This window comes from Nycticebus coucang, chromosome 9 (genome assembly GCF_027406575.1).
Source record: "Nycticebus coucang isolate mNycCou1 chromosome 9, mNycCou1.pri, whole genome shotgun sequence".
Lineage (NCBI taxonomy): Eukaryota > Metazoa > Chordata > Mammalia > Primates > Lorisidae > Nycticebus > Nycticebus coucang.
This window is the reverse complement of record NC_069788.1, coordinates 22,597,517-22,659,893: the sequence shown is the minus strand read 5'-3', so window position 1 is coordinate 22,659,893 and position 62,377 is coordinate 22,597,517. Positions and strand designations below refer to the sequence as shown.

The window sequence follows — 62,377 nt, the reverse complement described above, 5'->3', positions numbered from 1 at the left end:
AGAGACCATGATAAAAATCTCTGATCTGTAAGAAACTGGACTTCAGGAATAGTTAACATCCAAGCAGTTAAGGCGGTGGCCACAATTCTGGAACCTGTGACGGCAGGGCCAATTTTTCTGACAATACTGATGGGAAGGTTTTCCAATTTCTGAATGCAAAGTACGAGTCAGCGTTCCTTTCCAAGAGGAACTTCAGCAGATGAATTGGCCTGTACTCCATAGAAAAGCATGAAAAGGGACAGTCAGAGGAAATTCAGAGAAAAGAACACTGTGTAGTCCAATTCCAGAGGGCAGACACTGGCGCATCTCTTACTGACATAATGGTGGAGAGAAATCAGAAACCTGGAGTTAAAAAGGCTCACGGAGAACAAGCAATCAGGACTGCAAAGGAAGCAAAAATGCTAAACAGCATCTAAAAGGAGGCAATGGCTGCTGCCAAGGCACCCACAAAGGCAGAGTCCAAGGAAAAGATTGTGAAGGCTGCGAAGGGTTCCACTCCCTGAGTTGGCAGAAAACGCTAAGTTGGCAGATCAGATTTTTAAAGACCTAACTCTTAAAAGCATTTTTTGTGTTTTGGTGACCTCTGCCCCAGAGGGGAAGAATGGATAAGAAGCAAAGAGGAACAAAAGCATTGGGAACCATATGCGTTGTGTTCTCAGATCCTTTGAGTGGCCGGCGGCATTGGGATGGATTGGAGGAAGGCGGGGAGTAGTTGTTAACCTTGAGTTTACTGAGGACCAGTGCCAGGCTGGCCAGCTCGCAGGTGGTCTTGCCCAACTGTGGTCCGGGAGGCGTGACTGCACAGTGCCCTCCCAACCCCTCTGAGTTCTCGTGCACCCTGAGGCAGCACGTGAGAGGCGAGGAGCTCCACCATGTTCAGGCAGAATTCATTCATTCAGCGGATGTTGCCTGACCACCAGGAAAAGCCAGGGAGATGCTGACTGTTATGCCCGTGGCATTCACTGTGCAGCCTTACGAGGTAGCCTCAGAAGACTCAAATTCAAATATGACATATTACAAAATGGCCATTTCTTTTCTAGAACGCTTTCTGTAAGACATTATTTAGGACTTTAGACTATGAAGGCCATTCTACGTATTGTAGATGGAAACAATTTTGTTACGTACAGATGGTATGCATGTACATATTTAAATTTTCTCATTTAGATTTTATCAGTTTATAAAGAAAAAGAAACCATTTTGTAAAGACCAGAAATATATCCCCATTTTTAGCTAAACTTTATTTCTCAAATTCATATTGGTGTCTGTAAGTCATGTATCATTATTTATCTTCCTATTTTATCTTTTGGTTTTTAAAAACACCTTTTAACTTAGCTCTTGAAAAAAAATTTTTTTTTGCATGTTTAGCACAGATGCAATGTCATTTTATTTATTTATTTATTTTTGGAGATAAGATCTCACTCTATCACCTAGGCTGAAGTGCATGATGTGATCATAGTTTATTTTTTTTATTTTTTATTTTTTATCTTTTTGCTTTCAAGTTCAAATTTATAACATTTTTGTTTACACAATCAATAAAAACAATGAAATGTCTTGACAAAATTAAAATTTAAAATTGATTCTGAATGTCAGTGGGCATTTTGCTTTTTCCACAAAATCTATCTTTATTTCTTTTTTATAAGCAAATTATATTAATTTCCTATTTTCTGTTCATTTCTAGAATTTTTCATTATGTAAAATAAGAGATTATTATTATTCACATCAATTAGAATTTGTAGCTGGTAACTAATTTTTTTTTCTTTTTTTTTTTTTTATTGTTGGGGATTCATTGAGGGTACAATAAGCCAAGTTACACTGATTGCCATTGTTAGGTAAAGTCCCTCTTGCAATCATGTCTTGCCCCCCATAAAGTGTGACACACAGCAAGGCCCCACCCCCCTCCCTCCGTCCCTCTTTCTACTTTTCCCCCCATAACCTTAATTGTCATTAATTGTCCTCATATCAAAATTGAGTACATAGGATTCATGCTTCTCCATTCTTGTGATGCTTTACTAAGAATAATGTCTTCCACGTCCATCCAGGTTAATACAAAGGATGTAAAGTCTCCATTTTTTTTTAATGGCTGAATAGTATTCCATGGTATACATATACCACAGCTTGTTAATCCATTCCTGGGTTGGTGGGCATTTAGGCTGTTTCCACATTTTGGCGATTGTAAATTGAGCTGCAATAAACAGTCTAGTACAAGTGTCCTTATGATAAAAGGATTTTTTTCCTTCTGGGTAGATGCCCAGTAATGGGATTGCAGGATCAAATGGGAGGTCTAGCTTGAGTGCTTTGAGGTTTCTCCATACTTCCTTCCAAAAAGGTTGTACTACTTTGCAGTCCCACCAGCAGTGTAAAAGTGTTCCCTTCTCTCCACATCCACGCCAGCATCTGTGGTTTTGAGAGTTTGAGATGTGGGCCATTCTCACTGGGGTTAGATGATATCTCAGAGTTGTTTTGATTTGCATTTCTCTAATATATAGAGATGATGAACATTTTTTCATGTGTTTGTTAGCCATTCGTCTGTCATCTTTAGAGAAAGTTCTATTCATGTCTCTTGCCCATTGATATATGGGATTGTTGGCTTTTTTCATGTGGATTAATTTGAGTTCTCTATAGATCCTAGTTATCAAGCTTTTGTCTGATTGAAAATATGCAAATATCCTTTCCCATTGTGTAGGTTGTCTCTTTGCTTTGGTTATTGTGTCCTTAGCTGTACAGAAGCTTTTCAGTTTAATGAAGTCCCATTTGTTTATTTTTGTTGTGGTTGAAATTGCCATGGTAGTCTTCTTCATGAAGTCTTTCCCCAGGCCAATATCTTCCAGTGTTTTTCCTATGCTTTCTTGGAGGATTTTTATTGTTTCATGCCTTAAATTTAAGTCCTTTATCCATCTTGAATCAATTTTTGTGAGTGGGGAAAGGTGTGGGTCCAGTTTCAGTCTTTTACATGTAGACTTCCAGTTCTCCCAACACCATTTATTGAATAGGGAGTCTTTCCCCCAAGGTATGTTCTTTTTTTTTTTTTTTTTTTTTTTGTGGTTTTTGGCCGGGGCTGGGTTTGAACCTAGCACCTCCAGCATATGGGACCGGCACCCTACTCCTTGAGCTACAGGCGCCGCCCCCAAGGTATGTTCTTGTTTGGTTTATTGAAGATTAGGTGGTTGTAAGATGTTAGTTTCATTTCTTGGTGTTCAATTCGATTCCAAATGTCTATGTCTCTGTTTTTGTGCCAGTACCATGCTGTCTTGAGCACTGTGGCTTTGTAGTACAGACTAAAATCTGGTATGCTGATGCCCCCAGCTTTATTTTTGTTACTAAGAACTGCCCTAGCTATACGGGGTTTTTTCCGGTTCCACACAAAACGCAGAATCATTTTTTCCAAATCTTGAAAGTACGATGTTGGTATTTTCATAGGAATGGCATTGAGTAGGTAGATTGCTTTGGGAAGTATAGACATTTTAACAATGTTGATTCTTCCAAGCCATGAGCATGGTATGTTCTTCCATTTGTTAATATCCTCTGCTATTTCCTTTCTGAGGATTTCATAGTTTTCTTTATAAAGGTCCTTCACCTCCTTCGTTAGGTATATTCCTAGGTATTTCATTTTCTTTGAAACTATGGTGAAGGGAGTTGTGTCCTTAATTAGCTTCTCATCTTGACTGTTATAAGTGTATACAAAGGCTACTGACTTGTGGACATCGATTTTATATCCTGAAACATTACTGTATTTTTTGATGACTTCTAGGAGTCTTGTGGTTGAGTCTTTGGGGTTTTCTAAGTATAGGATCATGTCATCAGCAAAGAGGGAGAGTTTGGCCTCCTCTGCTCCCATTTGGATTCCCTTTATTTCCTTGTCTTGCCTAATTGTAGTGGCTAGAACTTCCAGCACTACGTTGAATAGTAAAGGTGACAGAGGACAACCTTGTCTGGTTCCAGTTCTAAGAGGAAAAGCTTTGAGTTTTACTCCATTCAGTAAAATATTGGCTGTGGGTTTGTCATAGACAGCTTCAATCAGTTTTAGAAATGTACCACCTATGCCTATACTCTTCAGTGTTCTAATTAGAAAAGGATGCTGGATTTTATCAAATGCTTTTTCTGCATCTCTTGAGAGGATCATGTGATCTTTCTTTTTGCCTCTGTTAATATGGTGGATAACGTTTATGGACTTGCCTATGTTAAACCAGCCTTGCATCCCTGGGATGAAGCCTACTTGATCATGATGAATGACTTTTTTGATGATAAGCTGTAATCTGTTGGCTAGGATTTTGTTGAGGATTTTTGCATCTATATTCATGAGTGAGATTGGTCTGAAATTCTCCTTTTGTTTGGGTCTTTTCCTGGTTTTGGTATGAGGGTGATGTTTGCTTCATAGAATGTGTTGGGGAAGATTCCTTCTTCCTCAGTTTTTTGGAATAATTTCTGCAGTACAGGAATAAGCTCTTCCTTGAAGGTTTGATAGAATTCTGGAGTGAAGCCATCTGGACCAGGGCATTTTTTGTTTGGAAGCTTTTTTATTGTTTCTTTGATCTCGGTGCTTGAAATTGTTCTGTTCAGGAGCTCTATTTCTTCCTGGCTAAGTCTAGGGAGAGGGTGTGATTCCAAATATTGATCCATTTCCTTCACATTGTCAAATTTCTGCGCATAGTTTCTGGTAGTATTCAGAGATGATCTCTTGTATCTCTGTGGGATCAGTTGTTATTTCCCCTTTATCATTTCTGATTTAGGTTACTAGAGATTTTACTTTTCTATTCCTCGTTAGTCTGGCCAATGGTTTATCTATTTTATTTATTTTTTCAAAAAACTCCTTGTTTCATTAATTTTCTGAATGATTCTTTTGTTTGCAATTTCATTGATCTCTGATTTGATTTTGGATATTTCTTTTCTTCTACTGAGTTTAGGCTTAGATCGTTCTTCTTTTTCCAATTCCATAAGATCTCTTGTGAGATTGTTGATGTGCTCTCTTTCTGTTTTTTGAATGTAGGCATCTAAAGTGATGAATTTTCCTCTCAAAACTGCTTTTGCAGTATCCCGCAGGTTTTGGTAGCTTGTGTCTTCATTGTTGTTATGCTCAAGGAAGTTAATGATTTCCTGTTTTATTTCTTCCTGCACCCATCTGTTATTCAACAGAAGATTGTTTAATTTCCATGTCTTTGGGTGGGGTTGAGCATTTTTGTTAGAGTTGAGTTCCACCTTTAGTGCCTTATGGTCTGAAAAGATACAAGGTAAAATTTCAATTCTTTTGATTCTGTTGATATTTGTTTTGTGTCCCAGGATATGATCAATTTTGGAGAATGTTCCATGGGGTGATGAGAAGAATGTATACTCCTTATCTTTGGGGTGGACTGTTCTATATGCGTCTATCAAGCACAGTTGTTCTAGGGTCTCATTTAAATCTCTTGTATCTTTGTTTAATTTCTGTTTAGAAGATCTGTCCAGCTCTGTAAGAGGAGTGTTAAAGTCCCCTGTTATTATGGTATTATCAGATATATTGCTCAGACTGAGTAAGGTCTGCTTCAAGAATCTGGGAGCATTTAAATTGGGTGCATAGATATTTAGAATTGAAATGTCTTCTTTTTTTTTTTTTTTAAAAATACACTTTTTTTTTTTTTTATTGTTGGGGATTCATTGAGGGTACAATAAGTCAGTTACACTGATTGCAATTGTTAGGTAAAGTCCCTCTTGCAATCATGTCTTGCCCCCATAAAGTGTGACACACACTAAGGCCCCACCCTCCTCCCTCCATCCCTCTTTCTGCTTCCACCCCCATAAACTTAATTGTCATTAATTGTCCTCATATCAAGATTGAGTACATAGGATTCATGCTTCTCCATTCTTGTGATGCTTTACTAAGAATAATGTCTTCCACTTCCATCCAGGTTAATACGAAGGATGTAAAGTCTCCATTTTTTTTAATAGCTGAATAGTATTCCATGGTATACATATACCACAGCTTGTTAATCCATTCCTGGGTTGGTGGGCATTTAGGCTGTTTCCACATTTTGGCAATGGTAAATTGAGCTGCCATAAACAGTCTAGTACAAGTGTCCTTATGATAAAAGGATTTTTTTCCTTCTGGGTAGATGCCCAGTAATGGGATTGCAGGATCGAATGGGAGGTCTAGGTTGAGTGCTTTGAGGTTTCTCCATACTTCCTTCCAGAAAGGTTGTACTAGTTTGCAGTCCCACCAGCAGTGTAAAAGTGTTCCCTTCTCTCCACATCCACGCCAGCATCTACAGTTTTGAGATTTTGTGATGTGGGCCATTCTCACTGGGGTTAGATGATATCTGAGGGTTGTTTTGATTTGCATTTCTCTAATATATAGAGATGATGAACATTTTTTCATATGTTTGTTAGCCATTCGTCTGTCATCTTTAGAGAAAGTTCTATTCATGTCTCTTGCCCATTGATATAAGGGATTGTTGGCTTTTTTCATGTGGATTAATTTGAGTTCTCTATAGATCCTGGTTATCAAGCTTTTGTCTGATTGAAAATATGCAAATATCCTTTCCCATTGTGTAGGTTGTCTCTTTGCTTTGGTTATTGTGTCCTTAGCTGTACAGAAGCTTTTCAGTTTAATGAAGTCCCATTTGTTTATTTTTGATGTTGTTGCAATTGCCATGGCAGTCTTCTTCATGAAGTCTTCCCCCAGGCCAATATCTTCCAGTGTTTTTCCTATGCTTTCTTTGAGGATTTTTATTGTTTCATGCCTTAAATTTAAGTCCTTTATCCATCTTGAATCAATTTTTGTGAGTGGGGAAAGGTGTGGGTCCAGTTTCAGTCTTTTACATGAAGACATCCAGTTCTCCCAACACCATTTATTGAATAGGGAGTCTTTCCCCCAAGGTAAGTTCTTGTTTGGTTTATCAAAGATTAGGTGGTTGTAAGATGTTAGTTTCATTTCTTGGTGTTCAATTCGATTCCAAGTGTCTATGTCTCTGTTTTTGTGCCAGTACCATGCTGTCTTGAGCACTATGGCTTTGTAGTACAGACTAAAATCTGGTATGCTGACGCCCCCAGCTTTATTTTTGTTACTAAGAACTGCCTTAGCTATACGGGGTTTTTTCCGGTTCCATACAAAACGCAGAATCATTTTTTCCAAATCTTGAAAGTACGATGTAGGTACTTTGATAGGAATGGCATTGAATAGGTAGATAGCTTTGGGAAGTATAGACATTTTAACAATGTTGATTCTTCCCATCCATGAGCATGGTATGTTCTTCCATTTGTTAATATCCTCTGCTATTTCCTTTCTGAGGATTTCATAGTTTTCTTTATAGAGGTCCTTCACCTCCTTCGTTAGGTATATTCCTAGGTATTTCATTTTCTTTGAAACTATGGTGAAGGGAGTTGTGTCCTTAATTAGCTTCTCATCTTGACTGTTATTGGTGTATACAAAGGCTACTGACTTGTGGACATTGATTTTATATCCTGAAACATTACTGTATTTTTTGATGACTTCTAGGAGTCTTGTGGTTGAGTCTTTGGGGTTCTCTAAGTATAAGATCATGTCGTCAGCAAAGAGGGAGAGTTTGACCTCCTCTGCTCCCATTTGGATTCCCTTTATTTCCTTGTCTTGCCTAATTGTATTGGCTAGAACTTCCAGCACTACGTTGAATAGTAAAGGTGACAGAGGACAACCTTGTCTGGTTCCAGTTCTAAGAGGAAAAGCTTTCAGTTTTACTCCATTCAGTAAAATATTGGCTGTGGTTTTGTCATAGATAGCTTCTATCAGTTTTAGAAATGTGCCACCTATGCCTATACTCTTCAGAGTTCTAATTAGAAAAGGATGCTGGATTTTATCAAATGCTTTTTCTGCATCTATTGAGAGGATCATGTGATCTTTATTTTTGCCTCTGTTAATATGGTGGATAACGTTTATAGACTTGCGTATGTTAAACCAGCCTTGCATCCCTGGGATGAAGCCTACTTGATCTTGATGAATGACTTTTTTGATGATAAGCTGTAATCTATTGGCTAGGATTTTGTTGAGAATTTTTGCGTCTATGTTCATGAGTGAGATTGGTCTGAAATTCTCCTTTTTGTTTGGGTCTTTTCCTGGTTTTGGTATCAGGGTGATGTTTGCTTCATAGAATGTGTTGGGGAAGATTCCTTCTTCCTCAGTTTTTTGGAATAATTACTGCAGTACAGGAATAAGCTCTTCCTTGAAGGTTTGATAGAATTCTGGAGTGAAGCCATCTGGACCAGGGCATTTTTTAGTTGGAAGCTTTTTTATTGTTTCTTTGATCTCAGTGCTTGAAATTGGTCTGTTCAGGAGGTCTATTTCTTCCTGGCTAAGTCTAGGGAGAGGGTGTGATTCCAGATATTGATCCATTTCCTTCACATTGTCAAATTTCTGGGCATAGAGTTTCTGGTAGTATTCAGAGATGATGTCTTGTATCTCTGTGGGATCAGTTGTTATTTCCCCTTTATCGTTTCTGATTGAGGTTATTAGAGATTTTACTTTTCTATTTCTAGTTAGTCTGGCTAATGGTTTATCTATTTTATTTATTTTTTCAAAAAACCAACTCCTTGTTTCATTAATTTTCTGAGTGATTCTTTTGTTTTCAATTTCATTGATCTCTGATTTGATTTTGGATATTTCTTTTCTTCTACTGAGTTTAGGCTTAGATTGTTCTTCTTTTTCCAATTCCATAAGATCTCTTGTGAGATTGTTGATGTGCTCTCTTTCTGTTTTTCGAATGTAGGCATCTAAAGCGATGAATTTTCCTCTCAAAACTGCTTTTGCAGTATCCCACAGGTTTTGGTAGCTTGTGTCTTCATTGTTGTTATGCTCAAGGAAGTTAATGATTTCCTGTTTTATTTCTTCCTTCACCCATCTGTTATTCAACAGAAGATTGTTTAATTTCCATGCCTTTGGGTGGGCTTGAGCATTTTTGTTAGAGTTGAGTTCCACCTTTAGTGCCTTATGGTCTGAAAAGATACAAGGTAAAATTTCAATTCTTCTGATTCTGTTGATATTTGTTTTGTGTCCCAGGATATGATCAATTTTGGAGAATGTTCCATGGGGTGATGAGAAGAATGTATATTCTTTATCTTTGGGGTGGAGTGTTCTATATGCATCTATCAAGCATAGTTGTTCTGGGGTCTCATTTAAATCTCTTACATCTTTGTTTAATTTCTGTTTAGAGGATCTGTCCAGCTCTGTAAGAGGTGTGTTAAAGTCCCCTGTTATGATGGTATTATCAGATATCATATTGCTCAGACTGAGTAAGGTCTGCTTCAGGAATCTGGGAGCATTTAAATTGGGTGCATAAATATTTAGAATTGAAATGTCTTCTTGTTGTAGTTTTCCCTTGACCAATATAAAGTGACCATCTTTGTCTTTTTTGACTTTAGTTGCTTTAAATCCACATGTATCTGAAAATAAGATTGCAACTCCTCTTTTCTTCTGAATTCCATTTGCCGAAAAATTATCTTCCAACCCTTGACTCGGAGCTTTAATTTGTCTTTTGAAGCCAGGTGTGTTTCTTGCAGACAGCAAATAGATGGCTTGTGTTTTTTAATCCAGTCAGCCAATCTATGTCTCTTCAGTGGGGAATTCAAGCCATTAACATTTATTGAGATAATTGATAAGTGTGGTAGTATTCTATTCGTCTTATTTTGTGAGAGTCCATTGCTTAGTTTTATCTTTTGCATCAGTGTGGAGGTTAGGTTCTGTCCTTTAATTTCTGAGATCTTACTTTGCTGCTGATCCATTGTGGTGGTCAGTGTGCAGAACAGGTTGAAGTATTTCCTGTAGAGCTGGTCTTGTTGTGGCGAATTTCCTTAATGTTTGTATATCCGTAAATGAGTTGATTTCTCCGTCAATTTTGAAGCTTAGCTTAGCAGGGTACAGAATTCTGGGCTGGAAATTGTTCTGTTTAAGTAGATTAAAGGTAGATGACCATTGTCTTCTTGCTTGGAAAGTTTCATTAGAGAAGTCTGTGGTCACTCTGATGGATTTGCCCCTGTAGGTCAACTGGCACTTACTCCTGGCAGCTTGCAGAATTTTTTCTTTTGTCTTGACTTTGGACAGGTTCATCACAATGTGTCTTGGTGAAGCTCGGTTAGAGTTGAGGCGACCTGGGGTCCGATATCCCTCTGAAAGCAGTGTGTCAGAATCTTTGGTGATATTTGGGAAATTTTCTTTTATTATATTCTCTAGTATGGCTTCCATTCCTCTGGGGCATTCTTCTTCCCCTTCTGGAATTCCTATAACTCATATGTTGGAACGCTTCATAAAGTCCCATAATTCTGACAGTGAACGTTCTGCTTTCTCTCTCTTCTTTTCTGCCTCTTTTACTATCTGAGTTATCTCAAGAACTTTGTCTTCTACCTCTGAAATTCTTTCTTCTGCATGGTCTAACCTGTTGCTAATACTTTCCATTGCATCTTTAAGTTCCCTAATTGACTGTTTCAGTTCCTTCAGCTCTGCTATATCCTTTTTATATTCTTCATATCATTCATCTCTTATTTGATTCTGTTTTTGGATTTCCTTTTGGTTATTTTCCACTTTATTAGCAGTTTCCTTCATTGTTTCCATCATTTCTTTCATTGTTCTCAACATGTGTATTCTAAATTCCCTTTCTGTCATTCCTACCATTTCTTCATAGGTGGAATCAACTGCGGTAGCTACCTCATGGTCCCTTGGCGGGGTTGTTCTGGACTGGTTCTTCATGTTGCCTGGAGTTTTCTGCTGATTCTTCCTCATGAGTGGTTTCTTTTATCTGTTTCCTTGCCCTAATTTTCCTTTCACTTCCTCTTGCTCTTTAAGTGCTCGTGCCTGTGGACTAAGGGTTATAGGACCAGAGGGGTGAGAAGGTTGAAGAGCAAAAAAGGGATGAAAGAAAGGAGGACCGAGTGTTAAGAAAAAAAAAAGAAAAATAGAGAAAGGAGAGGGGGTGGGTAGAAGGAATATTGACAAAAAGAAGAGAGGCACAGAAAGAGGGAGACAGAGCAATATAGGTGTACAGTAGGGTACTTTGACACAACCTTAAAAAAAACCCACCTTCTGGGGGTGCCCAGTTGGGTGGTTCCCTTGAGGTCAGCAGCTCATTACTAACCTGATCAGACACAGTACCCCACCTCCACCCAGTAGAGAGGAAAGACAAAAATGCTATAAATCAAACCAAAACAAGCAAACAGAAAACTTTGCAGGATAAAATTGGGTGAAAAACCAAATAATAGCAGTAGAAACACTAGCAAAAATGAAGTTATAATTAGTGAAAAAGACAGCAATGGGAAATTATAATTAAACTAGAAAAATTGGGAAAGAAAAAGGATCTGTATGGAAAAGGTTGAACTTATAAAACAAAACAACATCAACAACATCAAAATAAACAAAAAAAAACCAACCAAACCAAAAAAAAAAACACAACCAAAAACAAAGCAGTATGTATGTGTTATTGAATATTGTCTGGGCAACACGTGGTCTTCTGGGGTATGAGATGTTAATCACAGTTCTGATACGACTGGAGGGTGCTATTTTCTCAAACCCCAGCAGGTAGACACCCTAAATCTCTCTTCAGCCCACTTAAAAGACACTTTGAACTTGTTCACTTGCTGAGCAGAAGCTTTCCCAGGAGAGTGCTTGTTGCTGGAATCACTGCTGAAGTGGCTATCCACTTACCCTATGTGCCAAAACTGGTCTCCCTCTGCCCCTGAGGGTTAGGGCTGCAAGGCGGCTCAGACCCCACCCTTAGGCTACTTGGTCGCTGGGTTACCAGCTCCCACCCAATTCTAGCTCTGTGATCCTGAGGGCGGAGCTTGCCGGGGCAGATCGCTCACAATGGCTCCCTGTGACCCACCGCCAAACACCATTAGCTCCGTCTGGCTCAGCGGCTCAGACTGGGGCCCTAGACAACGGCGAAAGTTCTCTGCACTCCCACTGAGGCTCTCCCCAAGGCAGTTCAACTGAGTGCCAAGTCCAAAGACACCAAAACAGTTCACAGGTAAGGCCTTTCTGGTTTGCAGTCTCGCTGCTACTGAACTTACAGTTGCGGGCGGGTTTAGACGGATTGAACACACGTGACCACTTGCCGGTTTTCCACTGTTTTAGTCCTCCTCTTGGGGTCCACAAGTCTCTCGCTGACTCCCTGTATCCGCGCAGGAGTGATGATAGGCAGATCCCACCAGCCAGAGATGCCTGGAGTTCTATCTCCCCAGACTCACGGTGCCCAGATGCAAGGAAGCTGTTACTCGGCTGCCATCTTGCTCCTCCTCCAGCTCTTGAAAAATTTTAAACCATGTTTCTTTTCGAACCATAGCCTACATGGTTCACTAAAATCATACTGTACCTATCCTAGTATATAAATTTTATGTATAGATTATCACTTCTTAAATATATTTTACCATTTTTTCTTAGATTTCCAATTACAAGTAGGTATTTGCTAATTTGAAGAAATTAGCCTTTCTCTCCTAAATGTATTTCTTTATTATCTGAACTCCCTAACCCTCATTTTTCAACATGGCATGTCTTTTATTTTAGAAATACATTGAAAGCACAGATTTCATAATTACAGAATTCAAATAACCTTTAAAAACATATGCATACTTTTTTCCCCCTCATAGAAAGTCAACCCCCTTTGTACGCATTAGACATTTCTGGCATTATAACTTTTTTCTATTAATTATCATTGAATTCATTATTGAATTCCATGCTAGATTTTCATTAGGCTTACAGAGTATCTAAGCCATTCTGTCTTATATCTTAAATTTAATTGTTTTCTACATTATATATAAATGTATATTTTCCATGAACACAATATTCTTAACTTCATTTTCAGTTGTTTAACTTTATCTCTGTGGTTTTCATTCTTTAAAAGTCCTCTCCCTCCTTCCCTTGCTGGTCTTGGGGATAGGTACATTTTATTTATGGCTTTGACTCTTTCGGTTTCCATTTGTAGGGCTGCTGTGTGATGTGTTACATTTATCTATTCAGCTAGTAATTGAACCGGATCCTCTCAGGGAAGGTCAGTGGGTGCCCAGTGGAGATGTGGGTTATGGGAAAGATGTGGGAGCATCCACATTTTCATTCCCCTTCTGAAGTGTAAGTTACCCTGGTTTGGGGTAAGTTGTTTCAGCTTTACTTGAAAATACAAAATTGCTTGATTATAGTTGAAGGCATAAAACTGAGTTGTGTTTCTAGTTTTGCCCCCGGAATTGACCTTGGGCAGCCAACAGAACATCTCTCGACTTTGTTTTGTCAGTGTGAGAAATGAGAATAATAATGCTGCCTACTTTACAAGGAGAACCTTAATGAATTTTACTTTGTAGAGCATCCTGCAGTCCTCAGGCAAGGGGTGCCGGGATGCTCAGGAAATCTAAACATGTCGTTACTCTTGGTATTTCAAAGCTCGGAGTTACAGCCGTCTCTCACCGCTGGGCTTTTGAACTGTGAACAAGAGGTAGAATCTAGTAGGGAGAAACTAGAAATCTTGCATTAAATTTTTATTTTTGCCCCAAACCAGAGCTTTCTGTATACCTGTGATTCTCTAAAGTTAATTAGCTTGGTTATGCCCTGTAAAAACAAAAACAGAACTGGAAATGATATCTGCCACAGCCCTAAAAAAACAATATATCAGCCCTGAGATGGCTACAGTTCAGACAAGCCCTTCTAGAAGTAGAGGGAAGGGGATGATGATGGCAAAATGGACATCCAGCCCATTCAGAGACTTCACCATGGATGTGGATATAACAGGGATGGTGGCGGACCATGGATTCCTGTAATAAAGTGTGCTGTTCTAAGACTGTCACTATTGGCCTTAATCCCATTTGGAATCCTCTCTGTACTTCTGTATCTATTACTGATCAGATCAGAAGGAGATAGTCAGGACTATGGATATGTAAATATAATTTGTTCCTTCGGGTCTGCAAAAGGTTATCTGCCCTTGGGAGCCTCTTCTCAGGATTCCCTCCCAGCGGACTTTCCTTAGCCTTTTCCATCCTCTATGCTGCCGCCAGCACGTTTTCCTCCTGGAAACAAATCTCTCTCTGTCTCTCTCCCTCCGCCCCACACCACGAGCACGGTAATCCTATGCCCTAAATTCCAGCTTCATTTCCAGCATGTCTTGAAACAGTAGTTGCCTTTGGTCTGCTTTACCCCAAACCGGGAGCTCTGTCTGCTGTGATCAATCACCGTACAAAGGCTTGTCCTTCTACACTCTGTCCCAAGGCTGTGCAGCGTTTCCCGGACCGTCTCTTCTCTGGTGTCTCCTGTTTGACACTCACAGACTTAGAGTTACCTCTGCTCCCCTGAAGGTAAGGACTCTGCCTTTCACCTTCTCACACCCCCGCTGTAACCCTACGGCTGGCATCTGTACTATAGCATTTGTGCTTTAGGTGACAGCTTTAGGGGAGACACTGGGCTGGCACAAGGTCCCCCTCCTCACTCCTACAGGGTCCCAGGGGACTCTTGCCTCGTCTCACTGAATACCACACCACGCAGGCTGCCGTGAGGGAAGGCTCTGCTTGGGGAAGCTCAGCACCTTTCATTGTTGGGGCCTGTAGGGTGCTGGAGCTGGAAGGGCCTCATGGAAGTCTCTGGTCTAATCTCAGGTTAGTAGATAAGGAAATGGAGGCTAGAAGACGTCGGGCCGTGCCAAAGGTAATGTAACAAGCTGCTATCAGAGCTGAAATTTGCACAGTGCCAGGCTACTGCTCTTTTCATCCAATCCCAGCTCTGATGTCAGCAGCCCCAGGGGTGTAGGCAAGGGGGTGACATCCCGAGACTCTCTTCCCTCATATGAGAGCAATTGGATGTAGAAGGAAAATTGATGGTGGCATTTTTTCTAAACTGTGCGTCTATCACGGCAGTCTGACTCCCCTTCCATTTCTCCAGGGAGCTTCTCAGATCGACCTTGGCCAGCAATGGCCTGCTGAGAACCTGAGTCTTTCCTTTGCTTCTCGCCTTCCTCCTCTCTTTGGATTCTTTCACCTGCTTTCCGTAGTTTGGCTTTTTCCTTTCCCCTGGCCACTACTCCTTGTCTCCTTAGCATTTGGGCAACTCGGGATCAAGGATTTGATGTGTTTTCCCCCCACATAGTCCATAGACTCAGGAAGGTCATTGCATTGGAGATTTATGGAGGCAAGATGCAAAGGAAATCAAATAATCTATAATGAGCCCGTCCTGTGTCGCTGTCATATTGGACAGTCACACACAAGTGTGTATGTATAGAAATTTTAAATAGGGACTTGTTTTTTGTTTTGTGCCAGCAAATGGGTCAATGAAGTATGAAATAAAATCAGGATAGGGGAAGCTGTCGAGCTAAAGATCTCTAAAGATATTTCCAGAGAAAAATTCTGTGATCCTTTTAAGGGATGGGATCCAGTGGGGGACAAAACCTGAAAGTTTCCATAGAGCTGTTTGTTGGCTTTTCCCCTTGTAAAATGGAAGTAAAACTCAGCCACCCACGATTAACTTTTCTTTTGAGTGTGTGGGCTCTGGATGCCCATCGGTGTGTGCGTGACAGTGCCAGTCAGGTTCTCTCTCATGCCTCTTATAAACATTCCCCACGGTTACTTGCTAGCATGTTATAAAGGGCCTTTGGTGCGATGCTTGCCTTTTGGTCTCCGCCATAGAGAGATACTCCTCCACACAGAGGGAACGCTGTAATGCCCACTGCCATCCACGGTCCTCATCAGGAGCTGGCATTAAGAGCAACTGAACACAATTCCACAGGGTACATCCCAGTGTTCAAAACTTCATGTCCAACCTGATGCACTCGGGTGGGAAGATCTCAGGTTGTTGTACATATAATAACTGGGTATAATTACACGTCATTAATGTAAGTGCAAACTGGCTATGAAGTGTTTAAAAGGCTCGAAAGGAAAATAGAAAAAAGTCAACTCTAAGGATATCAAATAGTCCCCCGATTTATACAGTTTACACATTTGATAAGTAGAAATTAGAAATGTCCTTTTGAATATTGAAATATTTTTTAAAGATTTAATTATGACACTATAAAAGAACATATATAGGAATGGTTAAAAATTACTTAAAATTTTAGAGATAGGCAAAAATAAAAACAAAGCATGTGAAAAGTTGTACAGACATTCATAGGAGGGACACGAAAATTTCAGCAATCTGATTATTTGGTTTGAGCATCGGGGATTGGGTTTTAGGAGGAAATGCTTGACTGAGCATTGCTGGAAAAACCCACTCCAGTGTACAGACTCAAAGGTACAAACATGCTGTCACTGACCTCTGTGTGACAATTCTTACTTGTCTTTGTCTGCCTTCTCTTTTACTTCCCATAAGGTAAAACCTCACATACTCTGTACACTCAACCATCCTGCACTTACCTTTACTGCTTCATCAAGAAATGCGACACATGTGAATTTAATGTTTGCTCCCAGACTACAAGATGACTTATTCCCCTATCCATCCAGTCTTTTTTTTTTGAGACAGAGCCTCAAGCTATCGCCTTGTGTAGAATGCGGTGCCATCACAGCTCATAGCAACCTCCAACTCCTGGGCTTAAGTGATTCTCTTGCCTCAGCCTCCCAAGTAGCTGGGACTACAGGCGCCCACCACAATGCCTGGCTATTTTTTGTTGTTGTTGTAGTTGTCACTGTTGTTTGGCAGGCCCAGGCTGGATTAGAACCCGCCAGCTCTGGTGTATGTGGCTGGTGCTTTAGCCGCTTGAGCTAAAAGTGTCAAGCCCATCCATTCTTTTCCCCCAAAGCTCAGAAAATAAGAAAACTCCTATTCAAGACTGAGGAGATAAATGGGTGGGTTGAGAAAGGTGGGAGGCATGGACGTGGCAGAAGTAACAGTATTTAAGATGCTCGGGACTTAGGTTTTTAAAAGAGCCTGGCACCAGCTCCTTCCTCTCTTTTTTGGGTCTTTCTTTCTCCATCTAAGACACATCTGCTCCCCCTTTCCCTTCCACCTTGATTGGAAGCTCCCTGAAGCCCTCACCAGAAGGAGATACTGTTGCTGTATTTGTTGTACAGTCAGTCAATAAAACCATAAGCCAAATAAACATATTTTATTTATAAATTACCCATCCTCAGACATTTCTTTATAGCAACACAAAATGGATAACACAATAATTTTTTTTTTTTTTTAGACAGAGTCTTACTTTGTTACCCTCAGTACAGTGTTGTGGCATCATAGTTCACAGCAACCTCAAACTCTTGGGCTAAAGCAATTCTCTTGCCTCAGCCTCCCAAGTAGCTGGGACTATAGGTGCCCACCACAACACCTGGCTATTTTTAGAGACAAGGTCTCGCTCTGGCTCAGGCTGGTCTTGAACCTGTGAGCTCAGGCAATCCACTCACCTTGGCCTCCCAGAGTGCTAGGATTACAGATGTGAGCCCCTGCAGCCAGCCAACACAATAATATTTTTAAGGGAATTTCTTTTTTTTTATTTCATGTTATTGTGAGGATACAAACAACCAGGTCACAATTTTTGAATTTGTTAAGTAGAGTCCTACCTAACAAATAGTTGTAGTTGTGTCCACACCCAAGAGGGTGCCACTACTCTTACATTCTGCCCGTTAAGTGGGAACACACCAATCCCTCCTCTCCCTCTCCTCCTACCTCTGCCTCTTTTCCTCTCCCCCCAGCTTGAATCAAATTGAGTTTTTGTCTTATGTGGGCATGAATTATATCATCTACTGGCTTCATATTAGTATTGAGTGCATTGGATACTTGCTTTTCCATTCCAGTGATACTTTACTAAGAAGAATATTGTTCTTTTTTTGAACGCTAAACACTGAACAGACTAAATTGACAGTTTAGTATCATAACTGAACAAAACAATCATCTTTCTATTGGAGGGATACAGATGTATGACCCATATTTGCTTATATTCTCCACTGACTTTCCAAATCAGCATGTGCATTTTTGAATGACTATCCCGTATAATGATTTCTCTTTTTGTATTGCGTAACTTTCAAAAAGCTTGTGTAACCCATCAAATACCAACTCAGTTCCATAAAAATAACTATGGCACTGGATAATTGCTTTTTCCATTCTTGTGATACTTTACTTAGGAGAATATTTTCCAGATACATCCAAGTAAATACAAAAGACTAATGCCTCTATCTTTTTTATGAATGAATAATATTCTATGGTGTATATATATATATCATAATTTATTTATCCATTTGTGGGTTGATGGGCACTTGGGTTGTTTCCATATCTTGGAGATTGTGAACTGAGCTGCAATAAACATTCTAGGGCAAATGTCCTTTGGTAAAATGACTTTTTTCTTCTGGGTACATACCTAGTAATGGGATTGTGAGATCAAATGAAAGGTCTACTTCTAGTTCTTTAAGGTTCTCCAAACTTCTTTCCAAAGAGGCTGCATTAGTTTTCAATCCTATGAGCAGTGTAAAAGTGTTCCCTTCCCTCTACACCATGCCAGCCTCTGCAGCTCATCTTGAACAGTCAGGCAAGAATCTTGTATCCTGCAAGACTAAATTTAATAGATGACAGAAAAATACTTTCCCAGACAAGCAAACACTGAGGATTTAACAAGAATATAACAATCCTAAATGTATAGTCACTTAACACAGGAGCACTTAGACTCATCAAACAAATTCTACTAGATCTAAGCAAAGAAATAAACAGTAGCATTGTAATTGCCAGGCTGGGGACTTCAGCATCTCACTAACAGAGCTGGACAAATCACCAAAGTAAAAAGTAAATTAGGGACCCTGGACTTGAATGGAACTCTAGAACAAATGGATCTAACAGACATTTACAGAACATTTTACCCCAAACTCCTGAACATACATTCTTCTGATAAGCATATAGGACATTTTCCAAGATTGATCATATCTTAGGCCACAAAACATGTCTCACTAAATTCAAAAAAATTGAAATCATACCCTGTTATCTTGTCAGACCAGAGTTGAATAAAATAAGAAATCACTTATGAGGGAAACACTCAAATCTACATGAAGTCATGGAAATTAAACAGCCAGCTGTTGAGCAATCCATGGATCAGTGATGAATTTTAATAAGGAAATCAAAGGATTCCTTTCACTGAATGACAAAGGACACACAAGCTATCAAAAACTATAGAATTCAGCAAAAGCAGTCCTAAGGGGAAATTTTTTTTTTCATTATTTAAGACCTTTATTAACAGCTGCTTGCAGTTTGTTAACTTTTTTGAAAAAATCAAGTTGTAAACTTTTATTTTTTTATTTATTTATTTTTTTTGTAGAGACAGAGTCTCACTGTACCGCCCTTGGGTAGAGTGCCGTGGCATCACACGGCTCACAGCAACCTCTAACTCTTGGGCTAAGTCATAAACTTTTATTACAAATTAAAAATGAAGTTCTTAAAAATCTCAACTTGACCAGATATGAAACAATTTAAAAACCTTTAAAGACGTTATTGAGAAAAACCAGGCTTTTTTAAAAAACACATTTGTTATTACCAAAAAAGACTTCTTTAGGTAAAAATAATAAAAACCCCATGCTGCATAGATAATGCAGATAGTTCTAGTTATCTGGTCAATGGGCAAAAAGCAAGCACTTAAGGTCTTCCGCTTCGATCTTTTGCTCATTTCTACTGCTGGAATTTCACATTCGGCTCTTGTTGGATGACTAAACCGGACGATGGTAGAGATGGTGAGCGGCATTCACTCAGCTCCACCCTGCTCAGCCTCAGAGCGGACGAATTCTCAGCTGGTGGATCTGCTGCTTTTGTCTCTTTGCCATCTTGTGGTTTAGGGTTTTCTGGGTGTCTGCGTCAGTAATTGAAGTTGCGATGGTACCAACGTTGAGGCGGCTGCTGACCTTGAGCCTCATCTCCTTGATTCTCTTTATCCTCTTCATTGCCGTCCTCTCTGGGCTGACTTTGGCAAGGAGGCCCCTGCGGAATCGTGGTCTGTAACCCTGATACATATTCTATCTTACTGGTCCACCTTGTTCTCCTGCACCCTGGTTGTCAGCACCCTCCATCACTTCTCCCTGCACAGGACGGTTGGAACACTGTGGTGGAAGCCCACAGGGCTCCGCACATAGTAAGGCGGGAACCTTTGCCTGCAGTAGGGCAGCGTTGTTGGGCCTGGCCTTCAGGAGCGCTGTCCTTCCCTGGGCCTGGCATTCAGGAGCGCTGTCCATCCCTGGGCCTGGCCTTCAGGAGCGCTGTCCATCCCTGGGCCTGGCCTTCAGGAGCGCTGTCCATCCCTGGGCCTGGCCTTCAGGAGCGCTGTCCATCCCTGGGCCTGGCCTTCAGGAGCGCTGTCCATCCCTGGGCCTGGCCTTCAGGAGCGCTGTCCATCCCTGGGCCTGGCCTTCAGGAGCGCTGTCCTTCCCTGGGCCTGGCCTTCAGGAGCGCTGTCCTTCCCTGGGCCTGGCCTTCAGGAGCGCTGTCCATCCCTGGGCCTGGCCTTCAGGAGCGCTGTCCTTCCCTGGGCCTGGCCTTCAGGAGCGCTGTCCTTCCCTGGGCCTGGCCTTCAGGAGCGCTGTCCATCCCTGGGCCTGGCCTTCAGGACCATTCTCCGATCCCTCTTCTTTTCCCCACTCTTGCTATTCTGGTAATTCTGCTGGTAATTGCGTGGAGGCCTGTGAGGTGGATGGCGCCTATAATGGTTACGGTCTGCTGCGTATTTACTGCCTTGAACTGGAATTCGACCAGGGCCTGTAACATTTGCTGCCTCCGCACCCTTTTCTGCTTCAACAACATCCAACTCCACAGTCTCTCCATCTCCCACACTGCGAAGGCGCTTCCTGGGGTTATTCTTTATGGCAGTCTGGTGTACAAATACATCTTCCTTGGTGTCATTCCAGTTGATGAAACCATATCCATTTCTCACATTGAACCATTTTACTGTTCCCAAAACCTTCCTTGCAATGACCTTTTGTCCCAGCCAGCAGGCACGGGGGGCCACCGCTCCCTGAGCCGCTGCCCATAGTGCGGGGCTTGGTGTCGGCAGCACTGAGGGCGGGGGTGGCGGACGGCTGCAGGGTCTCGGCCTCCCTGCTCAGGGTCGCGGTGATGGTGACTGACTGGGGCTGGCTGCGGGGTCTTGGCCTTGCTGCTCAGGGTTGTGGTGACGGTGACTGGGCCGGCTGCAGCAGCTGCGGCTCCTCCCGACGTGTGATGGTAACTAGGCCAGCAGTGGCGGTGGGCTCAGGGCTCTCTGGGGTCCGCTCTCCGCTCCCGCTACCGATCGAACTCGGAAAATGTATAACCTTAAATGCCTACAAGAAAAAGCCAGAAAGATCGCAAATTAGCAACCTAATGTCTTATTTCAAGGAACTAAAAAAAAGAAGAGCAAACCAAAGCCAGCAGAAGGAAAGGAATAACAAAGCTCAGAGCAGAACTAAATGAAATGGAAAACAAAAAACAGCACAAGTGATCAATGAAATGAAAAGTCTGTGCTTGGAAAAAGTAAACAAAATTGATCAAGCTCTTGACAGGTTAACAAGGAATAGAAGAGAAAAGACCAAAATAAGCACAATCAGAAATTAAAAAGGAGACTTTATAACTGATACCAAAGAAATACAAACTATCATCCTTAAATACTGTGAAAATCTCTATGTATATAAACTAGAAATGTTCAGTAAATAAACAAATTCCTGGAAACACACAACCTTCCAAGACTCAATCAGGAAGAAACAGAAATCGTGGAGAGACTGATAACAAGCAGTGAGATCGAAGCAGCAACAAAAATTCTCCCAACAACACCCCAGACCAGACCTACCAAGAGGAACTCATATTCATACCACCAAGACTAACCCCATGAAATTAGAAATTGTGAACTTTTAGGACTTTTCCCTTGGCTGTGAATGGAGAAAGATATTCATCTAAATTTTAATTGTCCAGATAATCTCAAAGTGCCTGAGAAAGTTGTGAGGTCAGACAGTCACACTCTTGAGCAGTGTTAGACATAGATTGGTAATTTCATTTTATAGTTTAAGATAATTGTTCACCCTTTTGAGAGAATTAAATAGGATATCTGCCTTAAAGAAAGAAGAGGAATTCATACTAATTTAATAGAGTGAGTTTTCTAAATTTCAAAGCACTACATCCTAGATTTGGGAACATTTTATTCTATTCCCATACACAAGGAAATGTTTGCTTTAAAGGTGAAGTTTAATCTGCTTTGTGCAATTTTATAGCAAAAAAATAAAAATACAAAACAAAAAAAAAGAAGGTATTGGGCCACCAGTAAATGTGGAACTTATAAGAAGGGAATTAATGATATTTAACTATTTACAATAGAATCAATTATATATTTCTATTATGTAACCTAAACCTAATATACACATAATAGAAATGACTAAAGGAGCTGAGAAGTGATTCATAAGGGTCAGTGAACAGGAGACTTACAATTCATTTCAGTAACATTTTAGTAACAAGTTAATGAAATTGTTTCTCCTACATGTCTGAATAAATGTACAAGGTTACCTAAAATGCTAACTTGCCATCAGCATCCGTTCCTTTTACTTGAACTTGTGCTATAGCACTGACGGATTGAGGAACTTTTTCACTTTGTCCGTGAATTCATGAAAACATAAACCTGCGTCCTAGATGAACTGAGTTGTCATCACACTCTTATCACTTAAAAAAATTCAGAGAGGAGGGCGGTGCCTGTGGCTCAAAAGAGTAGGGTGCCGGCTCCATATGCCGGAGGTGGCGGGTTCAAACCCAGCCCCAGCCAAAAACTGCAAAGAAAAAAAAAAAATTCAGAGAGGATATACCTTATAGCCAAATGGATTTGTCAATATGCCTACCACATATTCTATTCTAGGACAGATGAAGGGTAAGCCCTGGAGCCTTGCCTTGAGTTTGCTGCCTGGGTAAAACAAGGCACTGCAGTGGCCCATATTTTTCTGGTGCTCGGTCTCACTCCATGCTAAGGTGACATGTTCTTAGAAGTAGTCCAGAAATAGAAGAGGAGCAATTGTAAATGAAATTGCTGTTACTCTTTCTGTTCCATCGAACAAAATATCTAAATTCAGAACATCCCAACTTTTTTGGCCTGGGTTTCCACAAAGCAGAGCCTGAGACAAAGGCTTCCAACCAGGTGCAGTGAGATGGAAGAGGGAGAACCAACAGTGGAAGGCCTGTCTCACCTGCCACTACTGTGGAAGACGGGCTGCTGGACACCGCAGGGCCATCCGAGAAGCTCCCTGAGCCCACGGTCTCTCAGAGAGCAGAGGGCACGGCCTTTACCTACTTGCTGCCCTGGTTCCAGGATTGTGCTGCAGAGGTCACTTTCTGACGCAGCTGGATTGCGGTTGTGTGGGTTCCCACTGTCATCTCACTGCATCAGGGCAGATGAGGGCAGGACCTTCTAGTACCTGCATGAAGCCGCTTAAAGCCTGTACAGAACTGGATGTGGGATAGGAGGTGACATGGAATACAGGACTTTAGAGCCAGGCTGTGCCCTAACAGAAAGATATAAGGCAAGGAAAGGCAGAGGGCCCATCACGTGTTTCATGGACCTTGATTCGAGAGGGTCTTGTCAAGACTAAAATCTTGAATTGTTTCTTTGACTTTTTGGAGGTTTTTATATGCTAGGTAAATACATCTGACTACAATTAGGAATATGTGAGAAGAATCTGTTTCTTAGAGGAAGAGAAAAGGAGGCGATTGGTAATCCGGCAAAGGGAACATTTTTCTAATGCCTGACCCAAAGTACATTCTTAGGTAGGTCAGTTTTAGGAGGGTTCCTATGGAATCTGAGGATCTGAAAATTGATCCCCTAAGCTTTTCTTAACAAGAAATCAATGTTCTTCATAGGTTTTCATATTCACTTTTGAAGAAATATAAAGCCCAGGTAGAAAACTTGGCCGTCAGAAGGAGGTATTTCTCAGCTGCGTCCAGGACGCGGGAGGGCAGAGGGTTTGTGCTGACAGCCTCAAGTTCTCAGGCTTGATGGCTTGACGTTGCCTTTCATGAGCTCTGGATTCTTCTGCCACATCTCTGACCCATTTCTGCTTAGTCTTCTTTGAGGGATCTTCTTTGTGGCTTCCATTTAATACGGTGATTCCAGAGTTCCAACCTTGGCTCTTTTCTCTCCTTAATCTCCAGTCTCCATATTCTCCAAGGAAATCTTCTCTTCCATGGTTTTAATTGCCAGCTGTACATGGATGAACAGCAAATATTTATCTTTAGGTCTGAATTTCCCCCCAGAGCTGCAGACCAATTATTCTTCAGCCTTCTTCATGAATAGTCTCCCCAGAGGTGTCTTAATTCAACTTGTATTAGCACTTCGTCTTTCCTGCCGCTCCCAAACCTGCACTTCCCTCTAATTCCCCATCCCAATCACTATCCACCACTCCACCAAGCTGGGAACCGGAACAGCAGCCTGGACTTCCTTCTGCACTTTGCGCATCAGACTCTGTTGATTTTATTTTTTAAATACTTTTACATTCAGCTACTTTTCTTCATTCTCAATGCCACTAGTCTGGGACTTCATTATCTCTTCCCTGGATCATTGTAAAAGCCTTTGAACTGTTCTTACTACTCCCATTCACTTCAACCCTTTACTCCATCCCCCCAGTTGCTCCCCAAGAGTCGTCTCACTAAAATGCAAATCAAATCATGTTACTCCCTTGCTTAAGATTCAGTGACCTTCAGTTGCCCACAGGATACAATTCCAACTACTTAGCATGACTTGGAAGGTCCTTCATGATTTAGCTCTGTTAGTGTTACCTGAAATAAGCAATTATGCAAATACAGTTTTCTCCACCTGGAATGCCTTTGTAAATATAATTGAGCCTCATTAATATCACACTGTGTTAAGGGGACTGTTTATCTGGTTTCCCCCCAACTTTGGGGAACAGAATCTTTTCTTATTATGAAATATTATAAACTACTTCAGGAAAGCAGAAAGAAACACTAAAAAATACCACCAAACTTTGTCAGATCTTGAAACCTTGACACATTCCTTCAGATATATTTTCTTTTTAAAAGCTGAAGCCCCTTTAGTCTTCCTTCCCTCCCTCTCCGAGGTAGCCACTCCACTGACTTTGATGTTTATCATTTTATACTTTCACTATGTCTCTTATGTACCCATAAATTATAGATAGTATCATGTCGCACCTTTCAGCTTTTTGCAAGCGGTGTTCCATGATGGATTCTGCAACTTGTTCATTTGCTCAGCAATGCTTTTGAGGTTTACGAAAGTTGTTCTGATTCCGAAGTGTCAATTAGTATCCCACTGAACAAACGTACCAGGGTATTTATCCGTTCTCCCATTGTGTTTTCCATTTTCCCCGATTACAAATAATGTTGCGCTAAGCATTGCAGGTACCTGTCTCCTGTGCCCACGTGGGAGGGCTTCCCTAGGCTGTGGACTGAAGATGGAGTTCCTCATAGAACAGGCACATCTTAAACTTTCGTACCTATTTTTCTCCAAAAGTTCTCCAAGAAAAATGTTACTATAAATTTTTGTCTTCAAGAAGTAGAATCTTGACCCTTCTAGTCCAGTAAGGTCCAAGGACAAATCTAGTCCAAGTATAAATATATAACCATACATTAAGATGAGGTTTTTAAATGAGAAACTTTATATAAAGTTTTCGAAGACCTTATAATGATTGAGTCTGTATTCAGATATGAGAATGTTAGTGCTTCCTGTGTGTGTGCACATTTTATTTGGATAAGTAAGAAAGGGATTATCATATTTCTGGTTATCAGTCCAGCTCCTTCTTTCCTGAGAAGCTGGCACCAATGGCCTTCAGAAGAACTGGCTTTCTTCGGAGTGCTTAGGTGCTAAGAACCATTTCTGTTTATCCATGCAGTCATTAAATATTTTACAGGTGCCTACTACATAGCTGCCACTATTCTAGGTACTGGAGATACACTTGTGACAAAGTTTTCACAAAGTCCTGGCACTCAAAAACTATTTTCTGGTGGGGCTAGATAACCAATATGCACTTACACATGTCATATGTCAGCTGGTAATTTGTGGACTTTAGAAAAAGAAAGAAAAGAGCAATAAGGAATGCTGGGGTAAAGGGGAAGAGTTGCTGTTTTATAAAAAGTAGTCATGGAAGATTTTGGTGCAAAGGTGATATTTAAATAGTTTCTGAAGGAAGGGAGGCAGGGAACCACGTGATTCCAGGAGGGAAGAGCTTTTGAAGCAGAAGGAATAGGAAGGGCAAAGGTTCTGAAGTGGGGGAGTTCTTGGCATATTTGAGGACTAGGAAGGAGGCCAACAAGACTGAGGAAGGGTCATCAGGGACTGGGCAAAAGTGAGGTAAGGAGTTGGTAGTGCTGGAAGGGAACTGATGATTTTACTCTGACTTGGGTGGGACGTCATGGAGTGATTTTAGTGGAGGAATGCCATGATCTAACTTTTTTTCAAGACAGAGTCTCGCTTTGTTGCCCTGGGTAGACTGCTGGGATGTCATAGCTCACAGCAACCTCAAACTCTTAGGGCTCAAGTGATTCTCTTGCCTCAGCCTCTCAAGTAGCTTGGACGACAGATGCCCATCACAATGTCTGGCTATTTTTAGAGATGGGGTTTTGCTCTTGCTAAGGCTGGTCTCAAACTCCTGAGCCCAAGCAATCCACCGCCTCAGCCTCTCAGAGTGTTAGCATGATCTAAGTTTTTGAATAAACACTCTGATTATAAGAACAGAAGCAGGAGACCAATTGTGAAGGCTACTACAATATTCCTGGTGAGAGATGGTTGTGACTTGGCCCAGGGAGTATTTGGGCAGTAGAGATCTGAGAAGGGGTCAGATTCTGAATGTATTTTGAAAGAGAATGCAACAGACAGTGCTGTTGGATCGGATATGGGGTATAACTGAAAGAGAGGACTTGTAGGCGACACCAAGATTTCTGGCATAAATGATGGAAACTTGGAGATGCTACTACTGAGGTGGAGAAGATGAGAGTGGAAACAGGTTGGGGAGGAGTAACGAGAGTTTCTTTTAGGATATCTTCAAGCTGAAATGTCTACAACACTCACCTGTAAAAATCTTTAGTAGGCAAAGAGATATAGGAACTTGTAATTCATGGTTGCGATCTGGGCCAGTGGTCTGAATTTTGGATTCATCAAAATACAGATAAATGTTTTGTAAAAGTATGAGACAGGGTAAGGTTTCATAGAGAGTTCGTTTGAATAGAGCAAAGAAGAGGTCTGAGGGCTGTCTTGGGGCGTCCAACATTTTGAGTGCAAGGAAATGAGGGGAGACTTCAAAGGAGACCTGGGCAGCCGTCTTTCAGATAGGAGGAGAAACAAGAGATCATGCGGTCCCAGAAGCTGCAGGAAGAAAGCGTTTCCAGAAAGAGGATGTGGTACATTCTGTCAAATGTTGTGGATCAAATTTGTAAGGATTGAAAACTGATTTTGAATTTTGATTCAAATGATTACTGGTGACTGTGGCAAAACCTATGTTAGTGCAGTGGTGGAGTCAAATGCCTGTTTGGAGTAGGTTCAAGGGAAACGGAAAGAAAGGAATTAGAGGAAAAGGAAATAGCTCTTTCAAGAGAGGATTTTGTTGAGATGTCTCTGTTACTGCTTAGTGTCTAAGGGATGTTGAACGTGTGGCTCGCCATGGCGGGCAAATAATTTGAGGCCTGTTTTGCTTATCTGTGATATTGGATATTGTGAAAAGTATGTGCAGACCTTTTTTATTTTTTTGCTCATCAGCTTTCATTAGTGTATTTCATTTGTGTATTTAATGGACAGCCCAAGACAACGCTTATTCTTCCAATTTATAGCAAAGAAGAAAAAAGGATGGGCACCCCCTAAATTTAAAAGGGCACCCACAGTGGACACCGACTTGTCCCTTGCTATATTAGCCTTTCAGTAGTCCCCGGCAGTAGTGGTCCTGGAGGTTCACTCCATTACTTCATTCTTATGGTCAGCTGGACAGGGCCTTTCCTGGCTCATCTGCATAGTTAATTCACATTCAGCCTTCGAAATCATGCTTAAGCATCTCGTGTGTGTGAATTCTTTCTAACCTTTCAGATGGAACCAACTAGCCTATTCTTTAGTTTTCAGCATAACCTGATTATGGTATTATAACTTATCTTCCACGAGGTAGTAAGGTCGTGAAAACAAGTGTGATGACTTTCCAGGATCCTCCATGCTAATAGTGTCTGCTTAGCACCTAGTAATGTCCAGCTAATGTTTTTTGAACTAAATTGAAATATTGTAAAGAAATATAGGACCCAGGCCTTGTCTTCCATTTCCAAGGGGATAGCAGTGTGCCCTACTATTTCTTTAGGGGAAGGAGGAACATTATTCAGCCCCAGGTAAGCCTGAAATAGGGTTCTTGAAGAGAGTTTGGCGAAGTCCTTATTTTTATATTTACTTTTCTTATCCTGAGTATTTTTAGTTGAAGTTGTGGGGAGGGGAGGGGAAAAGTTGCTGACATGTGCAACCAAGGTGCCTGCCTGGTATCTCTGGTATGTTCTATTATCACTGATTTGTGGTGGCACTGAAGAGGGTGACCCTGTCACGTACCCTTCCCACACGTCATTGGGCCAACCTGAAGGCTCCGTTAGTTTTTCACTCAAGCAGCTGTATTTCCTAATGTGCCTTCACCAAGTGCGGACATCATTTCATTCTCAGAGTCATTTGAGTTACATTCAAAGCAGTCTTTTATTGCACTTTGGAAAACTTTTGAAATGACGAATTATTTATGTTGGATTGGTGGTTCTTTTCTTTCTCTGGCTCTTCAGGCATGAAAGTTCCTGTGTTTTATTTTGCGTGCTATCTGGCCAGAGGGCAGTTGTCTGAAATATATTTTAACACCATTCCTAAAGAATATAATTCTTTTGATTTATTCTGTGTACTCCTGAGTTTCTACTATTAATTAGTAAAATTTATTTCCTGATAGCCACAATGAAGTTAGAATAAATGTACCCAGCTAGGTATCCAGCAAAGCCCAATGTATTCAAAGTGGTAACAAGAGACCAATTCTATGCTGATAAACACCATTAAAAGGAAAAGGTAAATCAAATCTTATGGCCTTAGTCAGCAAATTTTATTCTACAAGAGAAATCTAAACTGAACCACAACTATAATTTGGAGTCTCGGCTCAAAGTGACTATTTCATATTTTTCTCTAGGGTCAGAAAATCAAATCTGTATTCTGCCAGTCAGGCACACTGTAGAGTGCCACCTTCACCTGGGTTATTCAGAAGGCCTATATGTCTCGGTAACTTGATGGATTCTGATGCACAGCCATGAGTCCCACAGGGCATTCATTCTGCTCCATTGCTTGTCCATTTGAACTAAAAAGTGTTGGTGAATACATTGTACTTGGGGACCTCCAAATCCCCCTTGAGTTCATTGTCATTCTTGAGGTCACTGAGCTCCTTTGCTCTCTTTCATACACAGAACACATTTGAAGTTTGTTGCTATGGTGTCCTTGTCCTTCCATCTTTGACAACTGCATCAGCTCTTATTCTTGAGGCAGTTAACATTGCCTTTTGTTCACAAAGCAAGATTATTTGGAAAGGTCAGTGTGTGTGGCATAGCACTCTGTTATAGTTCTACAAAGAAATAGATCTGTTATATTACAGTGATGCCTTGGGTTAAAGGCTAGCTTATATATAGTGAATACCCATGTAGAGATGATCACTGTAAATTCATTTGTTATTTGAAAGAAGTACTTTCATTTGGAAGATTTGATGAGTGGATCTATTAAAGGAAATATAACCAAACCATCGCTATAGAGTTGGTTCTGTGGGGATTGTGGAAGCTATGACTGTCTTCATCTGTTGTCCTCGGGACGTGTTTCTTGAGTGGGAAAGTCACTCTTGGTGGTATGCTGAGGGAGTTAGCCAATTTTTTTTTCATTTTTAATAAGTATTTCTATTTTAGAGATTTGGGCTAAACCATGATAAATCTATTGTATTTCCTCCTACTTTTTATAATAGTGGATATATTCTTGTATGCTGGTGATACTACAAATATTTAGGTTTGAATGCAAATTATGGAAGATGGTATTTTCTAACCAGGAAAAATTAAAAGAAAATATGTCAGTAACTCCTAAGGGTAGGCAGAGATACATAGAAATAAAGCTGGAAGGTGTAAAAAATTATGTTTTCAGCAAGAAGCATCTGAATTATATCTGATCAGAAATTCATATGTGTAAGAGGTACATGAATATTTTATTGAGAAAAATGATGGGTCAAGAAGGGTCCAGGCTTGGCATATGAGTAGCAGATACAGATCAAGTACATGGGCTACATTAATATCTACTCTTATTTTCAGTTTGCCAGAAATCCTTCCTGAGGCTCTAGTTATATGATATAATTTTAGGATAATTAAACTTAACAGTTCAAACTTACAGAATTAATGGAACATAGCTTCAACTCCAATTACTGATTTACTGGCCTTTTAATAGTTTGTGGTACAATGCTATAGGGATCCTGGTTAGGCCACAAGAATCTGCTAGTTCATGAAGGCCAGCTAATGTGGGCAAAATTCCTTCTGTGGTATTCTGATGAAAGCTAGTTTTCTTCTGGTCTACAAATAAGATACAGAAGTAATTTATCATCCAAAGTAGGAGAATTTTGAGAGTCAGCATTGCTACTAATAATTAAATTAAGGATAGGTCATCTCACATTGTCAGATTTTATTAGAAATACAATCTCTTTAAATTCTTCTCTTTGTTCCTCTTCGTCTTCCTCTTCACATCATCATAGCTCACAGCAACCTCAAACTTTTGGGCTCAAGTGATCTTCCTGTTTCAGCCTCCCAAGTAGCTTGGACTGTAGGTGCCTGTCACAATGCCTGGGTCTATTGTCTATTTTTAGTAGAAATGGGGCCTTTCTCTTGCTCAAGATGGTCTCAAACTCCTAAGCTCAGGCAATCCATCCACCTGAGTCTCTCAGAGTGCTAGGAGTATAGGTGTGAGCCACTGCACCTGGCCCAAAATATCTGTTCTTCTGAAAAGATCTTTGTTCTTGTATAGTTTTGGCTTAAAGGTTTTTGTCTGTTTTATAGAGATAGGGATCTCGCTATGTTGCTTAGGCTGGTCTTGAACTCTTGGCCTTAAATGATCCTCCTTCCTTGGCCTCCCAAAATGCTGGGATTACACATGCATACAAGTGTGAGCCAGGGTACCTTGTTCTTGTATAATTTGTAGGAGAAATTTGAATTCGCCTACAATAAGGTTGGGAAAAAATTAATACTTTAGTTGCAGAAGAATCTGAAAAAGCTTTTATCTAGGACCAATAAGTGTTGGGCTATGGAAAGAAACACCTGCTTTGACTGGCTTATTCATAGGCCTATTAAACCAGATTGGAAGAAAAAGAAACAGAAACCTGTTTTTCCCTACTTACATGACAGTTATTCAGAATGTACGTAGAGTAGAGAAAGAAAGAGAAGTCATTGTAAGACTGCCCATAGAGATCGCAAGAGTTTTTCAATTCAGCAAAGGATGAGCCTGTAGGAAAAAAAACAAAAGTTGAACATAAGAAGGAGCAGTCAACATGGCAGCACAGAGATGAAAGGAAGCACTATTCCTGTCCTTTGTTTTTTTTTTGAAGACATGGAACAAGTCAATCAAAAGATGACTTGCCTGTGAGTTCTATATCTGGAAATGCTGCCCTTTGGAGACCCCAAGGGGTTTCTTCAGTCCTGTGGGTGAAGTAAAAAACATCCAACAATTGGATCTTTTTTTTTTAATGATATTTGGTGGATTTTATTTTTATTTATTTATTTATTTTTTATTATTAAATCATAGCTGTGTACATTAATGCGAATATGGGGCACCATACACTGGGTTTAAGACCATTTGACATTTCATCACACTGGTTAACATAGCCTTCCTGGCATTTTCTTAGTTATTGCGTTAAGACATTTACATTCTACATTTACTAAGTTTCACATGTATCCTTGTAAGATGCACTGCAGGTGTAATCCCACCAATCACCCTCCCTCCGCCCATCCTTCCCCCTCCTTCCCCTTCCTCTCCCTCTTCCCCATATGCCTAGGTTATAACTGGGTTATAGCTGTCATATGAAAGCCATAAATGAATTTCATAGTAGGGCTGAGTACATTTGATACCTTTTCTTCTATTCTTGAGATACTTTATTAAGAAGAATATGTTCCAGCTCTATCCATGTAAACATGAAAGAGGTAAAGTCTCCATCTTTCTTTAAGGCTGCATAATATTCCATGGTGTACATATACCACAATTTATGAATCCATTCGTGGATCGATGGGCACTTGGGCTTTTTCCATGACTTAATTATGAATTGGGCTGCAATAAACATTCTGATACAAATATCTTTGTTTTAATGTGATTTTTGGTCTTCTGGGTATATACCTAGTAGAGGAATTATAGGATTGAATGGCAGGTTTATTTTTAGATCTCTAAGTGTTCTCCAAACATCTTTCCACAAGGAATGTATTAATTTGCATTCCCACCAGCAGTATAGAAGTGTTCCCTTTTCTCCACATCCATAACAACATCTTTGGTTTTGGGATTTTGTGATATGGGCTAATCTTACTGTAGTTACATGATATCTCAAAGTAATTTTGATTTGCATTTCTCTGATGATTAAGGTGATGAGCATTTTTCCATATGTCTGTAGGCCGTGTGCCTGTCTTCTTTTATAGAAGTTTCTCTTCAAGTCCCTTGCCCAGCCTGCGATGGGATCACTTGTTCTTTTCTTGCTTATACGTTTGCGTTCTCTGTGGATTCTGGTTATTAAACCTTTCTCGGAGACATACCTGCAAATATCTTCTCCCATTCTGAGGGCTATCTGCTTGCTTTACTTACTGTGTTCTTGGCTGTGCAGAAGCTTTTTAGTTTGATCAGGTCCCAGTAGTGTATTTTTGAAGCTGCTTCAATTGCCCGGGGGGTCCTCCTCATAAAATACTCGCCTAGACCGATTTCTTCAAAAGTTTTCCCTGCACTCTCTTCTAGTATTTTTATAGTTTCATGTCTTAAGTTTAAATCTATAATCCAGTGAGAGTCTATCTTAGTTAATGGTGAAAGGTGTGGGTCCAGTTTCAGACTTTTACAGATCGCCAGCCAGTTCACCCAGCACCATTTGTTAAATAGGGAATCTTTTCCCCACTGAATGTTTTTAATTGGCTTGTCAAAGATCAAATAACGGTAAGTAGCTGGATTCATCTCTTGGTTCTCTATTCTGTTTCACACATCTATCTCTCAGTTTTTGTGCCAGTACCATGCTGTTTTGATCACTATCGATTTATAGCATAGTCTGAGGTCGGGTAGCGTGATTCCTCCTGCTTTGTTTTTATTTCTGAGTAATGTCTTGGCTATTCGAGGTTTTTTCTGATTCCAGATAAAATGAAGTATTATTTTTTCAAGCTCTTTAAAGTATGACAGTGGAGCTTTAATAGGGATTGCATTAAAATTGTATATTGCTTTGGGTAATATGGACATTTTAACAATGTTGATTCTTCCCAGCCATGAGCATAGTATGTTCCATTTGTTGACATTTTCAGCTATTTCTTTTCTTAGAGTTACATAGTTCTCTTTATAGAGATCTTTCACATCCTTTGTTAGATAAACTCACAAATATTTCATCTTCTTTGGCACTACTGTGAATGGAATAGAGTCCTTAACTGTATTTTCAGCTTGATTGTTGTTGATATATACAAAGGCTACTGATTTATGAATGTTGATTTTGTAACCTGAGACGCTGCTGTATTCCTTGATCACTTCTAAGAGTTTTGTAGTAGAATCCCTGGTGTTTTCCAGATATACAATCATATCATCTGCAAAGAGGGAAAGTTTGATCTTTTCTGACCCTATATGGATACCCTTGATCGCCTTTTCTTCCCTAATTGCGATGGCTAAAACTTCCATTACAATGTTAAAGAGCAGTGGAGACAATGGGTAACCTTGTCTGATTCCTGATCTGAGTGGAAATGATTCCAATTTAACTCCATTTAATACGACATTGGCTGTGGGTTTGCTGTGGATGGCCTCTATCAGTTTAAGAAATGTCCTTTCTATACCCATTTTCTTAAGTGTTCTGATAATAAAGGAATGCTGAATATTATCAAAAGCTTTTTCTGCATCGATTGAGAGAATTGTATGGTCTTTGTTTTTTAATTTGTTTATGTGCTGAATTATACTTATAGATTTACGTATATTGAACCAGCCTTGAGACCCTGGGATAAAACCGACTTGGTCATGATGTATAATTTGTTTGATGTGTTGCTGGATTCTGTTTGTTAGGATCTTGTTGAATATTTTTGCATCTATATTTGTTAGTGATATTGATCTATAATTTTCTTTTCTTGTTGGTTCTTTTCCTGGTTTGGGGATCAGGGTGATGTTTGCTTCATAGAACGTGTTGGGTAGTCTTCCTTCTTTTTCTACCTTTTGGAACAGGTTGAGTAATATAGGTACTAGTTCTTTAAAGGTTTGGTAGAATTCTGATGTGAAGCCATCTGGTCCTGGCCTTTTCTTTTTAGGGAGATTTTGTATGGTTGATGCTATTTCAGAACTTGATATGGGCCTATTCAATATTTCCACTTGATTCTGGCTAAGTCTTGGAAGGTGACGTGCTTCCAAGTATTGGTCAATTTCCTTCAGATTTTCATATTTCTGAGAATAAAGTTTCTTGTAATATTCATTAAGGATTTTTTGAATTCCTGAGTAGTCTGTTGTTATTTCATCTTTGTTGTTTCTGAATGATGAGATTAGAGATTTTACTCCTTTTTTCCTGGTTAGGTTAGCCAAAGGTTTATCTGTTTTATTGACCTTTTCAAAAGACCAACTTTTTGATTTATTGATCTGTTGTATAACCCTTTTGTTTTCAATTTCATTTAATTCTGCTCTAATTTTGGTTATTTCTTTTCTTCTACTGGGTTTGGGATTGGAATGTTCTTCCTTTTCCAGTTGCTTGAGATGTCCCATTAAGTTGTTAACTTCCTCTCTTTCTGTTCTCTTGAGGAAGGCTTGCAGTGCTATAAATTTCCGTCTTAGGACTGTCTTTGCCGTATCCCAGAGGTTCTGATAATTTATGTCTTCATTGTCGTTTTGTTCCAAAAATTTGACAATTTCCTTCTTAATCTCATCTCTGACCCAGCTATCATTCAGTATAAGGTTATTTAACTTCCATGTTTTTGTATGAATATGCAGATTCCTGTTGTTACTGAGTTCAACTTTGATTCCATGGTGGTCCAAGAAGATGAAAGGTATAATTTCTAGTTTTTTAAATTTACTGAGGTTAGACTTGTGACCTAACATGTGATAGATTTTGGAGTATGTTCAATGGGCTGATGAGAAGTATGTGTATTCAGTTTTGTTGGGATGAAATGTTCTGCAGATGTCTGTTAAGTCCAGACGTTGAATGGTAAAGTTTAAATCTAAGATTTCTTTGCTTAGCTTCTTTTTGGAGGATCTATCCAAGCACTGCTAGAGGGTTGTTAAAATCTCCAACTACTATGGAACTGGAGGAAATCAAGTTGCTCATGTCTGTTAGCATTTCTCTTATAAAATGGGGCACATTCTGGTTGGGTGCATAAATATTAATAATTGAAATCTCATCATATTGAGTATTAATTACCCTTAACAAATATGAAGTGACCATTCTTATCCTTCCTTTCTTTTGTTGGTTTAAAGCCTATTGTATCTGCAAATAGAATTGCAACACCTGCTTTTTTCTGATTACCATTTGCCTGAAATATCCTTTCACCCTGAGTCTATATTTATCTTTTAAGGTAAGATGTGATTCTTGTATGCAGCAAATATCTGGCCTGAGTTTTTGTATCCAGTCAGCCAAGCTGTGCCTCTTTAGAGGACAGTTTAAGCTGTTCCAATTAATGGAGAATATTGATAAGTCTGGTAAAATTTTGGGTATCAAGTTTTTTGAAAGTCCAGTGGACATTTTTAATCCTTTTGCCACTGTGGAAGTTGGAGTTTGATCAAAAGTTTCTGAGTGAATTTACTTTTGTGGTAGAGGATTGGGCTAGTCATTGTGGAGGATAGGTCTGAGAATATCCTAAAGAGCTGGTTTGGTTATGGCAAATTTCTTCAACATGTGAATATCATTAAAGTTTTTAATTTCTTCATCATAAGTGAAACTCAGTTTAGCTGGATACAGGATCCAGGGTTGAAATTTGTTTTGTTTTAGGAGATTAAAAGTCGATGACCACCCTCTTCTGGCTTGAAAAGTTTCAGCAGAGAGATCTGCAGTCATTCTAATATTCTTCCCTTTGTAGGTAATGGTTTTCTTACATCTGGCTACTTTCAGAATTTCCTCCTTCATATTAACTTTAGTGAAGTTAATTATGATGTGTCTGGGTGGTGTCTTATTCGGATTGAGTCATGATGGGCTTATGAAACTTTCTGCTATCTGAATTTCGGAATTTATTGGCATGTCTGGAAAATTCTCTTTCATAATCATGGAGAAGGGCCTCTGTGCCTTGCAAAGCTACTTCATCGCTTTCAGGAATTCCAATGAGGCGGATATTAGCCTTCTTCAAATTATCCCAGACTCTCTGAGAGAATGATCCAAATTTGCTCTCCATTTCTTTTTCTCTTTGAGAGTTTGGGAACATTCAAAAGCTTTGTCTCCAATGTCAGAATTTTTTCTTCTGCTTGCTCTGCTCTGTTACTGAGGGATTCTACTGTACTTCTCAGATCTTTGAGGGCTGCAAATTCTTGCTTCAATCTGTCAAAATCTTTGGTGATTTTCTCTTTAAATTTGTTGAATTCTTGAAACAACTTTCGAATTTTTCCTCGAATTTCTAATTCCAACTTTTGAATTGCTCCTTGAATTTCTAATTGCAAATTTTCCTCCATTGTATTAATCTTGTTTGCGATCCAGAATTCAATTTCTGACCTCTCAGCTATCTGTTTATGAATGGGATCTTCAGTTACATCTGCCATATGTTTCCTTGGGGAGGTTGATCTACTCTGGTTATTCATGTTACCAGAGTTTTTCCGCTGATTCTGCTCCATGATTATTTTACACCATTTGACTTTTCCCCTGGAGCTTTGCCAAGGACTGGTACAGTGCTATGGCCTGAGAAACTGGCGATCTGTTTTGTGTGGTGGGGCTAAGTGGCTCTGTCTTGTTTTCAGCTGGTCTCTATCTGACCCTAGTGGATAAACAGTTACTCTGGGTTGAAGTCTCACCTGTGGAGAAATACCAGAAGTTAAGTCACCCCACCCCCCACAGTCAATAGGAAAGGAGAATCAATCCTTTCTACCACCGCACACCCAGGGCACCACTTGGATAGTCCTCGGGCAATTGGCTCAGTCAAAAGGTCCAAATCAATTGTCTCAGTCAGCATCTGTCTCAGGTGGAAGAGTTTAAAAGGTCTCTGGCAACTAGATTGCAGGGGTCTGCTGACAACTCAAATACAACTTGCTCTGGTGCTCTGTGAGATCAGGAGGACCCACCCAGCAAATAGATTGTCTGGGAAGGTTGATGCACCTCTGTCACACCCCATCTTGCACCTCTGTCACACCCTGTCACTGATAACCCCGCAAGGCTGTGACCCAGTTGCCTCCAATGAACAGATACTCCAGGGGTTTGCACCTGCCTGAATCACAAGGAAATCTATGTCTCCTCAGCCAGGCCACTGCTCTCTGCCTCTATCCGGCAGGGGGAGCTGAGGCCCAACATCTTGGGGGCTTGATGGAGACTGGGGGGTGTTCACTCAGTCTCTGCCCCTGATTGATATTACTGACCAAACAGAACAACTTTGCAGAATTTGTTTCTGTCCCGGCTTAATTCCCCTGCAGAAGAGAAGCTGTTTTGAGTTCACAGAACCTGTGCCTCAGGCCCTGTCTTTGCTGCTACAAAGGTTTGTATTTGCAGCTTGGTTAGCTGTCAGTTGTAGCCTCCTGCCCTCTTTTGTTTAGGCTGACGATCCCCTGAGGGCTGTGTGCGTCTTAGGCTCAGTAGAGCAGTCCTCTGGGTCAGCCCCACCCTGGGAGTCAGCTGGAACTGCACATGCGTTTTCTAGTCCCCATGCTCCACCTCAGGCAAACCCTTTACTCATGGGGCCTACGTTTCCGTCTCAGATATTCCACCAGTGGTTGCCACCTGAGAAGATGCCCGGCCTCCTCTGGTTGCCCAGGGAGACAGGGGGTGTGACTCCAGAATATCCAGGGTGAGCCCTATTGTTGCCAAAAATGGCTATTGCTCTGCACCTTGGGGCACCGCCACTCTGGTGTGGTTCCCTCTCAGCTGACCATCCTCTCCTCACTCCCATGCCACTAAATCAGCACTGACCAGCTGCAGTTCAGGCCCCATCCATGCCCCTCGAGAAATCATCGAAGAATCCGGACTCCTGGGGGACAGGACTCCAGACCTCAGAGTGAGAATGGAGGGGAGTGCTGGGAGCTCAGAATTGCAGGTAGAGAATATATACAGTTTTACACAGTTTTATGCCTGGTAGCAGAGCACCATGGCACCTTAGTAGGGAAAATAGGTCCAGTTTTTAGAGGGTCTCTCCCGTGGAGTATAATGGGAGGACTTTTGAACTCTGCTCATTTGTTTATGGGGTACTCCGAGCCATTCTCATGGGGGAGGGGACTCCCGTCCACTTGGTGATGGATTTCTTAACCTTTTCTTTGTATCCTTGTGGTTGCAGCTGGCCTCAGCAGGGTTTATGTGCGTTCTTCAACCATGTCTCTTGATGCAGCTCTAATCCGCCAGGTTACTTGCTAAATTTCTGTCCTTTAACTCTCCTTCTGGACTGGAGCCTCTGTGGAAAGCTGGCTTCAGTCAGCCATCTCCTCCCCCCACCAATTGGATCTTGATGGCAGAGTGTATTAAATTTTTCACTTGATATCCTTTACGTGGGTTTCCTTGTTCATATATATATATATATATATATACATGTATTTTTTTTTTTTAATTTACTAGGAGAAGACATGTCTGGCACGTATTTCAGATATTTTCAGAAGGGTAGATTGGATATTTAAACTAGATAGGGCTTTTAAAGCTGAGGCTAGGCAGCCAGTTTCAACCCTACCTGAATATTAAAATCACTTTAGGAGCCCAGACTCCACTCAGTATGAATCTTAATTGCTCAGGAGTGGAACCTGGATAAGTCTACCCTTAAAAAGTTTCTCAAATAGTTCTAATATGTAGGAAGGCTTGGGAACCTCTGAGTTAGACTACATGACAATACAGCAATGGTCCATGAAATTAATGGGGAAATTGGGGAAATTGAGAATGCTAAGTCTGCATAGCTTTACAAAGGTCTATAGTTCATTACCTTGGTTAAGGGCAGCTGTGCTGATGATATTCAGATTTTATTGATCTGAATAAGATTTTTTTTCTTTCACTTTTGGAGCATATTGGGTCTTTGGTTATAATCTAAATTTTCCCTTTTATCCCAATAAGATATTATTCCACTGTCATGGTTTCCATTTAGAAGTCAGCTGTTATTATCTTTGTTCTGCTCTAAATAATGTGAGATTTTTCTTCTTTTCTAGCCTTAAGATTTTTCTCTTTACCACTTTTCAGCAATTTGATTATGATGTGTTTGTGTTATGTTTTGTTTTTCATAATGTTTCTTCTTGGAATTTGTTGAACATCTCAGATCTTGTTTTATAGTTTTCATCACGTTTTTGGTCTTTGTTTCTTAAATATTTTTTCTGTCTTGCTTTTTCTTCTTTCATAGGACTCTATATGTTGTCTTAGTTCATTTTGTGTTGCTATAACAGAGTACCACACAATGAGTAATTTATAATAAATAGAAATTTAATCAGCAGTTCTGGAGGCTGGGAAACCCAAGACTGAGGGACTGCAGTCCCTGGAAGATATCACATGACAAGAGTGCGCATGGGTATAAGAGAGGAAGGAGACTAAACTCATCCTTTTATTAGGAATTCACTCCATTGATGACTAACCCACTCCCAAGTCATGAGGGCTCTACCTCTTGAATCACACCTCAAAGATCCCACCTCTCAGACTATTGCAGTGGACTATGGGGGACATATTCAAACCGCAGCACATATTTATTATACTACTTGATATTGCCACAAATCTAAATGAGACTATGTCCATAAATCTTTTCTCTTTGTGATTTATTTTGGATCATATCTATTGATTGCTTTGTTTTCAAGTTCTTTTTTCACTTCTTCTTCAGTGTCTAACACACTCTTAATCCTACCCTGTATATTTTTCATTTCAGATTGTGAGTGTGTGTGTGCATGGTGAATGTATTTGTGTATGTTTAATCTCTGTATGTTCTATTTGGGTCTTTTAAAGATTGTATGTGAATTGTATGTGAATACAATTTGATTCATGTATTGATTGTATGTGAATGTATTTGTGTATGTTTAATCTCTGTATGTTCTATTTGGGTCTTTTAAAATATGTTCTATTTTTTTTCTCTTCAGCCTTAATGTATTCCTTTATATCCATAAGCATATTTGTAAGATTTATAATAGCTGTTTTTGAAGCCTTTGTCTACTTATTTTTATCATTTCTGCTATTTCTGGCTCTATTCCTTAAGACTGCATTTTCTGCTGATTATACTTCACCTTTTTCTGCTTCTTTTAATGCCTATAATTTATTTTGTTTTAGGAAATATATTTTTCATAAGAAACACATTTGGGCTGGCTATGGTACCTCATGCCTGTAATCCCAGTGCCTTGGGAGGCTGATGCAGGAAGACTGATTGAGGCCCAGAGTTTGAGACCAGCATGGACAACATAATGAGACCCTGGATTTTTGGTAGCTGATTTTTGCTCTTGGCTTTTCTTTTGCTACACAGGAATATGAGGAATAGCATTTTCACCAATGCACATATCCAGTATAGTGTTTGTTGTTAGTTTTTCATCCTTTTGGAGGGGGGCGGGGAGAAAGAAGTATAAAGTAGTGAGAAAACAGAAAAAGAGAAGTGAAGAAAGAGAGGAAGAAACAAAAGCTGCCACTTTTGAATTATTTTCCTAGAGTAATAAATTCTGGTGGATGATAGTTACCAAACAAACTCAAAAACAATGAGAAGTTGGGGGATGGCAATAACAAGTTGCAAGAACTCAACCATTTATGTTTCAGAGAATAAAACTATTCTGAAGTAAGTTTTAAGAATTAGAGTATTTATCAAATACATATTTAACAATAAAAGCACATGTTTTTCATAAAAGAAATTGACTTATTTCAACTGTCTTAAGATATAAAAACATTAGTATCAGAAACAACAAATTATGTGGCAGAAATCGTTAGAATTGACAACAAAAAGAAATACACATGGAATTCTTTCTGTACATGTATCATTTATTTCTCCAAATTTTCCTTGTCCTTACCTAAAGTTGGACAATCCATATTGACTGAAATTGAAAACACTTCAAATTAAGGTCAGGACTGAGGCAGACATAAGAACAAGGTTAGAACTGATACTGAGGAAGGTGGGGAAAGACAAAATTAAGTATTTAAAAGCGAGTACATTGATTGGGTATACTGAGATTCTGCTGAATTTATCAATTCCAGGAGTCTCTTGGCAAAATCTTTGGGGTTTTCTAGATATAAGATCAGCAAAGAGTGATAGATTGACCTCTTCTGTTCTTGTTTATATGCCCTTGATTTCCATTTCTTGTCTGATTGCTCTGTCTAGCACTTTAGCACTGTGTTGAATAGAAATGGTGACATTGGACTACCTTGTCTAGTTCCAGATCTAAGGGGGAATGCTTTCAATTTTTCTCATTCAATATGGTTTTGGCTGTGGATTTGTTGTATATGACCTTTATAATTTTGAGGTATATTCATTCCATTTATGCCTACTTTGTTAAGATTATTATTATAAAAGTGTGTTGAATTTTGTCAAATACTTTCTCTGCATCTGTGGAAATGATCATATATTCTTTGTTTTTGCTTCTGTTTATATATGAATCATACTTTTAGATTTGTGTTTTATTAAACTATCCTTGCATTGCTGGGATGAAACCCACTTGGTCATGGTGGATTTTTTTTTTTTTATGTGATGCTGAATTTGGTTTGCTAGAATTTTATTGAGAATTTTTACATCTTATATTCATAAAGGATATTCTCTGTAGTTTTCATTTTGTGTGTGTCCTTTCCTGGCTTTGGTATCAAAGTGATACAGGCTTTGTAGAACAGTTGAGAAGGATTCCTTCCTTCTCTATGTTATAAAATAATTTTCAAATATGGTTACTAATTCCTCTTGGTAGGTCTAGTAAAATTCAGCTGTGAAATCATCTGGTCTAGGATTTTTTTTCATTGGAAGGTTTTTTGTTGCTGCTTTACTTTTGTTACTTGATGTTGGCCTTTTTTATGAGTTCTATTTCTTCCTGATTGAGCCTAAGGAGGTTATGCATTTCTGAGCATTTGTCCATATCCTCAACATTTTCTAGTTTATGTGAATAGAGATTTTTATAGTATTCAGGGATGATATTTTGTAGTTCGTGGTATCAGTTGTAATAGCTCCTTTTCCATTCCTGATTGAACCTATTAGGGTCCTTTCTTTTCGTTTTTGCTTTATCTAACAAGAGGACTATCAATTATCTTTCAGAGAACAACTTTTTGTTTCATTAATCTTTTGTATTGTTCTTTTGTTAAGGATTTCATTTAGTTCTGCTCTGACTTTAGTTATTTCATTCCTTTTTCTGAGTTTGGGATTGGTTTGCTCTTCTTTTTCTAATTCCTTGAGCTGATTCACTATATTGCTGATTTGTGATCTTTCTGTTGTTTTGATGCAGGGCCTGGGGGTGTCTAACCCATGGCCCGTGGGGACTGTTTTGTTTAACTGTGGTATTGAATATCACAGAAATTATGCATGGACTTTTTTTTTTCTCATCAGCTTTCATTAGTATTCATGTATTTAACATGACCCAAGACAACTCTTCTTCCAATGTGCAGGAGAGAATAAAAAAAGTTGGGCACCCCTGATAGGCAGTTAAGGCTATAAAATTTCCTCATAGGACTGGTTTTGCTGAATCACACAGATTTTGATAATTAGTGTCCCATATATACAACCAACAGTCAAACTGAGAATCAAATAAAAGACTCAATTCCCTTCATAATAGCAACAAAGAAAATAAAATACCTAGGAATATATTTACAAAGGAGGTAAAGGACCTCTACAAGGAGAACTATGAGTTACTAAGGAAGGAAATCACAGAGAATATAAACAAGTGGGAAAATATATCATGCTTATGAATCAGCAGAATCAACATTGCGAAAATATCTATACTATCCAAAGTGATCAACAGATTCAACGCAATCCCCATTTAAAAAACAAGGCAGTTTTCCGCAGACCCCGAAAAAAAGAATTCTATGCATTGTATGGTACCAATAAAGAGCCCAAATAGCCAAAGCAACCTTAAGATCAAAGGACATATCAGGAGGCATCACATTACCAGACTTTAGGCTACACTGCAAGGCTATAGTAACCAAACAGAATGGTACTAGGACAAGAACAGAAACATAGACCAATGGATCAGAACAGAAAACCCAAATGTAAAACCCCTCATATTGCCATCTGATCTCTGACAAAGCGGACAATAATATACACTGTGATAAAGAAAGTCTATTCAATAAATCATGCTGGAAAATTGGGTAGCCACATGTAGAAGACTGAAAAGGGATCTGCACCTCTCACTACTCACAAAAATTAATTCACAGTAGACAACAGACTTAAGCCTAACTTATTAAACTATAAGAATTCTAGAAATGTTAGAAAAACTCTTATAAGACATCCACCTAGGCAAAGAATTTATGAAGAAGAACCCAAAGGCAATCGATATACATAGCAACAATATAAATTAAAAAAAAAAATAGGACCTGTTTAACTTAAACAGCTTCTGTACGGCCAAGAAAACAATCAATAGATTGAATAGACAACCTACAGCATGGGAGAAAAATATTTGCAAACTATGTAACCAATAAAGGGCTGATAACCAGAATCCATAAAGAACTCCAGTAAATTAGCAATAAAATAAAAATCAAACAACCCCAGAAAAAAGTGGGCCAAAGACACGAACAGAAGCTTTTCAAAAGAAGATAGTCTAATGGCCAAAAAACATATGAAAAAATGCTCAACATCTCTAATCACCAGAGAAATGCAAATTGAAACTACAGTGAGGTTTCACCTAACTCCAGTGAGAAAGGCTTTTATCAAAAAGTCACAAAACAACGAATGCTGATGCAGATGCAGAGAGAAAGGAAAACTCACACGCTGTTGGTGGGGCTGCAAACTACCAGTGACTTTTTCTATGGAAAGTTATATGGAGATACCTCAAAGAACTGAAAGTAAACCTACCATTTTATCTAGGAATCCCACTATTGGGTATTTACCCAAAGGAAAAAAACTCATTTTATCCAAAAGACACAATTCACAATCACAAAGATATGGCATCAACCCAAGTGCCCATCAATACATGAGTGGATTAATATGGTGTGGCACATGTATACCATGGAGTATGACTCTGCCATAAAAAATGGTGTATTTCGGATGGCGCCTGTAGCTCAGTGAGTAGGGTGCCGGCCCCACATACCGAGGTTGGTGAGTTCAAACCCAGCCCTGGCCAAACTGCAACAAAAAAATAGCTGGGTGTTGTGGTGGGTGCCTGTCGTTCCAGTAGTCCCAGGCTGAGGCAAAAGAATCGTCTAAGCCCAGGAGTTGGAGGTTGCTGTGAGCTGTGTGACATCACGGCACTCTCCCAAAGAAGATAAAGTGAGACTCTGTCTCAGAAAAAAAAACAAAGGTGTATTTCAATGAAAATCAAAACAAAAAGAAAGAGTTAGTACAGATCAAGTGAGAAATTCATTTAAGTAGCAAAACAGAATTATAAAATAGTCAATACACCTTCTCTGTATGAAAATGAAAAGTGGTTATTACCTAGAGATAAAGAATTGTTATAGAATGTTTCTTGATGACATCAGATTGACATATGGCTACAAGGTAAAATTACTCTAGCTTGAGCAATGTAGTGAGATCTTATTGGTCCAAAAAAGAGAAAAATTATCCAGGCGTGGTGGCACATGCCTGTAGTCCTGGCTATTCAGGAGGCTGAGGCAGTAAGGATCAGGAGTCCAGGAGTTTGAGGCTGCAGTGAGCTATGATAACTCCACCACCTCATGACCTTCATGTGCCTGGGAAGAAGGGGGAGAACCAGCTGTGGGCAAGCTCTAGTGTGGCAGGTTGAAAAATGTCCCTCCAAAGCATCCATGGACTAATCCTCGGACTATGAATGTAATTATCCCTTATAAAGCCCAAAATGGGGATTTTTGTAGGTAGATGTGATTAAATTAAGGATCTTGAGAAGATTATACTGGATTATCTGAATGAGCCCTAAATATAATCACATATATCCTTGTAAGAAGGACCTAAAGTGAGATTTTATGCATACAAGACAATGTGACCAGGACAGAAATAGAGATGATGTGGCCAAACCAAGGAATGCCAACAGCCACCCGAAGCTGGAAGAGGCAAGGAACAGATTCTTCCTCAGAGCCTGTGGAAGGAGAGTGCTCTTGCCAACACCTTGATTTCACCCCCCTCATACTGATTTTGAACTTCTGGCTTCCAGAACTATGACAGTACAAATTTCTGTTGTCATAAACTGCCAAGGTCATGGTCACTTGCAACAGCAGAATCTAACACACCTAGGAATTTTGGAGTAGTGACGATGGCAAAGTTACTTAACAGATGCACTTACCTGTTAGAAAGGGATATTAATAGCACTTAGCACATGAGATTGTTAACAGAATTAAATGAGCAAAGTGCTTGGAACAGTGTTTGGCACACAGTAAGCCAAGGTATCTACATACTAATTGTTGGAATCTGTGAACGTTAACTTATATAGCAGAAAAAGGAGAGGCTTTTTGTTGGAAGACGATGTGATTAACTAAGAATTCTTGAGATGGTAGTTAATTCAATATTTACCAGCCATTGTCTGTTTCCCCTCCTGGACTCAAAGTCTGACGAGAACAAATCCTTGTCTTGCTTATGATGGTGTATGGCTCAAGAGTGAGGCAGAAGTGCTGGTGCTAGAGGTTAGAAGGTGTGACTCTGAGTGAGAGCAGCCTGCTGACCTGCGTGATCCATGCTTCTGCGGACCTAAATCTTTAGGTCTCCTTCAGGAGGAATCTGGCTGAGGACACAGGACAAAGCTGAGGACTTAGAAGAGTGAAGACTCCAGAGTCCCCACATGCAAAGACAATATGGGACATATGACTCCCAAGCAAGGAGTCCTGGGATTGTTCTTACAGGGCTGAGACATCACGAGATGCCGAGATGGGAAACAGACTTACTCCTTCACAAAGGGAAATCTTAGATCCAGCAACTTTAAAAGTTATCTATGTATTAGGTAATCATATACTTGTAAGTGATTGAATAAACTGAAGAAGTTTAGTAAAGCTAGACAGGCATCCAGACACCACACAGGTTAGACTCAGAAAAGAGGCTGAAGAGAGTGACTCACGAGCAGATGACTCTCTGAGAGACACAAAGCTGGGGATCACAAAATACACGAAACGGGTATTACACCGGATGGACCTACACTGGCACATCGTTACCACCATAAGTCCGTAGTTTACATCAGGGTTCTTTCTTGGCATTATAAATTCTGTGGGTTTTGACAAATATATAATGAATGACAAGTCCACTATTAAAGGGAACAACATCTGATATAAAAAATTAACAGCTAAAATGGTAAAGCTTCAACTCATGGAAAATGTGACGAGCATAGTGGTAGTAGGTATGAAAAAAAGCCAGTGGATTCAGGAGGTAGAATGCACAGGCTGGGGTGATATGTTTGATATGAGGCATAAGACTGAGGAAAGTAGTGACAAGGCCTCTCTGGCTTTCCTGTGTGGTGGGTCTGAACTTTGCTCCACCAGTTAGGTATATAAGAAAGCTCACATTTATACTTTTCTTAAAGTCTAATACCTAGACCCCAGCCTGCCAGGCTGCGAAGATTTCCTCCTTCTGCCGGTTCTCCAGGTTGTATGAAGTTTCAGGCAGCCCCCCTCCTGGTTCAGTGGTTGCCTGCCCCCCACTACCACTGAACTGGCCATTGTTCCAGTCCCCTCTGTCCCCTTGGCTCCTGCAGTATTGCTACTGCCAGGTTATAGGAACCTTTGATGAGGCTGTGTCCAGCCTTCTTGATCCCTGATATAGTGTCTGTACAGTCATTTACCTGAGGGCTAGCCACTTCTCAGGGACACAGCCATGGATGCACCGCACAGGTCCCCTCCAGAGATTGTCTTCGGCTTCTTACTCCCCTTCCTGGTTAGGGTACCCTCCTCCCTCTTTCCTGGTCTCAAAAACCTTCCTCTCTCAACTCCTCTCTTTGTACCTGGCCATTTCCAAAGACCAGGCCTAGACTCCAGGCCCAGCCAAGATCCCTAAGGTTGGAGTCACACTGAGACACTCTTACTATCAGAGAGGGTGACACTGTTTTTAAATGAATAAGGATTCATAGTTCAATTATTCATACAATTATTCTGCCACATTTCCCTGGAAGTAGGGTGGTATCATTCACAGAGGTAAGGAAAGCAGAGAATGACTAGGTTTGGGGCGGGAGATCACAGTCTGGTTTCTGAGTTGTGATGCCTTTCATTTATCCAAGAGGAAACATTAAAAAGGCAATTGAATATATACGTCTGGAGCTCTGTGGCTAACATTTTGTAGCACTCAACACAAATGTCCATTATTTTTCCACTGAGTCACTTCCAGTGTGGACAGACAATGGATTTTCTCACTGTGTACAGACAATGGATTTTCTCACTGTGTACGAGCTCGCAGGATCAAGCCCATTTGTGTCCAGCCCTGTGTTTGGCCCCCTAGTTTGACCAGAATTCTGAAAACCTCTTGCAATTTCATGCTGGAAAAAAAGGACAAGAACAGAAATTCAACCAAAAATATTTTTCCCTAGAAGTATTAAGTCACATGGATTTAAATAAAAATTCTTTAAAACAAAATATTACAGGTGAAGAAAATCATGTCCTCAGAGATAAATGTCTTTGTTTCAACTGATCACCATCTCTTTTTTTTGGTTTCACTTGAATCCATTGCTGGGGAAAGAGAAAAAAATTGGCTCATAAAATATTTAAGAAATTCCAAGAAACTTTCATTTAAAAAGCTGCTGAATTAATCCCTAGAAAGTGCTAACTGGTTAACCTGCCCTCCAACTTCCATTACATACTGCTGAATGGACAACATTATAGAGAGGTGGGAATCCCAAAACATGGTTTGGAGTATACAATGTTATAAACATTTGAAATATTATAAAACCATGCCGTGGGTACCCTGTACTTGCATTTTTCCCATGATGCTAATATATTTTCTTCCATATTGTTTATATCACAGTGGGATAAGTTGTGAAACCATGTCACATAAAAAAAGAAACATAAATCAAGAAGTAACACAGAGTTTATGGCATGTAAGGACCGGGAGCAGAAGCATTTAGAAGCAATACAGTGGTACTGTGGCTGCTAGCTGCAGAGCTGGGTGTAAAACCTGCAAGTCCACTCAGGGCTTCTGCTCACTTCAGGCTACAACACACCCACCCTGGTGAGCCCAATCTGCTCTCCTTCATTACCAAACATGGGTGAGACATACTACCATGCAAAGTAATAGCCTTTGGATCTCCCTTCACTGCACAAATCTCAAAATCTGGCCCAAACCCGCCATGAGGGTCTGAAACCAGTAAACAGTACTTCCTACCATCTATATTATGAAGTGGCATGATTTTTCATGATGTTCTGAAATCTTTAATAAATCCAGAAACACAGCTGCCTATACATATAATAAAGGAAATGAAGTCAAATCCCCATGGTAGTTCTTCTCTGTGATGTTTAAGTGAGATGTGAGATTTTGGCAGCGTTTTGACGACATCTATCATTACGGACAGAAATCCAGAAATAGTCCACTCTTCTGTCCTCGTTAAGAAAATCTGAACCGCGAAATGATGTGCAAAATATAATAGATAGAAGACTAGGAATCAAAGGAAACACCTTCCTTCCTAACAGGTAGCCCAACAAAGGGCCTGACCAATCTGACCAACAAAAAAATTGTTCCTTGGCTGTGGAGCCAGGAAAGGACTGGGCTGAGGTCAGTGTAATACAAACAGATGAGAGGAAAAGTCACCCATCTAAAGGAACAGCTCTTATTACAGAGAATAGTGGCCTTTTCAAAGCAACTGTATATTAGTTCAATCAAGGTGCTACTGATTATCTCTTGCATTCAAAATGTATCCACAAGTGTTTTCTTAGGTACTTATCATGTGGTATATTAAATAATAGGTAATTAGAAAATGATAAAATAGGATATTGGGCTAGATGCTTGGAGAATGTGGCTATGAATAAACACAGGAATGCTATTTTCAAAAGACAAGATGAGCAATTCATTCAATTAGCAATTCTTTCTCTAATAAGAAGCCCGTTGGGAGACAATGAGCATTCAGATTGGGAGTCTCTGGGAAATTGATACTATTGGGAGGAGCCTCAGGAAGTAGCTAGATTTGAAGGACACTCAAAAAGATTGGCAAAATGTTTTAAAATAAATATTGCATATTTTTCTATAATAATAGCATTCAGGGCTCACAACATAAACACTAGCTATTCTGTATGGGGAGAGAGGTGTTTTAATGAAGGAAAAGAAATAAAGCAAATCACCCATGGTCCCACCAGATCCAAATGCTTTTTCTCTGTTGTCTGGGCTAGAGAGTCCAGTGATGTCATCATAGCTCACTCAACCTGGAGCTCCTCAGCTCAAGTCCTGCTCCCACCTCAGCCTTCTGAGTAGCTGGGCCTTTAGGTGTGTGCCATCATGATCAGCTAATTTTTTTTTTTCTTTCAGAAACAAGGTCTCACTGCTTTACTCAGGCTGGTCTTGAACTCCTGGCCTTACAGGGTTAAGAAATTATTGAAAAGAGAAGTTAGTTAACAAGTCTTCTCCACATTGCCCTAGGTCTTATTTGACCTTGAGAGTTGCCACCCCCTTTCTATGTACCTATTAGCATTTTTTTATTCCCTAAGGGGCTAAAACTTCTACTTGAATCAAGGATCCAGAAACACTGATTCTCTTCAGGGACAAAGATATCACAGCATGTCCAGTGGACCACAGTAATCTTGACCAAGCCTAGTTTACAGGAAGAGCTATAGTGAGCCGGAACAGAGCTCAGTGTATTAACCAGAGGTCATGAAGTCCAGATTCAGAAAGTCCACGAACTTGAACAGGAAAAAGAAAGCATCTGTAGTTTTACTAATCTTTAACTGCAACATTGCCTTTTCTTCTTCTATCACAAACCAGTCCAGTGTTAGCAGTATCTGTGACTTTGTCACCAACAGAAAACACAGGTGTTTTAACAGAATAGGATGGTTAGTGCAGGTAATTCAAAAAATCATATTGTCACCATTTCAAAATCGGTTATTAGACCCCTCACTAGATCTTGTTATCAAATGTGGAAAAAAAGAAATAAAAATTAAAAATATATGTATTTGGTTAACTGTACTTCACTCTAACCTTCTTGATAATATAGATTATCAAGATAATAAAATCTATAGATTTTATGTCATTTAAATACATTATCCAGAGAAAGGTCCACAGGCTTTAGACTTCCAGAGAAGTCCATGGCATAGAGAAGAAAGGAATTTGCTCTAAACATTGGACTCAACACCAAACCCTAGAAATAGCGGGCAGCTGTTCAGAATTACAGCCAAGCAGTCCAAAGGCAACTGGGGTGGGAGCTGAGAAAGGGAACCAGTTACCCTAAAGCATAGTCTCCAAAAGCGATGCCATTTTTTTTCAGGTAACATGTTGATGCAACTTTTTCTAAAACTGTGATGAGAAGGCCTGAAAGGAACCGATAGGAATACAGGACTTGGGGGAGCAGAGAGAAGGAACCAACGGTAGCCTTTTTTAAGCATTTGCTTCTCTCTGCATCGGGGGTGTTTATCCTGCACCTGCAGGCCTCAAGCTGCCTAGAACGGCTGCTGCGGAAGAGCCCCAGACGACCCTGGAAACTCACTGAAAACATCAGGAGACTTTTTTGGTGATTTTCTGTTTGGTGGAACTCTGTTGTTTGGGTTTTGAGAATGACAAGATGACAACATTGTGTCACAATGTCACACAGAATAAACAGATGTGCACTCTTGCTATTTGTACGTATGTGTGGCTTCAGTTTTATGCGGTTTGCAGCTTCCCGTGTATTATCTTCCCAGAGCAGACAGTTGAATCGACACCACCAGAACTTACGTGTGCTCATGGCGACTTGGTGAGGCAGCAATGATCAATGATATTTCAACCTACCACTGCAATGTTAGGCATTGCATGTTATTTAGAAGTCAGGTAAGCATTCTTATGTGGTTAGTAAGGGGACTCGCACAGCTTTGCCAGGGCTCACACATTCCCTGCGGGCTTTACAACCAGCCCTCCACCCTGCCCTGTCTCTGCGTGGGCAACTGAGATGAGAAAGGGTCCACAGCTTGCTTTCTATTTTCCTGTCAATTAATTTTCATAATAAAAGTAAATATACTCCCTTATCCATTCTTATTCTTTTAATCCCAGCATGGCTTCTATCATCTCTCAAATGAAAACAGAATCCCTCAAAAGAAAAATTACGGATGAGGGAAGATTGTTCAATGAAATGTAGACAGCTGACTACTTTTTCATTGAGGCAAATAGGTACTTTGCTTGATTTGTGGAAAATTTGTGCAAGTTTTCAAAGACTAAGATTTGAAAAGACATTAGATGTAAAAACTTGCTACCCGATGTGTATATATGAAGGATTGCGTCATAAGGACAAGATAGAGGAACTGAAAACAGTGTGTCTTCTCAACAAAAACTTGGTAAAAAAGTTACAACTCAGACAGATTCCACTGCAAAAGCTAGTTATGTAGTAGCATATTTAATAGCAAAAAAAAAAAATTAAAACTGTTTACTGATGGTGAATTTAGTAAGCAATGTATGGAAAGCAAGGTAGATATAATTTGCTCTGAGAAAAATGAAGGATATTTCTAAAATCAATTTGTCTTACCAGACTATAACCAGGTGAATTGAAGAAACTGAAAAATCTATGGAAAGAAGTTCGGAGAATAAAGCTGCTAACTTAAAATTTTATACTTTGGAGATGGATGATACCACTGATGCTACAAATACAGCTCAATTTGCCATTTTTATTAGAATTGTTCACGATGAACATGGTGAATGTCACTAAAGAAATGTCTTCTTTAGTGCCATTAAAAAGCACAACTAAATCAAAAGATTTATACAAAGCAGTAAAAAAATATGTAAGTGTTTTTCTTTGTCCATTGTCAACATATCTGGTATAGTTACTGATGGTGCCCTGGTTATGGTAGGTATAAGAGGGGAACTTGTGAAATTAATAGAAGACAATGTAATCACTGCCCCAAACTTATGTTTGATGACGTATTATTGTGTAGTACCTCAAGAAAATTTATGCACAAAAGCTTTAAAAATGGTAATGTCATACAAATCATTGGGAATTTCATAAGGGCCAAGGGATTGAATCATTGCCAATTCCAGGAATTCCTTAAAAGTACTGATGCTGACTATGGTGACATAATTTACTTTTCAGAAGTAAGATAGCTAAGTTGAGGGCAAATGTGGAAAAGATTTTATGATTTGCGACATTTGTTTATGGTATCAAACACAGATTTGTGCCAGAACTTGATGATAAAAACTGGCTTACTGGCTTACAGATTTAGCATTTTTTAATGGATTTGATTGCTCTTTTAAAGCAGTTAAACATGCGACTTTAAGGTGAAAACCCAATTTATCACACTATAGTGTGATAAACTATAACAGTGTTCTAAATGAAACTGAAATTATGGTAAGCTCAAATTAAGGCAAAAAAATTTTATGCGTTTCAACACATTGGCTAAACACAGTCCTATGCATAGTGAAAAATATGCAGCCTTCCTTTTTGATTTCATACAAAAATTTGAAGACCGATTTCAAGCTTTCTGGGAAAATAATAAATATGTTGGTACATTTGCAACCCTGTTTTCAGTTGTCATAACTATGTTGCTTGCCACTTTTCAAACAGAATGCATACAGCTGCAATCTGACATTCTAATAAAAAGAAAAAAATGATCATGTCTCTTTACCAGACTTTTATAGGTCCTGTCTTCCCAGAGACAAGTATTCCTCACTTCACAATCACATCTTATTTACACCATTGTTTTTTGGCAGCACCTATGTTTGTGAGTAACTATTTTCAAGAATGAATCACATTAACAATTAAATTAGATGAGCACCTTGAGAACTCGCTGAGAATGGCAGCTACTTTCATTGAACCAGATTCTGATGCATTAGTTTCTCAAACACAATGTCAAATAGTTTTATGCAATAGTTCTGTAATAGTTTTATGTGGCCCACTTTTTTTCATTTTTATAATAAAAAATATCAAAAAGACATTTTATTACTTAAATATGTTCATTTTCTATATTAGCAATTGCACATTTGTAACCTGCTTGCTGATTTTAAAAGATTCTCTGAAGGAACAGGTCACTGCATAATTAAGATTATTATGTGAGGACTTGTTTGTCTGTGGTGGCAGATTTCATGAAAATTCTGCATGGACTTTTTTTTTTGCTCATCAACTTTCCTTAGTGTTTGTGTATTTAACGTGTGGTCCAAGACAATGCTGCTACTTCCAACGTGGCCCAGAGAAACCAAAAAGTTGGACATCTTTGCTCTAAATCAAAGGTCCTAGCCTTGCCTTTTGGCCCCTTCCAGACCTAGATTTCACTGGTATATCTCTGGAGCAATTCATACTTATATCATACTTGTTTCTACCTACTCACTCTGAACACATGTCAGCCCCCCTGAGTGGAGAGATCAGGTTGAAGCCATAGCCATACCATTAAGAACTTTGAAACTTATGGGCTCTGACCAAACACCATTCAGAGAAAGATGTTCTCTCACCTTATGGTATGGTGATCATGTGGACAAATTGGCTGAGTTAGCCCCAAAGCTAATCAAGACATGCAGAAGAAATTGATGTGCGTGCCCTGTGTGAAAGGAGCATTGTCCTGTTCCATTCGTATGTGTCCACTTACAGATCTCTGCCTGCAACCGAGTGGCAAAGTGGCTTGTGCTCTTTTGATGCCTGGCGTTAGCAATGATTTGAGAACCAGCAGACTAAAGCTGGGAGAAAAAAACCTCAGAATGAGGTAGGGCTGTGGGGTTAAGAATACATGTGAGTTCTGCAGGAGAGATACTATGATAACCTAGCTTTCAAACAGCAGCAGTGAACAGTGCCCAGAACTAAATTGTGGAAGTGTACAAGCCCCTGAGGGTTCTCAGAAATTAATGGGGAGGAGCACGGAGGGAAAAACCAGCTAATTGTCTTTTGTAAAGGAGGTAGAACCGTAAGGGACTGAGATTTAGGTATTACGATTACTGCGGCCTCATTTAGTGAGAGGTGGACAAAACCTGAGACTTTCCCAGTACACAGTCCAGACTGTTAGCTCCGGGTACTCATGTCAAAAAAAAAAAAAAAAGGAGAAGAGGATGCTAGAATTTATGCTGAACTTAATATCACCTGGTTCCCTCCCTCCGCCCCCTACTTTTCAGGCAAGTATCCAGCCTGTTTTTGGAACCATGGCATCATGAAAGGTCTTACATAATGTAGAATTGCTAATTCCACAGTTTAGAAAACAACAAGGCAATCAACCCAGACTGTCTCTTTTCATATCTCTTCCCTACAAAATAGGGAAACGATTCAGGGTGTGGCAAAATCATGTAATGGGAATTCTGTGAAATGATCTGATGTTCTGTCTGCAAGACCAGATGAAAGAAAGCACTGGTGCAGAGGAAAAAACCAGCCATTCCCTTAACTCTATTAGGTGAGTAAAAGCAAAGATTTAAATCCAATGGTTTAGTTCTAAAATCGTCTGACTCAAGTCATAGCTTTTCAAATCAAAGGACTTGAAGTGAACTTTAGGAAGAGAATTATTCTACAGAGTAATAAAAGAAGAGTGACAAGTTTAGGTTAATAAAAAGCAAATTAAGTTCCTTATTGCTGTTACTGAAAGGTCCTTATTTATAGAAATACCTAGTTAAGAAAAACCTCTTTTATGATAATTGGCACTTACCAGCCAGAAGCAATGCAGTGGTGAATAAGAGGTCAAGAGCAAAACTCAGAATCAGTCTTTCCATCTGAAGATGTCTGTGTTTTATCAGAAATAGTGAGAAAGATGGAGATAAAGAGTGTGAGAAAGAAAAAAATGTAATTTAACATGTTCTTTAATAATTGCTATGCCTTTTCAAATAGAAGAAAGTCTGGGCCTACAATATTGAAAAAAAAAATTATAACAGAATACTTCTTAGTTGAAATTAACAATTGTAAATTGCCTGGCCCTTTCACTAAACATTACCTAACCTCAGCTGGTAGTGCATGCAGAAGAGAAGGCTGTGGGTTTTGTCCTTTATTACTCAAGGGTGAAATAGAGCTATTATCGTCAAAGTCTTATCCATTATAGAAAGACTGCAACGAACAGGTGAGTGGTACCCGCTGAGTCTGAGCTGACCCCCATGACTGGCCTAGGCCCTGACCATCTCCACTTTAGGCCTCCATCCTGCCCAGGATAAGCCCCATCCTATGACACCGACTTACATATGGATCATACGGTGCAATAGTAAAAATAGTGGTTGATGAGTCTAGAGATCTGTGATTCAATCCACACTCTGCCACTAACAGTTCTATGACCATGGGTGGGGACCAGTCTCCTCATCTGTCAAATGGGAATGAGCTAGATCAGGAGTAGGCAAACTTATTCTGTAAAGAGCCAAATAATACATATTTTGGGCTCTGATGGCGATGAGCTCTCTGTCCAACTACTTAACTCTGCCATAGTAGCACAAAGGCAACCATAGACACTACGCAAAGAAATGTGGCTGTATTCCAAGAAAACGTTATTTACTCACACAGGCAGCAGCCAGATTTGATCCCAGGACCATAGTTCGCCAACCCCTGAACTAGGTGATCTTTTAGATCCCTTCCAGCTCTGAAATTCTATGCGGCAATAATTCTAAAAATGAGCTAGGCTGAGTGATACCTAACAAATAGGCTTAAACTACCCCAGGAGATCCTGAAGATGGATCTAGGAAAACTTCAGAGCAACTCAGAATGCTTTAGCAGTCCCTGGAGCTTATAATTCAGCCTATACTTAGTTAATACAATAAGGCAGGGAAAATAAATAAAAGTTGTCAGGATAGAAAAGCAAGTAATAAAACTGTCACGTATGGAAGATATAGGTGTGAATTTTTAAATACAAATAAAAGGTACATGGGGAGGGAGATAAATTATGAGACTAAGCGTGTAGGCCAGTCATCTATGTATTCGTCTCAGATCTGTCCTTCATTTCCCCTTTTTCCGAACTGTATTCAACAGAACAATATTTTAGTCCAGTGGTTCTCAACCTTCCTAATGCCGCGGCCCTTTAATATAGTTCCTATGGGTCGTGACCCACAGGTTGAGAACTCCTGTTTTAGTCTCTTTTGCCTCTGGATTCTAAATATATTCAGCCAATGGAAAGAACTGGATGAATATTAGCAGGTGGCGGAGAGGAAAAGGCAGGGTATTTCCCTCCCTCTCTGTTTCCTGTAACGTTTTAGGTAACAACTAATTCCTGCTCCTGCTGTAGGAGCTCCCTGGGGTGCCACTTCTGCTGAGTGATTCCAGTCTCCTCCTTTCTTTGTCCCCCTAATCTAGAAGTGGAACCAGCTTATGTTTTTTTTTTTTTTTTTTTTTATAACTTCTGGCTTATCCCGTTTCTTCCCCTCTTTGGAATCTCAGTTGCTGTGTGACTTCTGTTATAAATTCCTTGTGTTAAATACCCTCTGGACAAAATGTTTAGTCTCAGTTTCCCTTCTTGGAAAAGAAATTCCAAATATAAAAAATTTTGTTTCTCTAGCAATTAGAAAACGAAGTTTTAAAGGATACCATTTGCAACAGTATAAAAATTTTAAAATACAAATAAATACAACTAATAAAAGATATGAGGGCCTTTACTTAGAAAACCATGAAACACTTACGAAAAGTTGGAGAGAATGTAAATTAATGAAGAGGGAATTTGTCTTAAAGTAGAACACAGAAGCACACACAAACATTATAAAAGATTGATAAATTAGGCTATAATAAATTTAAAAACTTTTATTTATCAAAATACATGATTAAAACAGGGAAAAAGAAATAAACCATAAAGCAGAAACGTATGTGTGTCATCTGACAAATAACTTGTAACCAGATTAATATTTTTAATTATTTTACATATAAATAAGAAAAAGAAAGACCATACAATACAAAAATGGACAAGAAACTGGAACATTCACTTTTTTAATTATTATTAAACCATAGCTGTGTACATTAATGGAATCGTGGGGTACAATGTGTTGGTTTTATATACAATTTGAAATATTTTCATCAAACTGGTTAACATAGCCTTCAGGACATTTTCTTAGTCATTGTGTTAAGACATTTATACTCTACATTTAGTAAATTTCACATACCTTTGTAAGATGCATGGTAGGTGTGGTCCCACCGATTACCCTCCCTCCACCCATTCTCCCTCCCTCCTCTCCCTCTCCCCTTTCCCCTTCTTCTTGGGCTATAATTGGGTTATAGCTTTCATATGAAAGCTATAAATTAGTTTTGTAGTGGGGCTGAGTACACTGGATACTTTTTCTTCCATTCTTGAGATACTTTGCTAAGAAGAATATGTCCCAGCTCCATCCGTGTGAACATGAAAGAGGTAAAGTCTCCATCTTTCTTAAAGGCTATGTAATATTCCGGGGTGTACATATACCGCAATTTATTAATCCATTCATGGGTCAGTGGGCACTTGGGCTTCTTCCATGACTTAGCAATTATGAATTGGGCTGCAATAAACATTCTGGTACAAATGTCTTTGTTATAATGTGATTTTTGGTCTTCTGGATAAACACCTAATAGAGGAATTGTAGGATCGAATGGCAGGTCTACTTTTAGATCCCTAGTGTGGAACATTCACTCTTGCAGATCCACTTCCACTCTTCCTCTGAGCCCGGGGCCTGGCCGGTATGGATGTCTTTGAATAGGCTGCTTGCCCCCTGGGTTTCTTACAGCTACAGCCAAGAGGCAGCTAAAAGGAGAAGATGTAGGAAACCAGATGATTCAAGGGAAGGAGAAGCCAGAGTTAAGCTTTGAACCCTCTGTAACTATAAGAAACATCTGTGATATAAGGTCTCGGTAACACCTTGGTGATAAGGGCCTGGGGAAGGGATTCAGCTCTCCTTAACACCAGAGCAGAGCATCAGTGCTTGGCAGTCTCCACACCTGTGGTGCAAATGGCCCCGGGATGACTTCTGTAAGTAGCTGCAGGAGAGGTGAGTCCGGATTCGTTCTTTCTCTCACGGACTCGGACACTCTGACTCTTTTGCTCCTCTTGCTTGGAGGGCGCCTGCCCGGCACCCTTCTTCGAAGACTACTAAGATTCGCTCTCCGTATAAGATTGTTTCTCACCTTCAAAGACTGTTTCTCTCTCTGTCTCCTGCTAAGACGAATTGACCTCTGGCACCTAAGGGGAGTTGATCCCGAGCAAGGTAGCACAGCGGTCCGTGTTGGGACAGTTTCGTAGGCTGGGGCCGGTGACCTGGCGGCCTGGGCCCCGACACAAGAGGGCAGGATATTTGTCCCTTTGACCCCTCTGCCAGTACCCAGATGGCAGTGGCTGCTCTCCCCTGGGGAAGCCCACCTGTGCTGTTCAGCTGTCCTCCCATATAAGCACAGGGGTCCTGAAACAGCATGCCTCTCCCCTGGGCCCTTCAGGTCTGGAGGTAGCAAAGGCTCCCCACTCCCCAGGTGTTGCTGGCTCTGGGGTGTTACAACATCAACCTCGCACACAACCTGTATGTGGTCTCTTTGTGAAACTTTTCAATTCACTTTTTGAATATACTGTTTGTTTCCTCATACAAAATCAGACAAAATCAGATCCCAAAACTTACAAGCTATATTCACGTAATGTTTTAAAAATAGACAAAACAAAACTACAGCGTGGGAAAATGCATACCTAGGTGGCAAAGTTATAGAGAAAAGCAAGTAATTACCAGAAAAATAAGGATAGTGGTTACTTTGTGGGGAGAAGGTGAAGGAGATGGAGGGAATCCTCAGGTGCTGCCCGTGTTCTATACATATGCCCAAGTGATGGTTAAATACTCTTTGCCTGATAATATTTATTCAGTGGTACATTTATGTTTTATGCAATTTTGCTGTGTGTTTGATGTTTTTCACCATAAAAACAGATCAGAAAAATATACAAGGGAAATTTTATTTGATTGCTGAATTCCATTAAAGCTGCTTCTGTTTTAAGAACACAGATGTCAAGTGTGTAATCTGATCAAACGGTTGACAGCGAGAAGGCAGAAATCAGAAGTGTTGAGGATTCTGTTTCCTCTAATTGCACCTAGATTTAACCTGGGTTATCCGTTTGTAAGTCCCTAATTTAAAAAGAAGGAAAGACAAGAAAACAGAGAAAGAGGGGTGGAGTGTTTGAGCAGGAGAAGCACGAAGACAATGAAAAGGAAAATATTGAACAAAGAGATCTGAAATACACAACCAAGTTATTGTCAATGTTGCAAAGGCAGCTAGATACTAAAATGGTGCATAGCAAATGCATGCTTAAGTCTGGTCTTTGGTGATTAGCATGGTGACAATTTTGTCTGATAAGTTATTTTAGTTATTAACGTCTTAACAATCCTCATGATAGCTCAATAAATGGATAGGTAGAAAAGTCAAAATGTCTCCTTGCCCAAACTATGCAACTATAAAAGAAATTTCTAAACAAAGATTAAGTGAACAGAATACAATCTGTGTTAAGTGTGTTTTCTAGCAGGCCAGCTCATTCCATGTCCAACTTTTAAACAAAATACAGTAGAACCTCCATAGTTGACCATCTCCTTACATCGGCCACTTACTTATATCGACCTAATTTTCATAGACCAGACGTGTACCACATGTACGTATCAGTATCGTAGCTCCTCATGCTGACTATCTCCATATGTTGACCAGTTTGTTACAGTCCCTTGAGTTGTTAACTTACAGAAGTTCTTCTGTGTTAGGAAAATAAATACAGGGTCATGGGATGAATGTAGCCTATTTCAATGTGGTCACATTAGTGGCTTATTCAGTAACTGAGTAATCTACTGTGTGGAAGGATCATAGACTCCAAGCTAGTGCTGCTACTTGTGTGTATTCGAATTATACAAATAGATTACTTAAATTACCTATTTGTGCAGTAAAATATGTTCCACATGCTATTATGCATAGTCTAATAAACCAACAGACAAAAACTTTCTTTCAGGGAGTTTCAAAAGTTATTTCTTATCCCTAAAACTCACAGTAAAGCTAAAAAATAACCAAACATGGTTAGGATTTGAATAGGTTCTCTGCTGTGCAGAAGACAACAAAACAAGTTTTACTTGATGGAGGAAGATTGAGTTGGAGAGTATCCTTCTGCATTTTTGGTGGGTTTAGTTAGGGGAATTTGAATCCGACAGCCATAGCACCCATATTGGAATATATTCTGCTATAAGGGCAACATTTCCTCCAGACTTTTAAAATCGATCCAGGATAGTACTGGAAGTAGCATTTGATGCATGCAAATATTTTGTCCTATCCCTTTGATGCTTCCAAGTGAACTAAACTTATAGTTTAAAAAATTCCACATAGCAACTTAGCCTCCACCTTATATGCCTGGGTTTTTTTTTTGTTGTTGTTGTTATTAGTATTTTTGTGTATATTTTTTTAATGTTAATTTGCATTTGTTTTCAGAGCAGATAATGTTTATACTTGGTATAAAGGTCAAATTTACAGAAACGTATGTGCTATGTAAAATTCCTCTTCCATCTCTCCTCTGGACAACTGGTTCCCTATTCACCAGCAATCAGTGTTAGGGGGAGGAGCTCAGGAGATGCCGACCTCATTCTCTTCATGCTTGTGCTGAGGTAATGATACTGGGAGGACCCTCGCTCACTCTTCATACATCCACACACAACAACCATGCAAACAAATGGTTCCAAAGAGGCCCTCTGGGCCAGGGCCCCTAAAACAAGCATGAATACTTGAGCATGTTAGGAAGACACATGCTTCCATGAAGACAACAAGGTCTTCATTGAACCAAACATGGTTCAATTGACCCCATGTGATCACGGGGTCACCATGGTCATCACTGGCTGGCTTATGCAGCATCACACAGAGATCAGGGTCTTTCTCAGTCCTTGAACAGTGGCTCCCAGCTCAGGAGGGATTTCCATCAGCAGAGGGACTTGCCCTATCCCTCCCTGTGTCTCTCTACATTGACACTTATTATTCTCACATGCACTGTTGACTGAGAACCATTTATGAATATTCCACAAGATTACACAAGATCAATGTTTGCCATAGGTCTACCCTGGGTATATGTATCCATGTTTGAAATTCCACCTGCCTCATGAGATACAAAATAATAATTTTGTGGTAAAATATAGTCTATTTCTCATGCTGATTTTATTGATCTTTTAGTCTGAGTGAAACTTACTTTACCCCAAGGAGAGAAAAAGAGAGAAAGAGAATGATAAAGTGTAGTAATGTTTGGCTGAATCTTCAGTGTACATCAGTTACTGCTAAAGAATGGTTCTTGAAACTGGGGATGCAAAGGAAATAAAGTATTTACTTCCTCTGGGTCGGAGAAGGAGGGTTGAAGATATATTTTGCATTCTTTTTGCCTAATTGAATTATTTTCATGAATAAATGTATCATGCTTCTCTAATATGAAGAAATTATAAACCATTAAACTATATATGTAAGAAGCTATTGTTCCTATTTACAGATAGCAAAACTGAAGTAGTGTTGGGCTAAGTGACTTTGACACTGTACCTCAGAGATTCAGTAGTGAAATGGAGTTTCAAATACAGTCCCTCTAAGTCCTAGTCTATTTTTTAGCCCACTGACTGCTTTCTTCTTTTATAAGACTGTTATATCTTGAAAGCATCTCTTGAAGACACCTCTGAGGTTAATGCCTTAGAAAAACCTATCAAATATAATGACTTTGATAGAGACCATTTCACATTACTTTTACCAATCTATTTTTCTTGGTTCATGCTCTCAAAAATGTCTAACTTTTTCCAATGACAGTGATTCTAATTTTTAACAACATAGGCAAAGATTTAAGCCGATTGTCTATAAGGCAAAAAGAAAATGACAGTAGAATTCAATTCTCCGAGATGGATAGAGAACTCGCAGTACCTCTCCATGTTAGGAACCATCCATGTTGGATTACCCAGCAACCACCATGGCAGCTGAAGAAGACAGTCCTGACAGCTTCACGAGATCCTTGAAGAATTCTCCTTCTCCAGCCTCTCCCTCAACTTATTCCCATACCATTCTCTGTAATTACTGAGGTTACCAATACAAGTACCTCCAGCACCCTGGAATGTGAATTCATTGGTCCTCCAGGACATAAAAAAGGCTAAATTTCTGAATTAATTAACAAATAGAGGGTTTATTTCTTAAGGATTTGCATCTCC

General features: G+C 39.7%; 1 pseudogene; it reads right to left on the bottom strand.

The window, feature by feature from the left end:
- Positions 1-19,601: 19,601 nt before the first annotated feature.
- On the bottom strand, positions 19,602-46,374 carry LOC128594645 (Y-box-binding protein 1-like; annotated as a pseudogene).
- Between the last annotated feature and the right edge of the window lie 16,003 nt (positions 46,375-62,377).